General features: G+C 29.0%; 2 protein-coding genes and 1 pseudogene across 4 annotated transcripts; 2 read left to right on the top strand and 1 right to left on the bottom strand.

The window, feature by feature from the left end:
• Positions 1-13,731: 13,731 nt before the first annotated feature.
• On the bottom strand, positions 13,732-14,098 carry LOC129292352 (uncharacterized; annotated as a pseudogene).
• Positions 14,099-27,077: 12,979 nt separating this feature from the next.
• On the top strand, positions 27,078-31,512 carry LOC129293629 (uncharacterized). 2 transcript variants are annotated; one of them, XM_054931691.1, is made up of 5 exons: positions 27,078-27,503; positions 27,797-27,865; positions 27,961-29,635; positions 29,792-29,933; positions 30,517-31,512. In XM_054931691.1, the coding sequence occupies exons 3-5, from the start codon at positions 27,983-27,985 to the stop codon at positions 31,152-31,154; spliced, it is 2,433 nt and encodes an 810-aa protein (XP_054787666.1). In that variant the 5' UTR covers positions 27,078-27,503; positions 27,797-27,865; positions 27,961-27,982; the 3' UTR covers positions 31,155-31,512. The 2 variants fall into 2 exon arrangements, with proteins under 2 accessions (XP_054787666.1, XP_054787665.1); XM_054931690.1 differs by having other exon boundaries at positions 27,079-27,503; positions 30,514-31,511.
• A 25,163-nt stretch (positions 31,513-56,675) lies between these two features.
• LOC129293926 (protein LIKE COV 1-like) lies at positions 56,676-62,765 on the top strand. 2 transcript variants are annotated; one of them, XR_008589239.1, is made up of 8 exons: positions 56,676-56,993; positions 57,529-57,581; positions 58,953-59,062; positions 59,484-59,651; positions 59,769-59,866; positions 60,609-60,735; positions 61,143-61,322; positions 62,537-62,765. XR_008589239.1 is itself a non-coding variant. In XM_054932050.1 (7 exons), the coding sequence occupies exons 1-7, from the start codon at positions 56,835-56,837 to the stop codon at positions 61,244-61,246; spliced, it is 819 nt and encodes a 272-aa protein (XP_054788025.1). In that variant the 5' UTR covers positions 56,676-56,834; the 3' UTR covers positions 61,247-61,510. The 2 variants fall into 2 exon arrangements, 1 of the variants encoding a protein (XP_054788025.1); XM_054932050.1 differs by lacking the exon at positions 62,537-62,765 and having other exon boundaries at positions 61,143-61,510.
• The last annotated feature ends 9,324 nt before the right edge of the window (positions 62,766-72,089 follow it).

The following is a 72,089-nucleotide window of genomic DNA, read 5'->3' on the forward strand; positions in this document are numbered from 1 at the left end:
GGACCAAATCATAATTTGTGTATATGTTCCTATTTATACGTGGTTATTTGTACATGTAGTAGAATTTTGAATTACTGAGACATTAGTGCTTAACTCTTATAATATTTTTAGGCAAGTCTAATGGAGTAAAGGGGAGGCGTCTAAAAGTTTAAATAAGTCTTGAGACTATTTATTTAGTTTGAAAAATAACGTTATTTGCCATTTTAGGATTCATCTATATTATTGAGATTTACTTTATATTTTTAACTGTTTTATTATGAAACTGTGTTAAGGCCTTGATTTGAAAATAAATAATTGAGTAATTGATTGGAGTTATAACATGTGTGTCTTTGAGTTTGGATAAGCTCAAATTTTGTGAAATCAAATAATTATTTTCTAGTTTTTTCATCTATCATGGTAGACTATTTTTCTACTATGGTAAGGTGTATTTATCATTTTAAATATTAAGCTCAAACATTTATAATCTTGGTAGGTTTTTAATTAGTTCAATCTTTTTTCCTACAAAGGTTAGTTTTCAATTGTCTAATTTATTAAGAGAAAAACTTTATAACTACGGTAGTTTTAAACTTTAATTTAACTCTTTTCTATCATGGTTACCTATTTAAATAAAATTGATAAAGTTAGTTTTAAACTTTTATACTATGGTAAATTTTTTAATTAGTTTAAACATATTTATTACCACAGTATTTGGCTTAGTTTTTTATTAGTAAGGTTAAGATATTACAAAAAGTTATCAAGGGACTTACTATTGCTGACAAGAAATTTCTCAACCTCCAACCAAGCTGCATTTTCTTTCTCTTCATCAGTAAACACGACACCTGACATATTTAGAGGAGAGACAATGGCTTAAAATTCATAACCCAACATAAAATTCATAAAATTCATATTAATATTTTTTCATGATTATTTAATTCATAACCCAACATATTTAAAGGAGAGACAATGGCATAAAATTTCAAACATGGCCAGACAATGTAATTATCAAATGGATGTGGTTAATTTATGTATGAGAAACAAGAATTGATTTAATGGAGGATGAACTATTTTTTATTTATGATTTAAAAAAAATCTCATGAAAGCATCAAAATTACCAATATAGTTCTTATCAGCAATAGGTATGTAGAAAAGAACTACATACAAAAGCTTAGCTATCTCTTTCCAAACAAATTCTGATTGGCTAATGCAATGGCTAAGTAATATATTTGCAAAAAATCTTCTAATATATTTCCCAAATGCCTAAAAATAGGCTTCCTTGATAGCATCTATACATTCTTGATCATCTTCGAAAAGACCTAATGTATAGCATGCTGATATGAAAGTTGGATGGACTACATTATTGACAGTCCTTATTACTTCAAAAGATTTAGGAATTCTTATCTTTGTTAACAACATACACATAGATAATATGATTCTCCTTGATGGAGAAGCATAAGCTATCCTTCCTATTGTAAAACCCCTTTACAAAAATTACAATTAGAATCAGTGGAATCCCTCACTAATTTTAGATTTAGTGATAGATTGTTCGTCACTAATTTCTATCATAAAATACATCATTAATACATGTAACAAACAATAGTACAAAATAAGGATTTTACAGTTCACTTTCTACATTGATTAGAAAGCAAAAAATCACTTACCATAATGACATACTCCATACTTAAATTTATTTCCAATACACAATATGCAAGTTTCACAATCATGTAAATAATTTGAAACACATATATTGAATTATGTAATTACTCATTAATAGTTAAATTAATTAATCAACAGAGTGAATTATTTAGTTATTTTAACCCTTTTATTACTCAAAAGTTATCCATGATATTCTTTTTACCACTTAACGTTCACAACTCGCTTTCACTACCTTAGATTGCATATGCAATATGTCAGCCTACACAAGTTAGCACTATTAGTCAATCATTGAGTTAATCACAAGTACTAATTATCACTATTATTCACAATCAACTGTTTATTTCTTTTTACTTAACTATTTTAGGTCTTAATCACTCTTTCTAACCTTTCTATCAGTTCCATTATCCTCAACACACTTCACACCAATTTCCACCCTCTTTAATTTACCAATTTAGGTGTAAATCAAGACTACAACATCAAAGCTCAACCTTTAATTCTAAAACTAGTTGCAAAACCTTAAATTAACTCATGAGTCTTTTCATAAACCAAAATGTAAGAAATCAACCTCTTAAAAGTCATTGATTTAATTTTTCTATAGCCTAAACTAAGAGAAATAAAGGTAGACTAGAAGCTTAGAGTGGTATGAAACTTACTCGGCAAGCGACTAGTTGAAAATATCTCTCAATGCTTCAAGATTGCATGCCCTAGTAGAAGATTACCTCTCCTCCTCTCCTTCACGTTCCTTTCTTTCTTTTCCTTTCTCTCCTTATGTTTGATCATGTCCTTATTAATTAGATTTCTATGCCATGCATTGTAGCGCACGCAGCATATGCCATAGTGCACACAGTGTATGCTATAGCGTGTGACATGGTAAGGAAAATCCTACTACTACTCACACATTTCACTTCAGACTTGCCCAATCCTGTTCATTCAACAACCCAAGAAGTCAAAACACTAACTTGCTATCCAAAATCTCAATTATCCAATTAATATTCTAATTTACTAATTTATCCATAATTAGTAATTAGTTTTTGGATTAGGAATTCAAGATTTACAATAACACAATCATTACCCTTGTTGATGTACTTGAACAAATATTTTTATTGAAGTATACTAATTGGTCTTCTCAATATTCAAATGAGCCTGAAGTAATTCAAGCAATCTTGCATTATAGGGGACAACAAATATGTTATCAAGAGTTACTCCATTCTTAATTATTGTTATGTGCTTCTGTATGTTGGATAACCATCATCATCCACAATTTAGTGGTCAACAAATTTTTTAGGAAAATACTTGTCACATTTGCCTTCTTTTATATAAGGAGACTTTGGATTCACATTTCCACAAGAACTGTGAATCATGAAATTCTTTACCAACTCGTAAAGAACAAGATTTTCATCTATAATTGGAATCTTAGCAAAGATGATCCTGTCAACATCATTTAGATCTTTTAATTTATGACCTTCCTTAGGAAAAAGGATTATATGAACATGTGGTAGACCTCTCTTCCAAAATTCTATAGTGTATATATATTTGAAACGTTATAACATAAAGGTTTTGGTTAGTCGACTTGGCCTACAAACTTTATTTATTCATTCAAGTATAAATTGCATTGATTATATCAGATTTGAAAAACATATCTACTTGAACAGCACCAAAAATCTTTTCTTTATTTATTACTTCCATCAACTTGATCAACTTTTGATGAAAAATCCTACACAAGATATCCAAATGGTCACAAGGAAGGACATTCTCCTTCAAACAAAACCTTTTAACCTAACCTTAAGCCAAGCAAGATTGCAAGTGATGAGAATGAATATGTTTGGATACCCAACCCATCTGCATATGGCTATCGCATCTTGGTAATCATTAATTATGAATAGTAATAAATTTATCAAAAGTACTATGTTGTGATTAAGTCAATTTTTCAACTTTTCTTTTTTTCTTTAACTTATCATAGCTAGATTCAAATTTTCTATTTAACATTTTTATCACTTTAAATTCTATATAAAAATTGAAGGAATGATAATTTCTCAAATAAAATAAAGAGTAAAAGAGGAACAAAGACGCTTGTATCTCAAATATAAGATATGTATGGAAAGAGCAAGCAATCGGGGAATTGTCTTGATCGGAGTAAAGAGTATTACATCGCAAGCATCATTTCTTGGTCTAAATCTAAGATTTACCAAAAATTTATGACGCGAGGCTTTGTACAAAAGCAGGTTATGAGGGAGATTGATCGCTAAGGCCATTCAAATTCATCCTTTTGCAGCAGAGATAACCAAAACAAGATAGCGAGAGTGAGAAAGCTAAGGAGGAATTTGCTAAAGGCACTACGACTCACGCCTCATGGTCTCTGCTAAGCTTCCAAAGTGACTTTTAAATATTTTTATCATTGAAAAAGTTTGGGAGAAGGTTTTTGGAATTATATTTTGCTAGAGAGAGAAGCTCCACCTTCTCTCTAGTTCCTGGAGAGAAGGTTCAACTTCTTTCTTGTTCCTTAACCTGTGTTCTCCTTCTTGAGCTGTCCTATGATCTCTGAAAAGCCATTTTATCCCAACTTCACTTTCTCAACTTCCATATCTCATAAGGAGATAATGAATCTCCCTACATCTAAGGAGGAGATAGATTTATTGTTGAGAAATAATTCAAAGCCAAATAAGGTAAGGCATAAAAAAACCTAAAAATGCTACGACATTCAAATGTCATCAGACTACCACAAATGAGAATACTCCTGATCATTCAATGGATATATAACACAACAATGAAAATGCTACTAATTCAATCAACAATAGGCCAGCATCATTCCAGAATAATAAAGCTCCCTTATCATACAAAGACTCCTTAATTGGATACAATGGGTGTTATGGAAACAACACTGAGAGAAATGCAAGCCACAGGAATGAAGATCTTGCTAAGGAATTGGATCGAGACTAGTCACCTTCAGATAGAACTTAAAGGCTTATGGAGCAATATCCAATCCTTCATATTTTTAAAGAAGATTGGAAAAATATATGCCTACCATAGATGGATGCCATAATCATCAACACATTGGGTCTGCACCTCAATCTTAAGTCACTCAAGCCCAGGTTAGTTAGAATGTGGCATCTAAAAGATTTTAAGCTAATAGATCTTTTCAATTGTTATTATATTGTTAGAATAAAAGATCAATTAGCTTATGATAGAATACTCAATAGAGGCCCCCAGACGATATTCAATCATTGCATATTAGTGCAATGGTGGTCACCTAATTTCAACCGGAATGATAATATTTTAGAAAAAATTACTTTATGGGTAAGGCTCATATCCCGATACAATGTTACAACAAAAAAATCTTATGGAGATTGGGAAATTGCATTGGGAAAACAATGAAGGTTGACTCAAACTCATTATCAAAATCGATATCCAAGGATGAACAGGGGATAACTAAAAGAGGGAAATTTGTGCACATAAATGTTGAAATAGATCTCCAAAAAAAATTGGTGCCCAGACTTCTAATCAAAGATGAGCTATACAATATTGAATATGATAGCTTAAACATGATTTGCTTTAGCTGTAGATGCTGTGGGCATAATAGAAATAGCTGCCCTTAGAATACTAAGAACACTAATTAGGAGAAAGCTACAGGATAAGGGAAGCATGAGCACTAATAGAAAAGCAACTCCCAACAGCAAAATAATAGAGCAACCAAAACTAATCAAGGAAGAACCGCACTGGATTCGCCAGAAAAAACCTTACCTTATCGAAAGAGGAGTACGGAGAATGGATGAAATACAAGCATCTAAAAAATTCTTGATTTTTGAGATACCCAGAAGATTTTTGGCCTCAACGTCACAACTGAGATCCTGGCTTCTCTTCCAGGTCGAGATTTGACATCCTTACAACTCTAGATCATGATCCTGATGGCACAAGGCAAAAAGGATCTAGGCCTAACGTTTTATCTACAACTGCTCCTATAAAAATTGTCAGAAAAGAGTAGCGGAGAAAGGACGTTACAGCGGCTAAACGAGCTCAGCTAAAGGAAATTGAGCAAATGGACGAGAAGGTTAGGGCTAAGTCACAAAATAATGAAGACATGTGTGCATCCAATGGTATTAGGCTGACCTTCAAATGGGATGGGCCGAGTGAGGTGAATTTGGACAAAAATGAAGGGAAGGGAAATCAATCCACTAACGCAAGTAATAGGGCCTCCAAACGGGTACACAACATTATTAAAGGAAATAAAAGAGACTTAGGCTCATCTAGTAAGATGAGGATCGAAAATAGCACAGATATTGGGCCTGGTAACAATGCTGGGGAAGCTGCATCAGGAAATATTTACTCTCTTAATCCTAAAATTTGGATCAATTCAAATTTTGGAGAGGCAACTTCAGCTTCAAAAATTCACCATATTTCTTCTTCTTCTCAGATTGACAATAGGAAATCTCCTGACCCAAATTACTCTCCTACATTTGTACCAGAAACTCAATTTAATGAGGATTCTCAAATGGTAATTTGTAATCAATTATTGAGACTAAATAATCTTCTTAATGATCTTGATCAAGTTGGTGTTGAGGATGATACACTAGATGATGATCTTCTAGATGAGGAATACGATCAACCAATCCATAATGATAAGTATGAAGATGATTATTTTAGCGATGATCAAATTGAGGATTCACAGGAACTTCGAGAGGCTTAATCTTCTTATAGGTTTTTCTATTCCTTTTTACTTATGGATTTAATTTGTTGGAATTGTAGAGGTACTTGTGCTAAAAGTTTTCCTAAGCGCATAAAAGAAATTACTAAATCTTTTAATACTCAAATTCTTATTTTGCTTAAGACTAGAGCTAGCAGAACTAGAGCTAATTCCATTATTAGGAAGCTGGGTTTTTTTTTACTGGATCTGTGTGGAAGTTACTAGTTATGATGGCGGTATCTGGCTTTTTTAGATAATGATTATGTTAACATTGATTATATTTACTCTAATGTTCAATTATTACACTACAAGGTTAATATTTTAGCAAATAATCAATCTTATTTACTTTCTGGTGTTTATAGATATCCTAATCCTCTTCACCAGGATCTTCTTTGGCAATTTATCAGTTCCCTTACTCTTAATATCTCTAATCCATGGCTCATCATTAGAGATTTCAATTCCTACCTTTCTTGTGATGATAAAATTGGTGGGGGAAGTGTTAATTGGAGATCCATGAAATAGTTTAAACAATGCTTAAATTCTTCTAATCTCCTTGAACTAAACTTCTCTAGAGATAGATTTACTTGGGAAAAAGGCAATGTCAAGGAGTGACTTGATTGGGCTTTTTGCAACATTATATGGAGGCTAAAGTTTCCCCAAGCCAATTCCTTTCATATGCTTAGATATGGTTCTGATCATTGCCCGATTAGAATCTAGTTACTCAAGGAGCCTAAAAAGAATATTAATTCTACACATTTTTGTTGCCACGCTGCTTGGATGCTGGAAAATTTCTTCCACCCTATAGTTAAAGAAGCTTGATCTAACAATGGTTAGAAGAATGGTACAATAAACTTTGCCAATTCAGCAATCGAATGGAACAAAGAGAAAATTGGTAGTATCTCTGCTAAAAAGAAGAAAATGCTACGAAGATTAGAAGGTATTGATAGAAACAAAAATCACAAAGATAATTATTTCTTAAGGAAACTGGAAAAATCTCTTTAGGAAGAATATAACAAAGTTCTCTTACAAGAGGAGTTGATATGGTTCCAAAAGTCTATATGCAAGTGGCTCAAATGGGGAGATCAAAACACTAAATTCTTCCATACCACATCTATTATCAGAAGGAAAAGGCTTAAAGTGGATGATAATAATTGGGTCAAGGATCAAAATACCCTTAAAATCATGGCTGCCTCCTTCTATGAAGATCTCTTCAGGGAAGAAAATGAAGATAGACCCAAGCTCATCACTAACAAATGCTTTCCCCCTCTATCTGCTATCCAACTTCATATCCTGCATAAAGAAGTGACTGATGATGAAATTAAAAATGTCACCTTTGCTATTGCCTCCTTTAAAGCTCTTAGGCCTGATGGTATCAATACTGGCTTGATTCACTCCTATTAGGATGATCTTAAAGTTAGCATAATTAACCTTATTAAAGGAGTTTTTAGGAAACCAGATCCTATCAAGGAGATTAATGACACTTATATTACTTTGATTCCTAAGATAGACTACCCCACTAATATGAAAGATTTTCATCCTATTTCTCTCTGTAATGTTAGCTATAAGATATGAAAAAGTATACATCCTATAATTATATGCTATGAAGGATAAGTGTTGGATTATGGTGAATGTTATGCAAACCCATTTTGGGTATTGTTGAACCAATATTCATTAGAGAGTGTTAGTACTTAGCAGTTAAATAAGACTTATGGTATATTGTCTTGGATATATGTTTGGTTCACATAACAACATTAAAAATTTATATTTAGGAATTGTTTAGGATTCTGCCACCTTAAAATAGGCTTTTACACCAAATGCTGATTTAAAAATTATTATTTTCTTTGATATAAATTGTTTTACATTATTTTTCATTAGATAAAATTTTATTATAAATATATTTTCAATGATCATGGTAGAACTTGTTCATTATGTTAAATTTTTTCTACTATGGCAGGCTATTTGTAAAATATTTTATTTATATGATAAACTCTTTTCTATTATAGTAGCGTTTTGAAAAGAAGTTTTGTTATTTATTATCATGGTAGAAATTCTTCTACCATGATAAGGGTTCAATGATGTAAAAATGATTTATTGAACTAATAATTTGTGAAAAATTAGTTTGAAAATTTTAGGGTGTTACATCTTGGCCCGCAAACTTTGTTTACTCATTCAAGTATAAATTTCACTAATTATATCATATTTGAAAAACATATCTTCTTTAATAGCACCAAAAATCTTTTCTTTCTTTATCACTTCCATCAACTTGATCAACTTTAGATGAAAAAACCTACACAAGATATCCAAATGGTCACAAGGAAGGACATTCTCCTTCTAACAAAACCTTTTAATCTAACCTTAAGCCAAGCAAGATTGCAAGTGATGAGAATGAATATGTTTGGATACCCAACCCATCTACATATGGCCATTGCATCTTGGTAATCATTAATCATATATCTTACTCTGCCAATGAATCAAGATGGTAATATGATTCTTTTCCCAGCTGTGGCTACTTCACTTTTACCCTTAAATTTTGCATCTGACAAACCCTTGTATAGATCAACTTTAATTTCATGTTGATGAGATCTTATGAAATCTAGCCCCTGACTTTCCATCATTGCATAACCATTGATAATGAATTGGTGAAAAAATTTCTTTCTGAAATAATTGGTGAATATTTATTAGACTTGCTCATCAATAAGTAACATAGATATTCTCTTATTGATAATGTCTTCTTTCTTGAATTCTCTGCTAATTCTTTTTCATGTTTTTTGTTAGGATCATATCCAACGTTTCTATAAGGCAAGAAAGAGGATACTGGACAGGGAGGCTTGACTTATGCATTTCACCTATTCTCTTCAACACTCCACTTCTCTTTTCAATAAGAGTATCCCTCTTTGAATACCTTCCATCGAAGTCACCAATCACTAAAGCAATAATTTTAGAAGCTACTGGTAATGAATAGTTTCTCATATCTTTGTCATTTTGTCTTATCAAATAGATTTTGACATCATCTTCTAAATCTTGTTAAAGTATTTGAGAAGACATTCTATATTTCTTAACATTTCATTGATGTTATCCAGGACTTCCTTTATAACGGATACAATTTGTGGGTTTAGATCATATCCTTATTGATTACCTCTAAACAAAGGTTCAATAACAATAATTGAAATGATCATATTGAACTATACAATGTATGAATACAAAAAAGATCAGACATTCAATAGGAAAACGAGGGTACTTGAAAGGCAACCTCACAATTATCTAACAACATTCATTCTATTCTCAATTTCATTCTCAGTGTCATATATAAACAATTGAGAACATGCAAGTTGGCATCCTTTGAGTGGCAGTAGGCTGCCCATTCAATGGTAGTTCTGACCAAGATAAAACAAAAGCGATGGGCACCCACCATTATCTAAAGAATTATCAATTTTACCTTCCATTGAAGTAAAAGAGAACATATTGTTTTATGATCTAATATTGGCTAGGAAGTTCTTCGAAGCTGGCCATGGAGATAATTTATTGAAGAACAAATCTTGTAAAACTTCTAGACATCTCTTCATGTTTGTTAGCAAGACCTTAACATGGTAGCGGCACGATGAAAATGCAGGATCGTGACTTCCATTCCAAAATTCTAATTTTTCAACCATCCACATTATTGCATGGCAGTGATAACAGCTATATACAGGATCTCCATCATCCAAGTATTCTAAAAAAATCCGACTAATAATAAAAATTACAACCAAATAATTAATTCATTAAGTATATTTTATTTGATTGGCAAATGGAATTATATGAGTACATGTTGAAAATAATGGATTTGGCTCTTGGTCCGTGTCCTCAACTTGGAAGTTTGTTCCCTCATCTCGTGGTCTTTCTTGAAGTTCATTATTCTCAATATCTTCATTATTTTGATAAAATATAGTCAAAGTGGCTTATACTTTCTCTATTCAAAAATATAAGACATTTTTGTTAAGGTTACATGTGCAAAATATAAGGTACTTTTAATTTTTCAATGTGAAATTAATGAGTTTTTTCTTTAAAATATCCTTAATAAATAAACCACTTAATCATTCACCTTTTAAATGAAACTCTCTATTAAATAAGAGCAAACATGAAAAAATAATATTAATTTAAAATTAATAATTAATTTATTAGGAGATATAATTTAATTAAAAATGTCATTTATTTTGTAACGGTGAGAGTAATTAAAATGCAGGGTGATAATATATGACAATAGTATAGTATAATAAATGTTCTGCTTACAATGCGTAGTCTCTTCTTTCTCTTTCCCAATTACCAATTTCCAAAGCTCCAACAAAGGGTGAATTGTTGAGAAGAATGACCGACAGGGACTTGAACTTACAATCTCTGGATTTCTTCCAAAAATCTTATAATGATTAAGAAAAATGATAATAAAATCTTTTTAAATTATATAAATAACAATTTAATTTCTTAAAATATCATAATTTTTACTAAAATTTTTAGAAACTTTTATATTAATAAATTTTAAATTAAATAGATTATTTTATCTTTATTGACGAGTTATAATTTTTTATTCAATTCTTATAATTTTTTAAATAAAAGTTATTATTTCTTAAATAAAAATTGTGATTGGAGCTTTTTATTTTGAGAACTTATTTTTCAATACTATAAATCATACTTGACAGGTTGTGATTTCTTGTTCAACTCTTGCAATTTACATAATAAAAGTTGTTATTTTATAAAACAAAAGTTGTAATTAGGGGTTGTTATTTTGAGAACTTGCTTTTCAATAACAAAAATTATACTTGAAAAATTGTAATTTCTTATTCAACTTTTGTGATTCAAAGAATAAAAGTTATTATTCTTTAAATAAAAGTTATAATTGGGACTTATTTTTAATAAGGATAAAATGGACTTTTCACTTAAAATTTATTAACATGAAAGTGCCTAGAGATTTTAGTGAAATTATGATATTTCGAGAGATCAGATTATCGTTTATATAATTCAAGAGATTTTATTGTCACTTTCTCTAATTATTGGGCCACTAATATTTTTTAATAATATAATGTAAAATATTATATAAGAATGACATATAGACTTTGTAAATTAACCACTTGAACCAACGGGAGTTGGCGCTCTAGTAGAATAAACTATTTCTAAGGTTTGAATTTTTGTTAAGAGAGACATTCACATTCAATACTCAACTGTTCATTGAATAAGATTGCTTCTAATGAGATGATAGGGCTGTGTGAAGAGGTTTTGGGGGCCTAAGTTGAAATTATGTAAGATGCCTAATGTATTATTATTTATATATCTTCATATCACTTTTCTAGCTTTTTGAGTTGCAAAATCATATATTAAATTTTTATAATCAAGTATTTCTAATATTTCACTTTTAATAGATAATATAGTCAATCCATTTAATTTATTTTGTGACATGGTTGATCTTAAAAAAGATTAAAGCAATTTTAAGTTTGAAAAACTTCTTGCAATAGTGACAATTGTTACTGATATTGTCAATAATATTTTATAAGTAATATATGTATTTAGAAAAGAGTCTAATCTTTTAATACAGTTCAATATTTCAATTTGACTATTAATTTCTCCTGATAACATTTCTGTTACTCTTAATACCTTCAATTATAAAAATAGATTAAAAGTATCAATATCAGAATGATCATTAAAATTTAGGAATTTTTCAAGATTAATACAAAAAAAATTAATTCATCCTCATTCAATTTTTTAAATTTTTGGGATTCAAATAAAAATCCAAAAATATTTTCATATTCTAAGAATTGTTTAAATCAACTTTCAATAAAAAAAATAAATTAATTTGATATGTATATAAAATATTCAATAGGAAAAGAATCTTTTGTTGAATGTGTGATCTCATTACTAAACATTTTCATCAAAATGTCTTTTTCCATGAATGTTACGTTTTTCACGAAATGTATGTTCATTTCAATGGCTAATTTTTTTGTAAAATCCAAAGAAGTTGCAAAACCACTTTCCCCATAACTTTTTAAATAATCAATAAGGCCTCTTAATTGATTTATAGCAACATTTACATACATATCTTTAGATTGTAAAATCTTACTAACAGAATTAACAGTAAATAATATATCATACCAAATATTCATTCTCAATAAAAACTCAAAATGCTCAATCTCATAAGTTGCTAAACACATGGCTTCCCTTTTATTTTTAGGATCTTCACTGTCTTTTGAAAATTAAATCAAAGCATTTCTTATTTTTGTAGCTTGAAACTTTATTGCTTTGACACTTTCAATCCTACTTTCCTATTATCAAGTTTGAGATAATGATTTAACAAAAAATTTACATATATTATCTTGCAAAATCGTTTAGTGGAGGAATCAAACAAAGAATAATTAAATGCGTTGAAGAACTCCAAAAAAAAAGAAAAAAGAAATGGCTCTAGGACATGAATTGGTCGTATCACACAAAACTAAGTTCGAATTATGGCATCCACATAGTGTGTAAAATGCTCCAGGATTTATGTCCAATAATCTTTTTTGCACCCCCTGATTTTTACCTTTCATGTTAGATCCATTATTATAATCTTGTTCCCTAATGCCATTGATGTCAAGTTCATATTTTTCAACATATTAATAAGTTCATTAAAAAGACCTTTTCCTTAAAGCTGTTAATTAGGGTCAAGCTTGTTAGGCCAATCTTTTTTAAGCCCAAAAATAACTAGGGCTGGGCTGATACTTTAAAAAGAAAAATGGTAATTTGTAAAAAAAGTTTGCCCTTTTACACCCTTTTATTATTTTTTTTAAAAAAATATAATATAAAAAAATAAAAGATTAAATATATAACTAAAAAAAATGAACATATTAGACTCATTCATCCATCCCTCATTCATTCATTAAGATTTAGCTAATAATGTTAGCCAAGTTTAATTTTTATTGGTATTAATTTTGATGTTACTATTTGATATTAAACCTAAATGTTTAAATTTTCTTTATTTATTGTGGTGTAAATTGATTTAAATTAATTTTATTAAATTTAAGTTTACGTATAATAACTTTTTTTATGATTATAAATATATTTTTTAGAATTGTAAATTGAAAAAAAAAAGGAGGTCAAGACCCTTAGGGTGAGCCCTTCAGCCTTAAGGGTTAAGGCCGAGCTTTGTAAAAAAGAGCTATAAGGTATAATTAAACTTATCAGAGCCAACTCGTTTAGATATTAGCCCTTCAAGGGTCAGTCTTTTAGGACCAAACTAGCCTTATTTGATAGCTCTATTTTTCTTGATGTGTCATCAACTTTTAAAAATTCCACAAAATATTCTCCTATTTTTATTGGAGAAGTCAAGGTATGAACACATTTCAAAATGAGAGAGTTATTTGTTCTTGATGACTCGCATCAGGGGTACAATCAAGAATAATAAAAAAAGATTTTGCATCTTTGATCTTTTTTATTATTATGTTTTTTATTTGGGGAGCTAACAATTCTATAAGTTTATTTTGTATAGTATTACTCAAGTAATGAGCACGAACTAGTTCACCATTTTTAATGCGTTTAATATTCTTTTGCATAATTGGATCAAATTCTACAAGTGTCTCAATTAAACTCAAAAAATTGCCATTACTTTTCTCTTTTTTTTTTTTTTGTCCCACGAAAAGCAAGATTATTTTTAGAAAGATATTTAACTATAACTATAATCCTAAGTAAAACATTTTCCCAGCATTCCTTTTCTGTATTAATTTGTTCTTGTACATTTTTATCAATTGTAGTTTTTCTTCTCAATCTTGTTTCTAATTCAATCCATTTAGTCATATTAATGATATGATCATGACTTGCTTCGTGATTTTTAAGTTTGGAACTAAGATTTTTCCAGTCATTGATCCCTTCATTAACTAACAGACTAACATTATTTTTTAAACAAAATAACTTACAACGGTAAAAGAATGAAGAAAAATGCCTATTATAGCTATCTTTTGGAAATTGTAAATTATTATTTTTAATAGGACCCTTTTCTACCATTAAATCTCTAAAATTTCCATCCATAATTTTCCATTGGCCCGGATCATAAACATTTTGAGATGTTTCATTTGATGTGCTATTATGTTCAACAATTTCTTCGGTTAAATTACCTCCATTTAAATTTGTATCATTTTGTTCTTGATTGGAATCGAAATTACAAATATTTTCAGCGTCATTTGTAAGGGGTTCTTCTGTCGCTTTTTTCATCAATTGAGGTTGTTGCTGCATTTTTTTTAATTATGAATAGTAATAAATTTATCAAAAGCACTACGTTGTGGTTGAATCAATTTTTCAACTTTTCTTTTTTTCTTTAACTTATCATAGGTAGATTCAAATTTTCTATTTAACATTTTTATCACTTCAAATTCTATATAAAAATTGAAGGAATGACAATTTCTCAGATAAAATAAAGAGTAAAAGAGGAACAAAGACACCTGATATGATTGATATCTCAAATATAAGATCTGTATTGTTTGTATGCAAGCAAAACTCCCACGAACGAATAAGAATCTCTATATTCCACTTCACAGTGACAAATACCAAATCAAACAAATCAAGGCAACGATTTTTTTTTTTTAATAATAAAATGGCTGTGGTCCTGGTGTAGGCAAGAGGCAACAGTTTGAATTTGATTGAGATTTGAGAGAGGAGAGATGAAAAACAAAGTGACAGTGGAAAGATAGTGCTTGTAGCATGTATCTGCACGTTACAAGATTAACCAAATCTGGAAATAAGAGTGATAATAGCAATGGAATGTGGGGCAAAAAAAATTTTGACGGGAAGATATAATTAACATTAAAACAAAATAAAAAATAATGACTGATTATATAATATATATATATATATATAATTAACATTAATACTTAACAAAAATAATAATAACCTATTACATAGCATATAAGTAAACTTTTTTTTAGGCCGAAGATGACCGTCTCATTGGCCTAACATGAGACAGGGTCCTATTGAAAACTATCAATAACAACTATCCTACTAAGAATAACAGTTTTGTTTACATGTAAATAACAACTTATAAAAGATCTTAGGATTACAGTGTGATTTAAACATTGAGTGCAATGTAATGAAGTCCCTATGATGAGACCTAAGAGTGATTTCCCTTGAAATAAATGGCACTGTTCATTCGTCAAATTTCCATGATACGCTTCATTTAAGTTTCATTTGGGCCGAGCTAGCCCACTTTTTTTATTGTGGGAAACACATGACAAAAAAAACTCACTCAACTCAACTAAAAAACATGTTGTGTGCATGTGAGAATTGTCTAATCAAATTTTCATCTACTTACCAACAAGCATTTGTTCAAATGCTTAGAAACTTTAACTACTCAAACTTGAGATTTTATGTTTAGATTTCAAGACATACAATAATATAATTGAGCATGTAAAGCATGTATCGTTAGTGGTTAAAGAGGACCCTACCTAAATAAAGATTCAGATTAGTCTGTGATGGATTAGACAGGCAATGAATCTAACCTAACATACCCAAACATTTTAGGATACCAAGTGCAAAATTAAATAGAAAGAAAAGCAAAAAAAAAAATCATTTGCTTGTGCCAAAAGGGCAAAAAAAAACTCCTACGTTAAAATATCCATGCAGATAAACACAAGGACAGTGACAACTTGAAAAACAAAAATAAAATCCAACGTTGAGAGGACAAGGCAATAAAACATCTCACTCTACAAAATAAAATTAATTAGAACTTCTGAAAAATACCTACAGCGGCAGCAACTTTTCTTTTCTGTTTAGGGGTCATGATTCACGCACGTTCAATAATCATCAAATCTTTCATATAATAATATTACATACTTGCCGGCTTGCGTCATGTCACACAGTTTACTTGTCCGTTGATAATCATTCGCAGGTTCATTATCATCATCATTAGTGTGTATTAGTATATTACTTTGGGAGAATTTTAATAAAGGTATTGGATTATATTTATTTAAATTTTTAAAATTTTACTTCAATTTAAAAGTATTGATTTAATATTAAATTTTTAAAAAAAATGATAAAATTACTCCTCAATTAAATTAATATTATAACTCCCCTACTTCATTTATTAATTTATTTATAGAATGGTGTTCATTATCCTGATTAATTTATTTTTATTTTAAATATTTAAATCATTTTAAAATAATTTATTGATTCATATATTATATGTTGTTTATTTATTTGTAAACTGTTGTTTATTGCTTTACTTGTTATTAAAGTAATGTAATAAACAAATAAAGTAAGACAGTTCTGACATTAATTTAAATGAGGGATAATTTTATCATTTTTTTTAAAATTTAATATCAAATAAGTATCCTTGGACTACAGTAAAATTTTAAAAATTTAGGAGTTATGAATTTAAATAAATATTATCTAAGGGTTTTTATTGAAATTCTCCCTATTATATTCTTTTATTTGGAAAAATCCATCACGTTTAATATTTCTTCCTTTCTCCTTCTCCTCAATCAACTACACCAATCAAAAGATAAATTTAAAAAATTACAAGAATTTTTGACGTTTAACTAACTTTAACTCATGTTCTTAATCTCATGAAATGGGTTAAACATGATTTTATTAAAATAAAAAAACCGGAGGAAGTATTCAATACTAATGATTTTATACATACATTAATAGAAAAAGAGTTCTTTAAACCACCATTTTCAGATTAGTTGTTGTGGAATCAATGTAAAAAATAAATACAGTGGCATTTTTGTAAATAATGTGAATAAGTAATTAGAAAAAAGCCAAGTCAAAATTTTAGGGCTTGTTTAGTTTTCCCGTTAGAATTTCAGAAAGGACTTTTAAATGAAATTTAGATTCAAATATTGTTTAATTTTTAATCTCTCTCAAGAGCCCATTATAAGTCCATTTCAGATTCTGTTAAATGTGCTTTCGACCAAGGCAAGATTTTCTTGTGTCTGAAACTTTTATTCTAAAAGCATGGGAGATGAATGAAGTATACAATTCAATTAGATATCAAATTATATGTTGAGATAGAGATTTCTTCTATTAATATATATAATTTATTACGATTTATTTTATTGAGATTCATGAAATATTTTATATTTATTAGATACTATTAAAATTCATTAGTTATTATTAGAGTCATTTATACATCGTAAGTTTTTCAAACATCGTAAGTTTTTCACATCAACAAATAACGACGTTTTTTCCAATCCCTTTTTTTTTCTCTTGACTTCATTAATTATATATTATAGACTAAACAATTAATCATATTAATTTTTAATATTAAATTATTAATGTATATTAAAATATTTGTATAATGTTTGTCCAATATATCAAATTTTATATTTTATTATTTAAGATATCAAATTTTATATTATTTAAATTTTTCTATCATATATATTTTTCAAACAATTCTAATACATTGTATTTGTATAACAAAAATTATAAAAAAAAATTAATGTCCTTTTTTACAATAATACATTCAAAATTATTTTTATTATATATAATGTAAATAATGTTAAATTTACGAAACTGAATTTTTAGTAAAATATCTCTATATAAATTTCATTGTTTTTATTAAATGAATTTTCCATAAGCTGATTTTTTTTATTAACAGAAAACTAATTTTCTCAATCTACATGAATTTTGTTAACTAACCTGAGAGATCAAAGCACTAGATGTGGGGGAAAAAATAGTAATTAAAGAGATTGGTATTCCGAGTAAAAATTCAAATTATTGTGTTCTCACCGTAGCACATTGTGGACGCGCTATGCATTTTGCCATGTCCTTGCATCTTTCTTTCTCTTTGTACTTTTTTCTTGTTCAACAAAAAGGAAAAATTAATAATTAATACATTGCTGTTTTTTTTTATTTTCTGGGGTCGCTACATAATCAAATTAGAGGACAGTGGACAGGGATGAAACAAATATTATGGAAAATTAAAATAAATTAGATTTATATCCTGTGCGATGTGCGAAAATATTTTAGTTTTTTGAAAATAAAATAAATATAAATATTAAAAAATTATTTTATTAATATTATGAGATAAAATACTTTAATTTTTTTATTTTATTTAATTATAAATATTTTTATTTTTAAAATCTAAACAAATCTCTCTTAAAATTAATAGTTAAGAATTATAAAATATAAATATGTATTCTATTTTTATGTTTTCATTTTCACCTATTTAATCATTAGTTCACAGTTACTATTCTTGATTTTTTTTAAAATTTTTATACATATTTTAAATTTAAATTTATCAGTCATGCAAAATAATTTATTTATTATTTTTAAAAAATTAAATACATACTCCATCTTTTTAAAAATATATGATATTTTTAATAATTTCACTCTCAATAAAGTAATTACTTATTTTTAAAATAATACCATCTTTTCATATTTACTGTTTAATTAGGTGTTTCACTCTAAAATAAATATAAAATAATTTATTCATTATTGATACTTTTAAAAAAAAGGTTAATAATTATACCTTCATAATACTAAAAAATACCCTGTATTTTTTAACATCCAACCATTAATAACTCATAAAAAATGGCTCATATTTTTTTAATGAATGGAGTAAGTTACTAAAATAATATTTCAAACATATATCTGTAGGGAAAAAATTAATGGAATAAGAGACAAATTAGTCAATATAATTTGTATTTATATTTATTTAAATTTTATAATTTTGATAAAATATTTTTTAAATTATTACCATACTTAATTGTTAAAAGCTTTTGTTTTGTCAAAAATTATTTAAAGTTTCTTAAATTAAGAAGCGAGAGGATAGACAAATATATTATAGGGTAAATTAATAACTTAATTTTTTTTCAACATAAATACAAATAATAAATTAAATATTTTAGAATATTTAACATAATATTCCTAACCATATTAAAAATGAGATTAAAGTATAAGTTTTTTAAAATAAAAAAAAAGTCTTTATAATCCTAACAAAACAAAAGGATGCCACTGTATTATACTTTATAATTTATTAATTTATTTTATATACGTTCACATAAATTATTTTTATTTGTTACCTTGTGTTAATAATAAATATATAAAATTTTTTTGTATATCTAACACCTATATTTTATTAAAAATTTCATATTTACCATCAATTTTTATTATAAATCCTACATCATCTCTCAAGATATATAAATTATATTTTTTACACCTTATTTAAATTTTTAAAATTTATAAATGTCAGCCCAAGTCACATTTTTTAATAGTAAGTTACACACACTACTTTTTTTAAACCACACTACTCAATTCATATTAAGTTTAAAATATTTAATATATAAAAAATTTATAGTTGAGTTAACTCTTAGCACCTTTAACTTGTAGATTTATTTAGACTGATTTAATAACGATCCCAAATTATTTTATTTATTTGTCTCTTTTATCACAAGACCCACCTTATTCTTTTCCTTTCTTATTTACTATATCACATTAAAAATTAACAAATGAAAATTAAAAAAAAAAAAAAAAAAAGGAATGGGTACTGATATCTACAGTACCCATCCATAACAAATTTAAAAAAAAAAACATCACGGATGGGAATCGATATACAGTACCCATCCATAGCAATAATAATAAATAAAAAGAAGCAATAACAAATAAAAAGAAAAATTCGGATGAGTATTGTTGGTATTTATATAATATTATAGATTATAGATTATAGAGCATAGATGTACTAGGGGAAGGTAAGGGGGATGCAATATGGCAACCACAATCGCAAAAAAAGCAGAAAAGGAGCAAAGCATTACAAAGACAAAGCTTCACCGCATTCTTGGATTTTACAACTCAGTTAGGAAATCAGCCAAATTTCCACGTCACTTCTTGTTTTCCTTCTTTCGCGATTCCCATACTCAATTATCTTCCCTCAACTTAATTTAGTTTTTTTTTTTTTTGTTTGGGTAAAAGTTTGAGGGGGGGGGGGGCAAAAGCCCAAATTCCATCAAAATTAAGGCAAGAAAATATTAGATCTCGATCTCACAAAAAAAATTATTAAAAAGTTTTATAAAATTTATAAAATATTTTTAAATTTTAAATTTTTTATATTTATAATTTAACTAAAGATATTAACAATTAAAATGTAAAATTAAAAATATTTTGTGGATTTTATGAGATCTTTTGAGAATAAATTTTTTTATATAATACTTATGTGTAACTTTTCCTAAAATCAAAGGAAATTGACATCTCGAAAACTCATCACATGTGGGGCAGCCACGTTACGTTTTGGAGGCAATGCACCTGGGAACCCATCTGCAGTGCGATTTAAAGTTTTTAATTTGTATTTTTATTTTATCCTTATTAAATAAAAAAATTTTAAAATTGTAATAAATTTTAATAAATCTATTTATTATCAATTAAATAATCTAAATTTAAATTCAACTGTTTAAGTTAATATTAATTTTTTATAATTTTATAAGTTGATTATTCAGATTTACTTTAGACAATCTAAATTTAAGTTGATTATTCAGATTTACTTTAGACAATCTAAATTTAAAATTTTTTTTTTAAAAATGTATTTTTTTAAAAGCACCACCTAAGATATTATATTTATTTTTAATATTCTAATTATTAAAATAAAAATTATTAAAATTATTAAAATATTTAATATTAACTAAACAGTTTAGAGTATATTTGAATGGTTAATTTATAAAAATTATAAAAATATTAATATCAAATTGAATTATCTAGATTAAATTGAAACTGTCACGATTATGATAAATTATTTATTAAAAACTATAAATTTTTATTTTATTATATATAAAATAAAAATTAAAAAACTTTAAAACTGAACAATTCAAATCTTATCAAAGTGATAAGCATCAAAGTTGGGTGCACCTCCTTACATTGAAGAAAATTATAACTTTAGTATATACCCTTTCTAGACTACAAATATGGCATTACTAATTATTTTATGGTTCTCAAAAAAATTAGTTAAGTGAGATCTTAATCCCTTAAGAAGTTTAAATATTTTCAATTACACTCTCATTAAATAAATATCCTATACGGTGCAGGTGTCTACGAATGATAAATGAAATTCTAATGGATCATTATTATTTTTAAAATGAGTAGTAATAAACGAAGCAAGGCTTTTAATTTAAAAAAAATTATAAAACTACTCTATATCTTATATTTTGGACCAAACAGAATTTATAAAAAATGTTTTATACATGGTAGTCTAGAAGGAGCAAGTTTTGGTATTTTACATTTATATTCTTGATATTTTAAACTATTTATTCTTAAGTTTTACTATTTTACATCAAGATCTTGCATCCCTTTACTTAAGGTTCTAACTCTGCTACCACTCGTCATAAAAACATGAACTAAGGACCTTAGATTGTGTAGAATGTGTCAAAGAAAATAGATGTAGACAAACCAGTTTTAGCCAAATGCGCATTTATATAATTTTTTTTAATTTTTTGGGTGCCAACACACTCATAGAATGTTTGGAAATGAGTTTTGGCTCAAGCATGCAAGTTAAAAGGTAAATTTTCTTCAGTTCAGAGAAATCAAAAGAGCACATCATAATGAACGCTTCAAGAAAAATTCAAATCTGATAAGAAAACGGTAAAGTTTTCAAATTATGAGAGAGTGATGATTTTGAAATTAAGGAGCAAATAAGGAAAAGAAATGAAGTGGTGAGGATTGAATTAATTACATTTATGAAAAAGCAGTCATGTGTGAAGCAGTTTTAGGAAAGGCAAGAGTCCTGTGACTGCATTTAAAATTGAAGAGACCTTTTCAATAGCTTTCCATATTTTTTTAAACCTACCTGCAAGTACCAACCCGCTTATGTTAAATATATTCTATATATATATACATATATATATTATTTTTGGACATTAAGTGTATGCTTTGAATTTATTGTAGATAGTGACACAAGTGGTAACAAATAACAGTAGGATGGTACTTTCGGCTCTTTCAGCAAAAATGTTATGAGCTATGAGCCACAGCCTTTAGTAAACTGTAAATGTAATCTTAAAAAAAATTATTTATTGAAAAGGACAATAAAATTAATTATGTAATGGAAATTAAAATTTATTCAAATTAAGTTGACAAGTTGACGGGGTACACTGGCCGGCAGATTGCCCGGGGAATGAGGGAAGCTTATAGTTGACATGTGGCAGGTTTTGCTAAATGTTACCACTTCTTCGTTTTTTCTTGGCCGGGGAAACGCTACCGCTTCATAATTAGATATTACTCTACTGTTTTTTTTTTTTTTACCAACAGTATACGAGTGTTAAATAATCCAATAAAATAAAAAATTTAAAAAAATTACATCTATCAATAAAATATAATAATAATATTTTATAATTTATTTTTTAAAAAAATAAAATTATAAGCTTTTTAAAATATTCTTATATACTCAATCATTATATTATAATATCATTTAAATTTTCTTTTTACTTAATGCTGGAAATGTAATATTAAAGAAACTTTATTTTCTTAAATATTCTTATATTTTGGGACAACAATATACCTCAATTTTGTCTTATAATTTAGGATTATAATTTAAGATGGAGAGAATACAAAATAATACTCCATCTTATTCAAATTAGAAGATATTTTTCAGAAAAATTTCACATTTTAATTTCACAACTTTATATTTTATAAAAAATATATTGAAAAAAGTGAGGAATGGAAATTAAATAGAGAAAGAGAAAAGATAATATTAAAATAAGTATATTTAATAAAAATTAAATGATATTCTAACAAAAAAAATACGGATACCTATGTCAGACTAGTCAATAAAATTAGTTATGCTAAATAAATTTTTAATAAAACATTATTTTTCTCAAAATTCTCATCAATTAATAGTTGACATTTCAATTAATAAATGTTACTTCAGTAAATAAGGATTTCATTCATAATTCATAAGATTGTGGGATCAAAACCTACAGTTAATGTGAACCATAAAAACCTTATCAGTGAACAATCTAAAAATATTTCTACTAATGTTCTTTGAATTTGCAAATATGTTTTGATCTAACTTACCTAAACTTTTGTTATAAAAAAATATAATTGACATTTCTTCTCATGAATCCAAGTTTATCACATACTTTATTTAATGATGGGTATTTTAGGGAAAAATATGTAAAAGATTTTCTTCATCCATAATATAAGCTGTTATACAATATTATATTTACATGATTTTAATGTAACATTTCATTAAGATACACGAAAATGTCAGAAACATCTCATAACAAGGGAGTATATTCATATATGTTATAAGTCATTTCACTTAGATTACAATGAAACCTCATTTATTTTTATTAATAATCTCTTTAACTGTCATGCAGTGTTTTAAACTTTAATTATTTTGTTGTAAATATAATTATTTCAAGGGAGTAATAATAATAATAATGTATAAAGATTAGGGATGGTTTGGCTTTATGGTAGTTGATTAGTACTTATTTCATCTTAATTTATAATATATTTTTAAATAAAATTATACATATCAATAAAATTTATTAATATATTTTATAATTTTATTTTTACAAAATAAAAATATAAATTTTTGAAAAGGCTTTTTATTTAATATTTCATTTATAAAAAAACTAGAAAAAGAGAGAGAGATAATATAACGAAAGAGATAATATTCAAAAATTATTATTAATGAAACCTTATTTTTTTCAAAGTATTTTATATTTATGATATTAAATCTCTTTTAAAAGTATTTTACAAATTAAGAATGAAGAGAGTAATATAACAATGTATTCTCTCCGTTCCTAAATATAAGAAGTCTTTTAGAACCTTTTTTATTTCCAAATATAAAAAGTTATTAGCATATTTTTTAATAAATGAATCATTATATCTTTATTAAATTAAATAGAGAAAAAGATAAATATTTTTATTAATTTACTGTGAAGAAAGAAATTTATTTTTTTATGTGCAATAATTAAAAATAAAATTAAAATATTATTATACTTTTAATTAAATAACTAATTTTTATTAATTTGGTGATTCCGTTGGGAGAGCAGTACTTACAAACAGAGCTCAATGCGAATTAAAAGTAGTAGAGATCTAAACTGAAAACTATGTGGAAAGCAAAAAGTAAAAGGTGACCCTTTTTTTTTTTTATCTTCACCAGAGAAGCAAAAGCATGAAAATCATGGGGTCTCAAAGTTCGAAAAAGAACACTTCAACCCACATGAAAGCCTAATTAAAAAAAGAGCTTTATTAATTAACATGTTCTCGCTTGCTAAACATCAATATGCATCATTTTTAAATTGCTTAATAGCTTTAATTATGGCATAATTAATTCAATCTCTTTATTTAAGGTTTAAGCAAGTAATCTACGCAACAAAAGCAACAGATTTTGGACCCATGATCTCGATACCCAAAAAAAAAGGGTTATGATTAATTACAATAATTGGACCGCTCACAATATGGAATGTAAAATAATCTTCTACGTCTTAATATTGGTCATTGGACGATTTTGTTGAATGTTGACCGATAAAATATTGGACAATTTTTTTCAATAATGGACGACTTTTTTCACTAATTACAACTAGATGTATTTTTCATAATCTATGTGATTTATTATGATAAAAGTTAATTTTTTTCACAACTAGGGAGTTAATGTTTTTTAAATGTACTATAAAATTATGTTTTTATAATGCTGTGTTTTGTAAACATTTCCTTAGTCCACAAATGTTTTTGGGAGAATGACAAGGAGGTTCCAAAATGATTAATTAATTTAAGTTAGGTTTTAAATGTCAAATTCTAGAAATTTATAAATTCATCTCTTAATTTTGCAACTGTAGTATGATAAATTTGTAACTTATTTTTTAAATTTTAACGTGATTGAAAAATAAAAAAATTATTTTTCCTGTCAAAATTTGAAATACAAGTTATAAATTTATTATAATAAAATTTTAAAATTAAAAGATTGAGTTACAAATTTCTAAAATTTGACACTTAATACTTAATTTGAATTAATTAGTTATTTTGGAACCTCTCTATCATTCTCCCAATATTTTTTCTTTGGCCAACAGTTCCCAGATCAAATGTTGATTGCTTTAGAGTTCTTGTGATTTTTTAAAATAATTTTTAAACTTTACGGGTATTTAAGTAAACATTGTTACACTTTATCATATAATTTAAGTTATTTAAACATTCACTAGGCTGGTGCAAAAAAAAAAAAGAAAATGAAAAGCATTTTAAAATAGAGAAAATACATTTAAATACGCAAATTATAATTATAATATACTAATACTATGCTAATTTCATATTATAAATATAAATGTATACTATGTATAGATAAAAAAATTGTTGTGGAACCAAGAGTATTTTTTGCCTATGAAAAAAATTTCATATTTGCAATTCATGCATATATATATATATATATATTAATATAGAGATCCAAATTGAATTTTTTTATTACGAAAAATAGATGATGTTAAAATTGAAACAAATGATAAAAAAAAACCTGGCAACATGAATTGGCATAAATAAATGTCTATTATAATTATAGTATTAAAATCTAATCCAAATTGGTCGGTTAGACAAATAAATTGATAAATTAATCTCTTGACCAATCTAGTTAATAATTTTGGATGAATAAGTTGATTTTAGAATTATATATATCTATTTATTAAGCTTGAAATGATAGGGTTTTGAATTAAAAAAAATAAAAAATGGCAGTTGCGTTTTAATAAATCTATTATGCTACATCATAGTCATGCGCCATGAAAGTTCCATTCACTCGTAGATTAATGTTTTGTTATTTAAATATTACTTTTTCATAATTATATATAAAATATTTGGTATATTTTAATTAATTATCATTTTTTTGAAAAATATAATTTAAGTCCTTATATTTTACTCTATAAGTTCTATATTTTTTTTACTTTTACAACACTAAAAAAAATAAAAATTTAAAAATTTAAAATATTAAAAAAAGTGCAAAAATTTATAATAAAACTGAAATAAAGTCAGATGTTGTTTGATTTTCAATCTTTTTTAAAAATTTCATTTAAAAAGTCCTTTTTGAATGTTGTTAAATGTATTTTTGGCCAACTTAAAATATTGAAGCTTTTAAAAAATAAATTTAAAAAGATAATGGACATGCTGTTCTAAATTTAATCTCTTATTCTTTTATTTAAAAAATAGTTAATTCAGTAAAAATAGAATTATCATTTCAATAATAATAATAATAATAATAATAATAATAATAATAAAAATAGGTATCAAATTTTTATCATTATAAATTAAATAATTATTATTAATTTTTAGTATTAATGTATAATACAAATTACAAAACCTAATCACATTTTTTTAAAATTACAAATTAAAAAAGTATAAATGACTAGAGATTAAGTTTTTAACATTATAGATCAAAGGTTATGTTATTTAAAATATTTATCATATTTTTTAAATATTTTAAATATATTATATTTATATAATAAAAATTATAAATTATCATAAGTTAATATTTTTTTGATAATTATACATTCAAAAGTATATTTTATTATCATAATTAAACAATTTTTATTGTACAAAACTGATTTTTAAAATAATATATCAAAACACAAATTTTATTATAATAACTGAATTTTATTAAATTAATTTTTATTAAATAAATTTTTATCAAATAAATTATTAATAAATTAAAAATCAAACATACACTAAATGTATGTTTTTTGTTTTTTTGGTTTAATCTAATTCCGATTTTTGGTATAAGACGAATATTAGGAGTTTTCCAATCAAGTTGCGTGCGTGATGCCAAATTTTCCACTCTGTGACTGACTGACCTTCCCTCTCCTGCTTTTGAAAAGCTTTTGCTTCTGTGCTACTCTGCACCATGTGTACGACCAGAGCCACTTCCTCTTGCTTCTCTCCTCCATAATCTCTCTATCATCTCATTGTCTCATAATTTCCCAATTTTCAACTCGTTTCAAGCCAACCCATCCTCGCCTCTCCTTCCCTTCCTTCGGTAATTCATCGCTTCTTCCTCATTTTTCACCCCAAGGAAAAAGTCAATGCACCGACTGGTTTTCTCCTTTCTTGTGGATCTGAGTTTCTCGGAGCTCATTCCCGTGTCTGAATCTGGACAAATCTCTTGCGGGTCCTCACAAGTGGGGTTGCATTTTTGAATGGCTTATGAGTTTCTTGTTGGGATTCTGCTTCTGTTCTGATTGTGGCATTTTCATTTGGGGCCTCAAAGGGTTTCAGCGGTGGTTCTGAGAATGAGCCACTAAAACGAGGCGTAAGTTAGCGTGAAATCACAACTTCGTTTTGAGTGGTTTTGATATTGAATGTTGCGTTTTGTCTTCTTGTTTGGTTTCAGACTATGAAACAGAGGATAGAAAATAGGTTCTGAACTTGCTGAGCTGGGTCGTGTTTTTACTTAAAAATATGTACCTTGAAGTTACTTCAAATCATGCCAGAGGCTCTATTTTCAGAATTCTATACTTATTCTTCCTTCTATTGTCTTTGCCTTAATCTGTCTGCATTTTAGTTGATGATGGATACTGATTATTTAAATGCATTTGGTTTCAGTTAGACGAACAAGTATATTATTTTTTATCTGATATAGACAAAATTGAAGCATCAAGAGGCCAAGACTATGTGAGTATTTTATAAGAATTAGCTTTTGTCTTGGTTCTTAGCAGCATCTTGTTAGCTTCTCGAATCTCAATGTTCTGATGAAATTTCTGCCACAGAATATCCCCTCAAGACTCAGTCATGTACAGGTCATTCATGACATGTGATGATCCAAAAGGAGTCGTGGACTGTGGGGCAATCAGAAAGTCCAGGGCTGGATCACAGAAAATGAAGGACAAGATGAAGAGCCGGAGGACGGCTGAGAAATCGGAAGCATCTTTGCCTAAGAAATCAGACAGAGAAGAAATTGTCCCAAAAGGATCCACAGAAAGCTCTGTCGATCCATCTTCCTTGCAGCTTATGGAGGTCTCTAGAGGGGTTCAAAAGTTGAACAACATGGTTGATTCATGGTCTAGGGACATGAGATATAATGTAAGGTCTGAAAATATTGCAAAAGATTTGTTGGAAGGAGCTCTTGATCTCCAAGAATCTCTAGCTGTGCTTCGAAAGTTGCAAGAAGCTTCACAGCACAAGTGCTGTTTGCAGAAAAAACAGAATGAGAAACCAGAAAGAGGAAGAACTGATGCGAAGATGATGGATGGAACATACACCAACCAATTTAGCGAACTGAGTTACCCCATGGGATTTGAAAGGCCTCCCCTTTCTGCTCATGATTCTTCAAGAAATTGCAGAGAGGAGCTTAAGAAAGTGATCAAAGACAGTCTGGTTAGGCAAAATCTGTTTACGTCAAGTTCTGAAGTATTGGACTCAGCGTCTGAAATTCCCTCAACAAGCTCAAGCCAATCTTCTGGGGTTCATGCTGATAGGCTTTCTGATTCATCTTTTTCATCAGGCACTTCAAAGGTGAGAGGTCCCAATCTAGTTGCCAAGCTAATGGGTTTAGAAGAAGCCACCTCAAGATCATTTCCAGCTGCTGCACAGAAACAGTTGCAAGGTGAAAAGATTCTTAATCAAAAGAGACCTACATTTGAGATAGATATCCCCAAGTTAAAAAAGACTAGTTCTATAATTGAGAAGGTTGATCCAGAACGAAAGAAGACCTTGAGTGAAATTCTTGAGAGGATTCATTTTAAAGGACTCTTGAAGAAGAGTTCTGTTTTAGAGCCTAATCTTTTGATTCATCATTCCAATGATTACCGTCCCAAACAGTGTGATAGTTTACCACCCATTGTACTCATGAAACCTGGACGTAGTTTACACCGGGAATCAGTTAAATCCCATGCTCCTCCAGATCCAGAAGGCCTATCCCTTGCCAAACCAAAAGCAGAGGTAGTCCCTTCCAAATCATTCAAACAAAAAGGGTCCACCAGCATGGGGAACAGAGCAGATCATGTGACCAAAGGGCTTACACATGAGGAAAAGCCTAAAATTCTCAAAGAGTTCGTGAAACTGGATGAGAAAGTAATCATGCCCGTTGAAAAGTCTCCAAATATGGTGAAATCATATAGCAATGCAAGTCATAAACTGCAGGTACAGGAGGCAAATGAGAAGAAAGCTGAGGTGAAAACTGTTACCAGAAAGCTACCAGAAAAGGAGATTTCAAAACCTAAACTTTTGACAAGGTCCCAAGATCGAAGTGAAATTACCTCCACAAAGTTGAGGACACCACCTAGCGAATTGACCAGAGTCAAGAATGAGACTTCCTGCCAGCAGAGTACAGCTTTGATCATCAGCCCAAAAACAAAAACACTAAAGCATCTTAATTTCAAGCAGAGAAAGAATCAGAATAATAGCAAGAAGCCTATTCCAGAGCCTGAAGAAGCTAAACCAGTTGTAAGCCTACTTTACTGTCTTTTTTCCTCACTTGGGTGCCGTAGAAGTCTTTAAAGTATCATATAGAAAGCAGATTTTTGTAACGTTATTAATGATTGATAAATGAGTGAAGCAAGCCTTTAAATTTGATTTTTGATTCAGTATTCTTCTGTACAGGATGAACAATCAGGACCTGAAGAAGAGAAGAGTATTGCTGTTCCTTGTGAAGATGATTGCACTGAGATTAGAACTATAGCGGAACACGCAGTTGAATTTCTGGTGAAACATGAAGTAGATGCCTCTTTGAATAAGATAGATGGTTAGTTTTGCATCTCTACTCATTGTCATGTTTAATGAAAATAATGCTTGTATTGATTTGAGAATGTATTCCCTCGTTAATTTACGAAACAATTTTTAAAATAGGTCCTTAGTTTTGGTTGAAATTCATCAATAATTCACCTGCCAGAGTGTCTTTAGCTGCTAATTCATTATCGTTAATCATCAAAAGAGAAGTTTCTAGGGCTTTTAATGTCTTGAAAGAATCAACAGTAAACACGCTGTTGGATGGTTGGAACACATTCTAAAGCACATGTCTCTGAAAAATACATTGACGTTGGCAGACACATGTTTAACCTTAGACTGTTATCAGAGCTGAGTAGATGTTTGGCAAATACTCATTCTATGCATATAGGTGCAATGCAAATTGAGCTAGTACAAGTAATTTTATGTGAACATTACATGGTGACATTGAGCACTATTCAAATAGCTATATGCTGATGTTATCAGCAGACCAACAATGACCTGGGACCCCTTGATTACATGACTAGAATTTCTAGCACTTCATATATCCTTTTATAAATGTTTATATGAATTTTCCCTCCCTTTTCACTATCATGCAGAAGATTGTTATCAGAGACCGAAGTCCTCAGGTAATGATGTTATGCTGCTCAAGCTTGAACAAGGAATTGATTCTACTTCTGCTGAAGAAGCTTATGATGGGAACAACGGTGGGGAGGTGGATGGCAAGGCTGACAAAGAGGGGGCTGAGCTGAAATATTTTCTTTTAACCAATCAATTATTTATAGGCCATGCAGAGGAGCTCCTCAATCTTGATGTTGATTGTCCCATGACCCTGCAAAAATATGAAACAAATGGGATAGCCTATCCCAAACTCTATTTGGATTGTGCAAATGAACTCACTGAGCGTAAAAGCCTGCAAGATTCACAAATGGTTCATCCATTCTTGCTAACTCGGGCAGGGAACGTAAGATTACAGATCTCTTTAGGCAGGTTGGTTGAAGAAATCTATAATTCCATTGAGAAGCTGAAGTTTTACACCATGATCTCTGGGGAGAAATTCTCTACAGATGATCATTCTGCAATGATGCAAAGAGATATAAAGTGCAATGGGCTGATCAATGGAATATGGGACTACGGTTGGAAGCATGGATTTTCTGCAGATGAATCTGAGCAAGTTGTCAGCGAAGTAGAGAGCCTAGTTTTATGTGGGTTGATTGAGGAGCTTATTCTGGATTTATGATTATATGTTATGAAACGTATGAATATGCAGTTTCCAAGAGTCAGCAACTAAAATAATTATTGCATATCATGCAATGTTTGTGCAAGCAAAGAGTTTAGATTGAATTTGCGCAGAAGGGACTTATGCGTGAATTCAATTGTAGCTGTTGCAAGTACAAACACTAGGCGTGCAAAAATTTTCATATCTTACCATGAATTTAGGGTTTCTTTTCGGCCAAAATAGGGGGGTTGATTAGAGATTTAAATGACAAAACAGGAAAAAAGAAAAAGAAAAAGAATAGCCCATTCAGAGTGTTACTCTGCTATGAAAAGAATTAGGTAGATTGTACATGTGGATTACACATTAAACAGCCATTGGAATTTTAAATAGAGACGACTTAGTTCTAGTCATATGGTAAAACTTCAATGAATCAAGTATATTTCTTGCACCCTTCTCAAATTGCTATATTCTAAAGTTAAGTGGCAGTATTTTTGCTCCAAAAAAAAAAAAAAAAACAAAAGAAAGGTTTAGCGGCAGTGCTAAAAGTATAATGAATGCATGTGTGTTATTATATCTATGGTCTCAGTTTAGAAATGTCCAACACATAATCAAAAGGATTGACTATTAACTAACAATATTATATGCATAAATCAAAATTTTATGCTAATTATTAAGACTACTCGATTTCATGACATAAATTAACTGATAAATTAGATAAACCCTGAACCATATAGATGGGATTCGACGAATAGAGACATGTTTTGTGCTACACTCAGTAATCTATGCTCTTTTTTATGTCCTGTAATATATTCTGCAAGGATGTCCGAAATTGAAGCTCTCCGTAATGAACCAAATCTTCTTGACATATTAGAAACTGATTTGGACAGCACAACAAAGACAGCGTGTTATGTGTCTGCATTTATTGGTATTGCCAAGACGCTGCAAATAAATATATGGATGAGCGAGAACTTCTAGAGATGGAATTAAAGTTCGTAAACAGTAGACACACACTTATGTTAGTGCCAAGTTAATTACAAACTCTCTGATTCATGCTGACGTAATACACTACTATTTTGGCTAATACACTTGAGGCAGAGGATTTAGTGGAATCTGGAAAGTGAGCTCTGCTTGATGAAGATGATGGAGACGGTTCAACTTTCAGTCCCATTTGTACTACAACACAAGTTTTATATCTCTTTACAAGATGCATACTCGTATATACTCTGCTCTCATTTCAAGTGAATCAAACACCTTGGCTTCTATCTGATAGATGATCAAAGTCTTGTTTTGTTTGTTGGGATCAGTAAGAGGATCCTTTGAAGATCAGAAAATTAAGGGTCTCAAGAGAGAAGAAGATGAAAGTTCCAGGTGAGTGGCTGAAAAAACACCCGAAATTGGAACCCACCACACATTGCCATCCACTTCCATACATATTATCAAAAGCCTGAAACATCCCATACCAACCAAACAACCCATGAATCAATTCAAAGGAAAGAAGTCAAAAATGGAACCCCAGAAGCAAAGTTTGAATGTTTTGTACTATTAGTTTGTTACCTTCTTATGTGACCGGCGATGGAGATGCAATCAGAAACATCAAAGAGATCAAGAGCATGAGAAGCAGAGGACATGGCTTGGATTTGCATCTTGAGAGGCATGTCAGCTTCTTTCACTGTGGCTTTCCCTTCCAACATCTTTTTCGCCTATCAGAATCACACTATCACGCTGCAAGAGCCACAGGATTCAAACCAGACAGAGGATGCTCTGTTTTAAAAGCGGGGATGGAGATCAGTGGGAGATGGGGACGACTCTATGGATGAGATTCTGGCAGCAAAAACTAATACGAAAACCAGCAGAGTGGAGATTCTATGGATAAATGGGGAATCGATGGGGTGGCAGCAGTTTCTGGGTGGCACGTATTTCAACCATTTTTGTCTGCAATTTTGTCTTCGTCTGTATATATTGCCACTTGTTGGAAATTGGAATTGCAGATGTTAAAATTGGAATTTAAAATGCGATAAATGAATCCTTTAAACTAATCCTGAAAAAAAAAAATTCTTAAAGCTCAAAAAAGGTTTTTAATGAAATAATTTTTAGTTTCCTTTTTTATCTGAAAATAATTTTTAGTTTCTACATGTTCATCCTAAGTATCAAAAGATTAAATTAATGACAATTAAAATTTTAATAATTTTTTAGAGCATAATTTACAGATATTGATGATGATAATTATAAATTTAGAAATTTTAAATGTAAATCTCAAATTATAACAAAGATTCCTGTTTATAACATTTTAAATTAACATTTGTACTCTACATCAAAATTTTTATTTGAAATTAAAATAAAATATTTTGTAATCTAACTGTAATTCTCTCTTTTATATTTTACTTATCTTTAAGTATTTTTTTTAAAACAAAGAATAAATATAAACAAAAAATTGTGAAATAAAAACTATCCCAGCTGAACTTTCAGCATTTTCAATTTAATTTTTCAAGATTGACTGTTTGTGCAAGTGAACGAGAGCAGTTAGATTCTCTGACCAACAAAAACCAAAAAACGTAGTCTGATACTTTGATTCATGGGAAAATATCAAAAAAATTTATATCCGTAAAATTACTTATTGTAAAAATTTGAATGAATATTTTTTAATTTAAGTTAGTTTTTTATTAATAATATTTATTTAAATTTTAATAATAATTTATTTTAAATTAATAATAATTTATTCAAGCTAACTCTTGATTGCTATATTTTTTTTAGCTGTCCTTGATCGCTATTGTTCCTTGATTTATTCAACTAAAATCCTTAATTGTTGGTCAAAAAAAAACTAACATCTTTATTAAAAATCATGAAATTTTAAAATGTTGTAATTATTTTTTGTATATTAGATCTCAATTTTAAAAAATTGAAGAACGTTTGTTTAAATTTAACGTTGAGAATAAAATTGCCTCAATTTTAATTATTTAAAGTTTAAAATATGTTTTTTAAAATTTTAAGATTCAAATCACCCCTGTACAAATAGTTTAGGGTTTAAATTATATATTAACCTTGTTAAAAAATTATTTTAATATCTTTAAAATAAAATATATTACGTTTTCCTTTATTTTAACTTAATTATAAGGATTTTTTATATTTAAAATATAAACAAATCCCTCTTAAAATTAATAGTTAAAAGTTACAAAATACAAATGTCTTCTACTTTTAAATTTTTATTTTCACCCATTCAATTATTAATTGACAATTGAGTCACTTATGTTGGACTAAAATATCATTCTTGATATATTCTATTAAATTTTTATTTATACTTTAAATTTATTAGTCATACAAACTAATTTATTTAGTATTTTTTAAAAAATTATATACATATTCCATATTTTTTAAAAATATAAGATATTTTTAACCAAATATCATCTCCAAGTAAAGTAGATATTTGTCTTCAAAATAATATTATTTTTTTATATTTACTATTTAATTGGGTGTTTCACTCTAAAATAAATATAAAATGAGACTAAATTGTAAGTTTTAAAAATAAATAAGAAGTCTTTATGATTTTAACAAAACAAAGAGAATATATTTAAATAATAAAAAATTATTTTATGGCTATTTAAATAATTTTTAGACGACATTTATATTTAAATAAGGGTATTTTAGTCTAATATACATGACTTAATTTCTTTTTATTTCTTAAGGTATTTCTACAGTCGGCAAATATGAGATTAGAATTGTAATGAGATGATACCTATAAAGAATAGCTTTTATTTTGCAATATGCTACTTATATATATATATATATATATAGCATTGTTTTTTAAAATTTCTTACTTCTTACAATTTGAAATATAATATACCTTATTATTTTTCAAAATGTGTTGCCCTATTTATCACTTTAAAGAAAATAAAATATATAGTATAATGAATCGTACTACAGTTTATGTCATAATATTACTTATAAATTATAATTATAATAGTTATAACTCAAGCAAATAATATAATTCATGTTATAAGACCATTCATCAATCATATATGCAAGCATTACAAGCAACAAAATAATTATTAAGAAAAGATTATGTGTAGAGTGGAAGATAAATTCATTAACATCGTATAATTAACTTGTAGCTTATAATTTTATTTGCTCAGACTTGAAACACATAACTACATCAATATTTTTTATAAATGTTCAAATTATAATCAACTTTTTCATATAAATAATAGAATAATATATTTTTATATCTTATACAAGAGGTTGCCACAAGTTTTGGGAGTATGGCCAAAACTCTTACATCCGGAAAATATGGATCAAATTTTTAAAAATTTATGAGTATGGCTTGTTAATATTGATATACAAAATATTTATCATTGATATATAATAAGTTTATCATTTAAACTTAAAATTTATAAAGGATTTATCATTTATATATAATGGTATGTGATTGACAAATATAATAAATTAGTCATAATGTAAAATATAATAAATATTGGGCTATTTGTTTAGTTTGATAATATAATATGAGTTATACTTGCAGAAATTCCATATTAATTAATATATAGAAATTTTTTTGTATATCTAACACCTATCATTTTAGTAAGAATATTATATTCATCATTAATTTTTACTTTAAATCTTATATGATTTTTCAAAATATAAAAATCTTACTATTTTTTACACCTTATTTAAATTTTTAAAATTTATAAAAGTAGATCCCACCACATTTCTTAATGGTAGATCTCATACACCACTTTTGTAAACCACACTACCCTAATTTTTTAAAAATTAAGTTTATTAAAATCTTACATTCCTTCTATTATTATTAGAGCCTCAATTCATACTAAGTTTAAAATAAAAAATTTATTGTCAAGTTTGACTCTTAACACATCTAGTTTTTAAATTTTTTTAAGTTGGTTTAACTACTCCGAATTATTAAAAATTATTTTATTTTATTTTTTTATTAAGTCCATAAATTGCGTCTTTAAATATATTTTTTAGCCAATTTATATATCTAAGTTTTTTAAAAAGTTACAACATAAATACATTTAAATAATAAACATTCAAATAATAAAAAAATTATATTTTGGTCATTTAAATAATTTTTAGACAATATTTATATTTAAATAGAGGTATTTTAGTCCAACATACATGACTTAATAGTCAACTAATTGTTAGATGAATGAAAATAAAATTTTAAAAATAAAAGAATGCTTATATTTTATAACTATCCATACTAAAAAAATATTCATATAAGTTTAAAAAAATAGAGGAGAGATATTATTAATTAAGATAAAAATAGATAAAATATTTTATTTATTTTTAACAATAATTTTAATATTAATAATTTATTTTTTATAGGTCTCACATGTACCTCTTTTATCATAGGGCTCACATTATTCTTTATTTTTCTATTATATCATATTAAAATAAATTAACAATGAAAAAGTTAAAAAAATAAAAAAAAGCAATACTGCTATCAAACAATCTAAAAATAAAAAAAATGTAAAAAATTGAATGAATACTGTAAATCTACAATACTTTATTGACAGCATTTATAGTGGATTATATAGACATAGAAACAGATTATAGATTTGAAGAGGGAGAAAAGACAAAAAAAGATAGGGATGAGGTGACTGAAACCCACGCGTTGAGAAAGAATATAGACCGCCGCTATGGCCTCCTTTCCTTCTGCGATTTCATGTGTGTATAAAAAATTTATAAGTAAAATTAAAATTTAATTGTAGTTAGTAAATTGAGGTTAGAAGAAAAGTCAATTAATGTAACATAATTTATGTTTGGATATTTTTTTTTTCAAAAGTTAGTTAGATAATTGAAATTTGTTTAGATGATTTGATTTAAAAGCCAGTTGAGATGTTTAATGATAAAAATAAGTATGAATTTTTTTATCTTAAATATTAAATTTTAAATAAATATGTTTATATTTTTTGACTAACTAATAAGTAAAAAATATTAAATTTAAAATCACAACTAATAAGTAAAATATCTTAAATATTCAATCATGAAAACCTAAAATAAATTAATATTCAATTGATATGATTTACAAATTGATATTTAATTATATTACGAACACGCTGGATTTGTCTTGACGATTTGGGTAGATTTGATAAGGATGCCTCACCAATATTGGTATCTTCCTCATAGACATCTACACTTTTATCTTCAGATTGCATGAATTGCTCATCAGTAATTGAATTTCTCCTAATAAAGTTATGTATTTCCATTGTTACACAAACAATTTAAACTTGTATTTTACATCTAAATTTAGGCATTTTTCATATAATTGCAAACCGATTCTTCCACACTCCAAAAGTTTTTTTTATAGTGCATTTTAAACTTGAATGATAATACTTCCATACTCCAAAAATAAATGTAATGGCTAGGAAATTTAGGAATTTTAAAAAATGTGATAAATAATTTTTTTAGCAAAAAAAATTAAATAAAATGATCAATTGTTCTTGTTGGTATTTTGACTTAAATGTTAGTGAAATTCATAATATATTATATATGGACATGCAATGATTTAGAAAATAATTATGATATTAAAATTATTAATAACATGTTTTGATGATATTTTTATAACTTTATAATTTTAAAATAGATGCAACAAGAAGTTATTGGCTTGATGGAGTCTGTACTTGTCGCCTACATATTGTTGAGTCTCTGCAGTGGTAAGGGAGAAATTTTATTATGCTCTAAACATTACAAAATTACCAAAATACTCTTTTTAGAAAAAAATCAGATTTTCTCCCCTATTTCCCATTTCATTCGTGTTCTGCATATAAAAAAAACAGGGAGTAGGAGACAGCTTCCAAAAAACCCTTCTCAATTCTTCTCTTCCATTCCCAATCGGAGTGATTTTCCAACCATTCTTCCTCCTCCATCATCCTCTATCTCCTTTGTTCTTCTTGTTCGTTTTGTCGATGAGCGCGTGCGCAGAAAAGTTCAGTTTGTAAGTTCATGGATTCTTCTTCTTTCTCCGTCATATTCTATAGCTTATTCCTCCTAGCTTTTTTTAAAACTAGTCGACGCTGCTGTGTGTGTGGGTGTGTGCACAAAGCTTCCATTATTCTTCGTTCGCATCGCAAATCGTCCACTGTAGCTGGTCTCTGTCTGGTTGGTATTTTTTTTCCTATTCTCTCATCCTAGATATGCTAAAGGCAGAGCTCGAGTAGATAAAAGATAAGAGAAAGAGAGCATAAAAAATTTAAAACGCATTTAATGCTTCCAACAGGCAGCAACGCTAACGTTGAGAACCAAAAGCCAGGTTAGTGGGCTTCTTGAATAACGCTTGTTTGCATGCTAACTGAGGTTGAAAATTTATGATAATTCAAACAAGATTTTTTTAACATTTTGCATTCTAACCTCAGTTTAACCCACTCTAATTTAGGTTAGAGTGCAATCCAAACATGCTCTTCATAAACTGATTCCACCGTCTTGATCCCTTCAAATCTAATCAAACCAAATAATTTCAACCAAAAAAAAAATGAAATAATGCTCCTTCCAAAATATAGAATATTTCCTAAATATTAGTGTTGATTCGAAATGGAAGATTATTTATAAAAAGTCAATGACATTAAAATATTCTAAAAGAGGTATTATATGTAGTGCTTGATAATATTTTAAATAAAATTACTTTTAAAAATACATATAAGCAATCAAAACAAAATTCTTTTTCATAAATGTACGTTGTATGATAAAAAACATGGGTTAAAAGGAAAAAAAATGTCTTAAAATTTTTTCATGAGAAACACCTAGTATCTTAATTTTTTTTCAAAGTAATGTGTTGCCTTGAAACTTTTAAAATCCAAGTAATGTTACCCTTATGTTAACCCTAAAAAATGTTGACGTTAAATAGTTATGTTTGATCATTAGATGCACATGTGGCAAGTCTTTTTGTGTTGAGCATTAATGGTGTTCAACTTGTATTCATTTTAATTGGCTCAGTTTTGTCCCAATCACATTGGTATGAGTCTCATTCCAGCCTAAAAATAATTAAGATGAAATTTTGTGAGATGGGATGGAAAAGAGGCTTAGGGCAAGACGAGATAAGAGATTGCTCCCGAGATGTCCTGTATAAATATATTATATAATTTATATTTATATTAATTGTATTAATTATAATTTTAATACGTGCAATTTTTATTTAAAACTAAAAGTTTTTTATATTGATAATTTTAATAACATATAGTAAGCAATATAGAATAATATCTTTCTTCATAATATATTAATTATATTAATATAATTTATTCTTATACCTATCTATTTAATAATTTTTATTTTTTTATCATATTTCTTGCTTTATTTTTAAAAGATTAATTAGCTTAATTAGCATATCTCAACTAAAGAAGAAGAAAAATGACTTGATATTATGTTTGACTTGTATGTTGTTGTTGCTTGACTTATATTTTGTTATTGCTTTTATAGTGTAGAAATCACTTGTAATTGCTATCATAAGGTATTATACACTTATAGTTGTGATTGATGTAATTTAATAATTGACTTTAAATTGTTATAATTTATGTCCTCATGTTTTGTTTTTAAATTTAATAAATTATTTGATTTAAAATTTTAATAAATGTTATTATCCAAACCCCTTAATTAGCAATATTTTTAAAAACTTGATAAATGATAAATCACGCTAGCATTACATAAGTCATATTGTCTAACCCACCTAGCGGGATAAAACTTGTTATTATTGTAGTTGTTGTAGTTTCATATTTAAATCTTTCTTCCACAATGTTTGATTAATCGGAATAGTAAGATGTCCCGATCTCATTTTAATTTCTATCAAAATAAGATGACTTTTGAAATAAAACGGAATACATAACAAAAATTTAATCTCAATTATTTTTTTTCGAGACAAGGCTCCCACTACTCCAGCAACATTGGTGTCGGTCATCACCTTCGTCAAGAGCTTCTCCAACTCTTGCAACTTCTTTCAAGGGTTGGATAGATTTGATTTGCAACGTAATGCCATTTAGATTTGTCGTTGTTGACACTCGCAGCTCCATTTCGAAACGGAGGTTCAATTATTTGCGGCAACTTAGTATGTGTTTGGATAGCATTTTAATCAATTATTTGAAGAAACAAATTAATTTTTGTCAAAATTATCCAAACACTCATTTGTCCCAAAATCGATTTTTGCTCTTAGCTCCCAGGCTCTGCTTTTGCATTCAAATTATCTAATAAATATGATAAAATTACAAGAAAGGCCCTAAAAATTATAAGAAAGGCATAAAATTTAATAAAACTAAAATAAACTCTCTTCTCTTTTATTTTTTTCTTAATAAAATTTAAATTTTAAATTCTCAAAAAAGTTGCTAGCATAAGTTTTTATCAATCACCACCCTTTACTTAACACTTGCTATAAAACTAATTTAAATAAATATTAATTGGTAGAGAAAAAATTAATTTAATTTAAAATTGAAGGTCATTATAAAAATTATTGCCAAGGTCTAAAGAGAGAGAGATTTTGTATCATTTATTACATTGTTACATTTTTTATGTTGCCAAAATTTTTAGGCAGTACTTAACATTTTCGTCAGATATTACTCATATTTGTAATGTCATTAGAGATCAACTTGTATATTATCATCTTCATTAATTATCGTAAAATTGATGTTTGGTATTTAAGAATTAAATATTTCTCTTTTATTAAATTTATTTGAACTAAGATATATTGAATTATTCATTTACGTAAATTAAAATTGTTAATATTAATATAATTCAAAATTTTATAATTAATCAGATATATAATTTAAATAATATATTTTACTTTTTAAATAAATTTAACAAATTTAATAATATTATATACAAATTTTTCAATAATTTAATTTAAAAAAGAAATCTCTTTTATGGTAACTTATACAATTAAAATTGATTTTGAATAAATTATTCAAACATATTCAATTCTATTAAAATTAATTTTAAAAAAATATTATTCAAACAGATTGTGTTATAACATAATCAATTATAATTAAAATATATCACTTAATCAATTATTTTATAATTTATTATATCTAATTGAAAGCCAAATGAGCATTTAAACTGTCAATTTGAATGCGAAAACCGAGAGATCAAGAGAGAAATGAACCATATAGCTCAAATTATATTAAAAAAAGTGGTTAGTGAGAAGAAGATCTAAGGACTAACAAATGAAACTGATAAACGGGATCAAGATGCTCCCAACTCTTAAGACCTCACAAAACAAACAGCCACAATAGCTGATTAATGGGAAGTGATCTCAAAGACCTCGGTATCTAATTAATGAAACTTAATGGCTACCAATTTGACAAATGATAATGAAGAACCAAAAGGCTAAATTATACATTTTGTCATTTAACTGTGCATAACATTTTATTGTAGTATTTTAACTTTATAAAATGTCTTTTTAATTATTTAACTTTAACACTATTAGTTTTATCTTAACAAATTTTTATATTAAACTTTCAAATATTGAAAATATTTTCAAATGTTGACATATTAAGTTTAATTTTTTTTTAAAAATAATGATTGATATGAAAAATAATCATTTAAAACTAATAATGTTAGGATTAAAGGACTAAAAAGATATTTTATAAAATTAAAAAACCAAGTTAAAATCTTATATAAAGTTAAAGGATTAAAAGTATACTTTAGCTGAATTAAAATAATAAATGCAGGAACTATTCACAAAGATACCTTAATTGAAATAAAGTAATTTTCAAAAATTAGCAGCTTAGTCGTAAAATACAAGGATCTAATTTTTTAAATTTTTAATCAATTATATTAACTAGAATATAAATATTTATCTTATTTAAAATTTTAAATATTAAAATATTTTAAAAACAAAATGTATATTTAAAAAATTAAAATTTTGTGTATTATGACCATAAGATTTAAAACATTAATAAGTTTTTTTTGGCCTGAACAGTAATAAGTTTTTACACCTTTGAAAACACAGTTTTTTGCCTTCCAATTTTCAATGACGATTATTAAAATACTCAAAATTATGGTTTTTTTCACTTAACTGATTAGTAACATCATAATATGGAAGTTGGGCTTTATATAATTTATTGTTATGCTTCCTAATTTGCAAACGCATTGATTTTTTCCCGCTTTCACCAGCTAGGTTTCCTGACTTTTTTTTGTTCATTGCCATTAGAATGTAAAAATTGGGATACATGTATATGTATATGTGTATGTATATAATATACTCCCTCCCATCTAAACTGCAAGTAACTTTAATTATAATTTATGTACCAATAAAATTCAATTATATTCATAGTTTTTTTCTTTTTACCATTAACCCCAATTATCAATGGTAAATTAAATTGAAAAGAGAGTATTTATGTCAATAATTTTTTAATGAGGAATGTTAAGCGCGAAAGTCAAAATAGTGTAAAGTTGACCGTTGAAATGGGAAGGGTGGTGATAAATTTGCATGATACAAAAAGGTAAGTCAATAAATGCAAGGGCAAAATATAAAAATAATTTTTAAAAACATTAAGTATTTTATAGTTTGAATCAATATTAATTAAAAAAAAGTATTACGATTTGAAAAGAAAGGAGTATCATTGAGCTACAATAATTTATATGTACGTTGACTTTATTTTTTTTAAATTTGAGCTTTTGAGTTTTTTTTTTTTCATTAGTTAATTGACACCATAATGCAAAAATTATAATATACTTATCTTGTCAGTTATTTTATAGTCTAATGACATGAAAGTTTTTTTTTTTGGTAAGTGAGAGGTTGCGGATTTAATTGCACTAGTAATCTTAGGCTGTTAATGTCTGTCCTTCTAATTAAAAAAAAGAGAAAATTAATCTTTTAGTCCCTCAACTTTAACTCATTTGTAACTCAGTCCCTCAACTATGACTCGCTGCGACTCAATCCCTCAACTATAACTTATTGCAACTCAATCCTCAACTTTTGATTTACCTATAACTCGGTCCTTTTTTTAATTTTTTTTAAAATTTTTTTATCAAATAAGAGGGATAAAAAATCATATATTATTTAAAATACCCTCTTCTTATTCATTAATGTGAGATATAAGCTAACATGAAAAAAAAAATTAACAATGTTAAGGGACTATTTGTAGTGATTCAAAGTTGAGGGACTGAGTCAAAGGCAAGTTATAGTTGAGGGACTGAGTCATAGAGAGTAATAGTTGAGGGACTGAGTTACAAATGACTTAAAGTTGGAGGACTAAAAGATTAATTTTTTCTAAAAAAAAAAGAATATACTGATCTTCCTATTATTGATTGATGACTTATTTTTCCAATTGAGTTTTCGACTTCTCAGGTTTACACCAGAGTGCGAGAATTGGATTTCAAATTATTTACTCGTGTTTTCACAATTTAGAAGTGTATTAATTGACATTTCTTTCCCTAAGAGCTTCTCAATTAAGGTTCCAACATTTTTATTTCACTGATATTAGAATGTAAAAATGTGGGTTTTAGATAATTTATTACTTTTTTTGAAAAAAGATAATTCAGCAAATTGGCCTTTAAATTATAAGTTTAAAAGTTTTTGGGACTACAAACTTATTTTTTATGCAATGTTTCCTTTTAGCTTTTAAAAATGATACAATTTGACTTCTACCATTAATAAAAGTTAACTTTAATCATTAATTAATCAGAAAATAACAGAAAAAAACCTCAAAAATAATAGAATAGGATAAAAAATTCAGTAAATGACTCAAAATTATAGACAATGACCAAAAAATTTATAGAAAAGGAACATTAAAATTTTAGTGGTCTTTTTTTAAAAAAAATTAAAGTCATTTTCTATCCTTTTCTAGTCAGCTAACAATGAGGAAATGATTATACTATTTTCAAAAGTTGAAGAAGGACATTATACTAAAAATGAATTTAGAGTATGTTTGAGAATATGCGATGAAACAGATAAAGGAATGATTATTAATGAACGATAAAGTGGAGTAATGGAATATAACATTCCATTGTTAGGAAGTTTTTTAGAGTAATAAATTGTTACATTGAAATTTACACCATTTTTGTGTGTGAAAATATATGGTTAAATAGTCAAATCCTTACTTTTAATACTTACCATCATAAAAAAGAGTCTATTATGGTAATAAAGAATCAAAATTATTTTTATAAAACATATCAAGGTAGAAAGAGCTTTTCTTATGAACAAAACATTTTTTAAATTGGACTATTATAATAAAAAATAATAAACATAATAAAATAGATCTACCATGGTAAATACAGGAGTAAATAACTCAAATAAATAACTATCTATAAAAGAACTAAGTTAGAGAAAGTGTATCTCATAGGATTCCATTAAAAATAAATATATAAATCCAATAAAATGATAAAAAAATGTAATGAAAAGTGAAGTATGGTTCATAGGGAGATAAATTATCTAAAATAAATTTATTAAGGGTAAAAGGGTCCAAAGAGACCATTTCAGAAGCTAAAACTTAACAAAGATTTGTGTCATATGGTATAGAGAAGGAAATCCACCCTTTGTAACATGCAGCAACATACGTAACATACGCCAGGCTCATAGAGCTGCATCAACAAAATGGCAGCATAAATAATGACACAAACTTAAATAGGCATAACTTTCTCTACAAATATTCAAATTGAGTTATTTAAATGTATACACAAAACTTATGAAATATCTAGCTAATCAATTTGATTTGGTGCAAGAATTCTTTTATATGAAAATTTTATCCGTAAAGTCCTATTATGGGTCAAAGCCCTAGTGTGAACATTTGACCACACACCAAACATGTTGGATAACACATAAAACACAAGCATTCACTTAGTTACATGCAAACTCTCACAGTTAGGTTATACCACCTAATACAATTAATATAGTAATAACAACAAAATTGTCATAAGCTAATAATTTACTTTAAGTTTATTATAAGTATTTAGTCACATCAAAATATGGCTATGAAAGTCAAAAACTATCTCATGGAAAGCAAATATGAGTTTAATCAAAAGTAGGGAGCTACATACTTAATTATATGATTATGTCTTAAAGTTGGCAAATGCATATAATCTAAATAAAAAGAAGCCATCCCCATCCCCAACTACACCTTAGGTGCTTCTCTAATTGGATCCTTTCTATAAAAACATTAATAACTGGGAATGAGATATAAAGGTCCTGGTAATCAAAAATAATATGCAATGATACATGTGATGCAACTAGCCATGTGATTGCTAAGTAGGCATATAAGATTATTTTCCAAATATATGTTACTTAAACAATTTGACAAAAACATTTTGTATGACTACATCTTATGTCCCTCCATGCATCATGCCTAGAATCAAGTCACTTGGCTAAAGGTAAGTTAGTCCAAACTATTAGTTACTTATTGAATCCATAAAGACTTACCATGTGATTGGTAATCTTTGGATAAAATCACCAACATCACATATTTCAAAGCAAACCTAACAAGTCATGTGTATTTCAATCAGTCGTACAAAACATAGCTAGAAAAAAGATGCTTCTACACATATCTATACTAAACATAGTACGCATATACAATTCATCCCACTGGCAATTAATTTTCCAAATAAGAATATATTTTTTCCACACATAACATCATTTACGTAGCATAATAAAATCACACACAATCAATCACACATACACTCCCATCACACATTAACAATGGCTACTTTTTTCTCCTTGCTAATAAAGCTCCTCGAATAAGTAGACTATCACCTTCAACAGCGTCAAAATCACAATCCACAATAATGTGACACTAATTATTGTTAACATAATGCTAATCATAGTTAAACAAAGTGTTTACACACTAATCACACCCTAATCTAGGGTCATGTTAATTAATCTCATAACCCTAATGCACTCTCATACATTTTAATCACCAAACTTAGTCATATTCATCCTCATTGCATCTCTTGAACATAAATATAAACCTCTAAACTCTCAAATAATAACTCATCATCCCTCAATAGCCCAGGGTTTTTGAATATAATCATCCTTCACCATAAAAACAATATCAAAACTACCTAAACAACACTTATATAACCTCAAAACACCCATTTAATTCATACCCAAAGGCTAGAATATAATCATCCCTTCACCATAAACAATAGCCAATGGTTGGAACCTTCACCTACGGGAAACCCTAACATTAAAACCTATAGAGAACTAGCTAAAGGAGATGATTAGAGGCTAAAACCTCAATTAACATAAATCCTCAAAATACACGTTTCTTCAATTAAATCCTTAATTACACACATTTTCTCAATTAAATCCATGATATACATATTTCCTCATTAAAAATAATTCCTCAAATTAAATTTCTCAATTATCCACAACTTCCACAATTAAATCACTAAATAAAATATAGGATGTTACATAAACAATTTTATTTAATCATTATTTGAGAATAATTGTAAAATTAATATATTGAATTGGATATAATTATGATTTTTAGTTTTAGGTGCGAGGGAGTGAAAGAGTGAGAAGGGTGAGAAGAAAGAGGGGTATTTTGTAATATATTATTCTATTAAGCTATTCCCTTGAGGGGGGGTTAGAAAAAATGAGTTTAGAATGGCTAAAGAGTAAGGATAACTTGGAAGGTCACCCCAAGCCATCCCAATTTTTTTTCTTTAAATTCTCTCAAACAAGGATATCAATCTTCTAACTATCTTATTCCGTTCCATTTCATCATAAAATGTCTTAAAATTCCCAAATGCTTCTTGACATATAGTTTAGGGATTAATTTATTCTTTTATCCTTGATAAATTTACAAGCACCTCGACTTATTTTGATGGATTGACTCGTGAGGACCAACAATTTTTAATTTATAGTATTTTGATAATAGTGTTTTGAAAAATTATAATTAATGTAAAAACCAGAAACGTATTAATATTTGTTTAAAAAAATTATCATCAAATACTCAGTTTGAAAATATTATGTTGCTAAAACTTTTTAATACGATTTGTTCAAAACTCACATAATTATATAGAAAATCAAGTGTGTATGTGTGTGTGTGTTAAGCTTTCATAATTAACAAATTCAAACTTTAAATTTTATATTTAAATTTTTTGATTTGTTTCCAACCAAATAAAATATTTTCACTTAATGGTCTTACATGTTACTCCCCTTGTTTAAAAATATAAGGTATTTTTTTGGGTGAATGTTAAAAAATATAAAACTTATTTTGAATAGGTGATTAATGATTCTTTTATTCAAAATACTTCTAATAAACAAACCATTCAACCACTTACATTTAATAAGACATTTTGGAAGTAATCTAATTAAAAATATTTTATATTTTTAACCAAGGGGAGTATAATGTTGCATTTAAGGTCTTTGAGGTCTTTGGGCATCAACCAAAAATCAAAGGAACAACATCTTGAATTTAAGTCTATTAGTAAAAAATATCTCAATATTGAACTTTATAATATTAAATTTGACCTAATAATATTCTACATAAAATAGTTATATAAAAAAAATTTGAGATTTGGATATGTATAAAATATAGCTGACTGTGAAATGAGTGCATATTCGCTGAGATCATTATTATATTAATTAATAGAAGTATATGTAAATAAAATGAAAAAGACGCATGAGTGTTCGTTCGGGAGCTAATGTGATAAGCATTACAGGTAAAAGTTGAGGATAAGATGAGTTTGAATTCCACAACGTTGTCCCCTTATTATAATTGTTAGCGTCTTGTCTCTCAATGATGCTCTTTCTCCTCACCAAGGATTATCTTCACTGTGTGCTCCGTGTCCAATCGTGGTACCCTGAATTATTATGATTGCGTGCCGCTTATATAAAATTCAAAATATGTAAGCCAACTTGGTTAGAGGATAAGTAGAGGATGGTCCTTGTATGTGACAAATTAAAATTAAATTTTTGTTGAGAGAGTTGTTTATATTTAATGTTTGATGTGTTTCAAATAAAATTATTTGATCTTAGTAAATGATAGCTGTATGTGATAAAAAATCATTATAATAATATTATTATTATTTTGGTATATTATTATTATTATTATTATTGCTATTGACAATTCTGAATTAACCAAACATATTTTATTATTTATCTCTTGGTGTTGAATTAGGGAAAAAAATCTCCTTATATTATTTTTATTCATTAAAATTATTAATAGATAAGAAAAATACTTTTTTTATTACTAGCAAAATTTGTTTTGCGCTTTATTTATTTCTTTTGACTTATGTTTAATGTTGGATATTGAAATGTATATTGAAAATTTCTAAATATTGATTAAATTTTAATGACTAACTGTAATTAGAAAAACTCATTAAATGAGTGAATTTAAACTATTCACTGAATCTAAATCTATAAATGGGCGTGGCCATTTTTTATCTTCTACTGGTTCCAAGAATATTAATCTACCAATGATTTTGACCTTGGACAAGAGTTGGGTTTTGCGAGTTTTGCCACAAAAAGCCTCGCCTGACATAGGAATGAATTTGAGGGAGGTTTAACGCCATGAAATAAGTAGTGTAATGTATTTAATGTTGGGAAATCTTGTAGAAAAATTGATTTGAGTTGTATTTGAAAGTATTATTTTTAAGAGCTATTCTGCTATATTAATTATTTTGTAATTTTTACTTTTCTGTTGCCTTGTTTTTTTGCAAGAAATGTTTATTAATCTTGTAAAAACTGTTACAATTTAACTACTATAGCTGAATAATTTTTAAAAATAATGTCCTCAAGCATGAATAAAATCAGCTTTTTTATAAAATTTTTCAAGATTTAGTTCGGTCAAAGCACAAGTATAAAATACTTTTTCAATGACACAATTTCGTAACAGTTGAATAAAAACTGTGATAATAATACATTGAGTGGCAAATCTATAAATTTAAGATAAAGAATAGTTATTCTGGCGACAAGTCCCGGGTTGACCGGTGGTCATAATTCAAACACTTTTTTTTTTTAATTTACTTATATAAAATATTTAATAAATTTCTTGTGTGTGCGTGTGTGATGAATACATGTACTATGTACTATGAATACATGTACTATTAATTTTTTTCAAATGTATTTATATAAAAAAAATAGACATGCACTAGCGAGGCTATTCTTGGCTTGATCTCTGGTTCTTTAGTTTAGTTTTTTGAATAATTGTTCACGTGTGGGATTTTGTTTGCTTTATAGTTTTTATAAGAGATTGAGTTAGTGATGGACCCAAAAAAAAAAATTAATGAGGGCATAATTTATACTTAAAATAAATATTATATGCTATAAATAAATAATTTTATATCTCTATTAACTTATATTAATGGTATAAGTTAATAAATTAAGAAAGAATGACAGATAGATTTTAAGGGAATTAATTAATTCAAATGAAGTCTCAAATTTTAAATTTAAAAATTTATAAGTTCAGATCTCAATTTTATGATTTTGTTGTGATGAATTTATAATTTGTGTTTTTAAATTTTAATAAAAAAAATAAATTTATTTATTTTTTAACTATGTTAAAATTTAAAAAATAAATATTAAATTTATCATAATAAAGTTATAAAATTAAAAGTCGAACTTGTAATTTTTTAAGTTAGACACTTATGACTTCATTGAATTAATTAGTTCCTTAGGACCTATATGTCATTCTCCCTAAAATTAAGTATTAAAAAATTGCATAAAACATAACATTATAATAACTTAAAATATGCTCTTTACATAAATATTTTTTTTATATCTATTAGAATCATGTATTTAATTTTCATTAAATAAAATTGATATACCTCTTTTGTATAATGGAGAATTTTTTATGATAAATTTTTTCATAAACAAATTTTTTCTAAATTTTTGCTTTTCCCTTTTAAAATTATTGCTATTAAGTTTACAAACACACACATATAATTTTAAATAATGGAATAAGTAAACTTTTAAAATGGGATAATTAAGCTTTTTTTGAAGTGAGGGGAGCAATTGAAATCTTTTAAAGGGGGCAAATAAAATTCTTAATCATCTTAAGTAATTTCTCTTTAGGCTGTGAAAGTAATTTGTCCCTCTATCATACTTTCTGGGGACAACTTTGGAAATGAAAGATTCCTGAAACGCAAAATTTTTTCCTTTGGCAAGTTAGTCAAGAGAAAGTTTTAACTAATTTTTATAGAGTTAAGAGAGGTTTGTCTCAACATGATGCCTGCCCTTATGACTGCAATAGAATTAAAATCATTATACACCTATTGAGAGATAGTAAAATTCTTGGGAGGTTTGGTTGCAAAGCATTAATCCTTTGTACAAAAGGTTTTTTGTCTATCTTTGCAAGAATGGTTGAAGTGGAATGCAAAATCTGAAGCTGGCAGAGGTGAATTCAAAAGGTGGCCTTGGAAAAAAGTCTTTGGTTTTATATAGCAAAGATTTTGGACAGCAAGGTGTAACTACGTCTTTCAAGGGAAACTTTCATGGACAAACAAAGATCATTTACACATGCAAACCAGGCATATGGAGGATGAAGAGGCACAAGCAAGCATAGAGACAGAAAATATACTACCTGGGAATAGTATTGACAAGATTCATGGATGCCACCACCCTCAGGCTACCTTTGGTTAGACATTGATGGTTCAGTCAACACAAAAGATATATTAACATGTGTAAGAGTGATGAGAAATTCACAAGGGCAATGGATAGTTAGTTTCCAGCAATGCATGGGCCAAAGATCTTCTACTAAAGCTGAATTAGAAGGCATGAGATTGAGTTTGAAAGTATTAGAGTTATTGGGCTGTGTATATGAGTTGTGTATGGGATCAAGCCCATTTCTGTGTATATATATTTGTGTGTATACGTCTGTAACAATTTGTACCAGTATGTGTAATCCACAACAATATTTTGATCAATAAAAGAATGTTCAATATAGTACCAGGCTCGGGTTTACTGGGTCAACCCGCCTAAAAATCAAGACTTGCAGTCTTGAAAATTAGCCACGTGTTGTGAGTTTTGTTGCTGGAAGGGATCTGAGAATCAAAGAACTTCCACAAACGCGTGCGCCTGATCAACATCTGCTGAGAACAAGGACAGTTTCCCTTTCTTCGTCTGTTCTCCTCAATATACAGTTTCAGACTCAAGACAGTTTGGGTCATTCAGCCAAGAAAACTCAAAACCTTGTCCAAGATCCGAGACCTTTATCCCAACTGGTGAAAATTTTGGGTTTCGTTTAACAAAATGTAATGCCTCTCTTTCGCAGATCAACCTCTTACCCTAAAATCTTCCTTGTACTCACCATTTACCTGCCACAAACTACTGAACCGAACCTGAATCATCATCATCGCAAGCTTACTTGAGTTTCAGCCCTGGTCCGATCCAAGAAGTGACGCGATTGATTGTGCCAATCTTTCACCTGTTGATAATTTCCGAGTTCGTTCACACAGAGACTCCAAGAATCCTTATTATCTCAGAAGTTTTCTTCTATGGCTAGCGAAGGAAACTCATCTACTAAAATTTCTATTGATTTCATCATCCATTATACCTCCATCCATCTGACACGCTTGCAACCACTCTTGTGCCAAATCCATTGACTGGATCGACTAACTATGCTACTTGGAGTTGAGCCATGAAGATCACACTCTTGGGAAAGAACAAGTTAGGGTTCGTTGACGGTACCTTTAGGCGAGCAGCTCAACCAAAAAGTTTTTAGCCACAATGGGACCGATGTAATGTGGTTGTACTCTCTTGGATCATAAATTCTGTAGACAAGGATTTGTCAAATGGATTAACATTTTTTGAAATTTGAAAAGGTTTGGGACGATCTCAAGGAGAGATTTGACAAAAGAGATGCAACAAAAATTTTCAGTCTCCAGAGAGGTGTGTAAATACTCTAACTCGAGGTTCAATGTTAGTATCTCAATATTATAGCAAGCTTAAGGATCTTTAGGATGAACATGCCACTATAGTTGTCATACCAACTTGCCAATGTTCAACTTCGCTTGAATATACTCGGATATTCTAAGAGCAATGGCTTTTTCAATTTTTAATGGGTTTGAATGACTCTTATAATCAAGCTTGATGTCAGATTCTGCTAATGCTTCCTCTACCTATGGTCAACCAAGCTTATGCCATGATATCACAGGATGAAGAACAATGAAACCTTGTGACTAATCCCCCTAATACATCAAGGGATACTACTGTGATGGCTGCTAGAGGAGGAAGAAGTGGTAGAGTGGGACATTCTAATAGAGGCAGAGGAAGAAATATGATTGAAGAAGAATGCACAAACTATTATAGAAAGGGGCATTCACGGGATAATTTTTAAATTAGGAGCATTTTAGTCTTTTAATTTAGGAAACTATCATCCCATTATATTTATAAACACATAACAAATAAATTAAGAATTGGATGGTCTATATTTGATCTTCTATATAATATTTCATTTCATTTTGTTTTACTATATTTTTAAATCATTTATATTAATTTTAGCTATTTGAATTTTATTATTTTATATTTTTATAATTTAAAATTTTAATAATAATTTTATGGGAGAGAAAATCTAAATTATTAAAATCTTGATTTAATAGTTAAAATGGGAAAAGAAGAGATAATGATGGAAAAAGAAGAAGAGAGAATCTTCGCCTGTCATTTTGTTTTTGAAAATACTTTTATACATAATTATCATTTAATGATTTTTTAAAAGTTTTAAATTTTTTAAAAATAATTATAAAGAATATAAAAAATTAAAATTAAAATCATGCATGTGTACACATTTTTTTTTTGAAAAAAATGGCCCCCTCAACTTCAAAGGTTGGTTCTACCCCTAGGAGATCCTATTTTATAATTTCTAAATTGTCCTTCTTTGCTTCTCTCTATATTTTTTCCACATGGTTTTCTCATTGACAAATCTAGATTTAATAAATTATAATTTAAAAATATGAATTAAAATTTTTTAAAAATAAAAATAAAAATAAGACATCAATCTCAACTGATTTAATAGCTAGTTCTATTACAAGTAAAAAGAGAAATCAAAGAAATTTTTAAATAATTTTAATTATATAATTAATTTTTCTTGGTTTGTATGAACTAATTACAAAATACTTACTCTTATTCAATATTATAAAACATTTTTTAAAGTATTATGTTAAAATATAGTAAGTCATTTTGAGTCTTTTAAAATGCAATTAATAACATTTTTTAAAAAATCCTTAGTTAGAAGACAATTAATTAATTGATATATTAAAATGTGTAATTTAGTTAAAAAATATTTTATAACATTAAAAAGGAAAGGAAGGGGTAATGTATTTCCCAAACGCCCTGCAAGGAGCCAACCCAATGAAAATTCATTGACGTTTTGACATGTTTAGGTTGTGGATGAGTTGTTTGATAGGCTCCTTTTCGTGAGCGTCTTTCCTCTCTTCGTGAGAACCCTTCTCCTCTGTGAAAGCCCTTTTTCACTGCCTTGTTGTGTACGACCCCTCTTCCTCTTCGAGGAGAGGTTTATCTGATTCTTCCCTACCTATCTTTGCTTCCCACTTCTCCCTTTCTTCTTTTTCCCTGCCTCGAGTGAGTGAGTGTTTTTCCTCCTCTCCTCTCAGTGAGTGTGAGTGTGTGTTGATCGTTCTTGATGGTGTGCTATGAATAATGGTGTTCATAGGTTCGATTAGTTTTGATTTTACTCAAAAATCAAATTGAATCGAACAATTTATTTTACTCACAATTGGGACTTGATGATTTTTGGGGAGTCAGTTTGATTTGGTTTAATTTTCGATTTGGTTCAGTTTGATTAAGGTTAGATCGGGTTTCAACGCACTTGTTTATTTTTTTTCTTTTTTCCATCTTCATAATAGTACTATGTATTAAAATTAAATCTAATTCTTTTTGACTTCTTTTTTTCATAAATAGAAATATAAAAATATAATAAAATTTTAATGAGATAACGATAATTAATCATAAAAATTGATTTAAGTTTTTAAGATTAAAATTATTTAATATTATACATTTCCATTCAAATCCTTTAATAATGTTTATCTATATATCTATATTTTTTATTTTACTCAAATGGGACTTGATGATTTTTGTGGGAGTCAGTTTGGTTTGGTTTAATTTTCGATTTGGTTCAGTTGATTAAGGTTTAGATCGGGTTCCATGCACTTTGTTTATTTTTTTTTTCTTTTTTCCATCTTCATAATAGTATATGTATTAAATTAAATCTAATTCTTTTTGACTTCTTTTTTCATAAATAGAAATATAAAAATCTAATAAATTTTTAATGAGATAACATAATTAAATCATAAAAATTGATTTAAGTTTTTAAGATTAAAATATTTAATATTATACATTTCCATTCAAATCCTTTAATAATGTTTATTATATATTCTATATTTTAATAAACAATGAAAAAATTTATTATATAAAATTCAAAACAATATGCTTCTTGTAGATAAATTGAATATTGAGACTTTCAAGTTGTAAATAATTAAATGATGATCATAGCATCATTATTATAATTATGTAATATTATGTATTTTCATTCAAGTCCTTTAAAAATGTTTATCTATTATTATTAAAAATTCAAAATAAAATACTTCTTGTAGATAAATAGTTATATATTTTATAAATAAATAAGTAATATTTTTTAATTAAGTTTGATTCGGTTTGGTTCGGTTTTTATACTCAAAATCAAATTTGAACCAAACCAATCAGTTCTCCTATCATAAAAATTGAAGCAGGCTTATTGTTAGGTTTTCAATAATTTCTTTCAATTTGGGTTGGTTTAGGTTAGTCCTTTCAATTAGATTGGTTTTTAATACCCTTATCTGTAAGTGTGTTTCTCTTGGGAGTTTCCGTAGGCGGCATAGATGTTGAGGACGACAGGGGTCCCGACGGCCATAACATAATGGTATTCAAGCAGACAATGAAGTCAATCTCGGGTGGCAGACTGAAGAAGAGGTCAAAACTCTAGTCGGGAAGCTCATCGCCCCAAAAACTCAAAACAAAATAACAAGCAAAGCCATTATAGAAAGTGCTTGGAGCGTTTGAGGAAAATTTTCCATCACTAATCTGGCGACAACCTGTTTCTGTTCAACATTAAAAAGGAGAGAAGAGCTGCTTCGTATCATGAAAGAACAACCATGGATATACAGGGCTTTATTCTCTAGTGCGTGAGTTAAATCCTTTTTATTGATGATTGTCCTTTCTGGATGCAGGTTCATGGTATCCCGGCCGCGAGTATGTTCTATGATAACATACTCACATTGGGAAACAGAGTGAGTAAAGTTATAGCTTCTGAAGAGCCCAAGAGTAACAGAAGCGTCCATTGAAGTTTTTTTTTTTTTCGTATCCAAATTATTCTATCTTCATTGAATCCACTGGTCGACGGATTCTGGGTAGCGAGACCAAACAAAGCTAGTTCTTGAGCTTGAGTCAAATATGAAAGCTCCAGCTCTTTGTTATAATTGTAGGAGATTTGGACATGATAATCGAAGTTGTGAATTTGATCAAAGTTGGTCTGAACAAGATCCCACAAAGGGATTTCCAGGACTAATAATTTGGCTAGTAATTGGATAAATAAATTTTGTTACAAAAGGGGTGAGCTCTTTATGTGTGGAACTCTGATCCCCATCTCCCTTTTACTTGCATTTGATGTTCTTCATCTTTCTAATGTAATGACTTAACTTATCAATAAAAATAAAATATCAATCTCAACTGGTTTAACAACTAGTTCTATTACAAGTAAAAATAGAAATCAAATAAGTTTTTAAATAATTTTAATTATATAATTAATTTTTCTTGTTTTGTGTGAACTAATTATAAAATACTTACCCTCTATTCAATATATAATATATTTTTTAAAGTATTATGTTAAAAATTCAATTAATTAGAAGACAATTAATTAATTAATTTATTAAAATGTGTAATTTAGTTAAAAATATTTTATAACATTAAAAAGGAAAGGAGGGGGTAACGTATATTCCTTTTCCAAACGGCCAGCAAGGGTCAACCCATCGAAAATTCATTGGCGAATATTGTTCTTAGTTCTTTTTGACTATTAGTTTCCCCGTTTTGATCCAAAAAAAAAAAAAAAAAAAATTTCATTGGCGACAACTCATTAACAACGCTTGACACCACACTACGCGTACCCCATCAAATAGCTTACTTGGGATCCGTTGTCGTCTAATCCGCCATTACTCACTTGACCCGTATTTTCCTCAAGTCTTCACATTATATCATCCATTATATTAATTAATTTATTAATTAAAAATATCCTCATCTCACATGCTCTCCTTCATCACCCCAAATTATTAACCTTAAATTATTTTAATCTCAATTTCGGCCAGCGACATGCCTTTTTTGTCCCATCTTATATGTCTCCATGTTGAGTTAATAATTTTAGTCTGATTTATTTATTTTATTATTCAACTTATATATATGCTTTCAATTATATGCATTATATGAATAACATTAATATTAATTGTTAAGCGAAAAAAATGAAAAATGAAACCCGACCTGACTTATAAGCAAAGCAACCATTGGAGGATATTTTATTTTATTTTTCTTTTATAATTTTCAACCCACAATAATGTGAAGAAAAACAAAAAAACCAATAATATTAATTGAAAATGAAGTGGTTGAAGCTGGAGAGAGATTCTGATTTCTGGAGTTGAAAGGATTATTTTTGTTTATTTGAACAACTTTGACATTTCTCTATCGTTCCGACTAGGGACGCAGATGCAGAGGCGAGACCTTCGAGGTCAAGCTGTGAGCTTTTGATTTCTCAAGCGGCGCCGCTTGTTCACTTGCGTATCCTTCTTCCGATGGGCGATGACCAATCGCCGACCATAATGGCCAACAGAGACAGAGACAGAGACAGAGATCGGGAACTTCTTATCCCGGTGGCCGGTTCCGGCGATGATGGTGCCGCTTCTAAGCCTTCCTCCTCCTCCTCCTCCTCCTCTCATCACGCTGGCCGCGAGGTGATTGATTCTTTCATTGCTTTTGGTTTTCTATTTGTTCGTGTGTGCTTACTTGTTACGGAAATTCAACTGTTGGAGATTAATCAAGGCCTTGGTTGAATCGCCTGTTACTGCTGCGGGCATGGTTGCTACGATTTTCAGCTGAATTGAAGCTTGATTGCTTTCTAAGCACTTTTGTATTGAACATATCATGAGTTAAACTGCTTTGCTATTGCTAATCCCCCAATTATTTTCTCCCAGGCCTGTTAATGTGATGACATTTATTGGTTGATCCGTTTAAGCAATTTTTTTCTGATTGCAATTTTGAGCAACAATGAATGGCTATCTCATTAAGCATGTCAATTTTCACTAGATTTACATTCTTATATATTTGAAGTTAAATGATTTTCTCAATTTTTTTTTTTGGTAAACCGCTTTTCTCAAATTTTAATACCTGACGAGAGTTATCTCTCTATTTTAGCTGTATATTTTATTTCTCTCTTTCTGCCTTAAGTATTTGTCTGATAGATTGCAGTTTTTGTTTGTTTCTTTGTAGACGTTTTACAAAGTTGTTAGGAGCTGGGCGTCTAAAAAGTTCATGACTGGATGGTGCGTAATCCTTGTTTTCTCACGTCAAATTCGAATCTTGGTGTTCTTGCCTTGGACGTGTTCTATTCTATTGCTTATTCTTACATTCGCATGCGTGCTCATATGGCCTACCTATTTTTGACTATTGTAGTTGTCAGGCTGCTTTTCCAAACTCTATTGTCCATTATCTAAACCAAATGCACACTAGCAATTTTTAGTCTTTTTCCATCTCTATACATAAAGAGACACATGTAATTCAGGGCTTGCAAGCTGAGGCATGGTACATTATACTATGCAAAAGTTGTCTAGTTTTCGTGCGATGATAAATAAGATTTCTTTAGAATCAGTCAACACTGTCACAAAGAAGACAAAAATAGGGATAAACTATGGCAAGTGAAAATAAGCTTAAAAGAGAAATCTAGCACGCTTTTATATTGGACAGGGAAACTCACTCAGAAATACATGAGCTGGAAGACAAAAAGGGCTAGAGAAACAACCCGATCCTACAAAAGATGAATAGATTAGGAGGGAGTGATGTCTTGTCATACTTTTTTTTTTGAAATTGTCTACTTTCATTTGCATCAGACCGGCAATGTTATATAGTAGTGAATGCTGGGTTCTAACGGGACAGCAAGAGCATAAAGTTGGAGTAGTAGAGATGAGAATGTTACGATGGATGTGCGGACATACACGTAAAGATAAAATTCGAAATGAGCACATACGCGAAAAAGTGAGGGTGGCACCTATTGAGGAAAAAATGGTAGAAAATCGGTTGAGATGGTTTGGGCATGTACAAAGAAGACCAAGGGAGGCACCAGTGAGAAGAGTGGAACATATAACTTTGAGTCCGATTAAGAGAGGTAGAGGAAGGCCTAAGAGAACACTCTTGGAAGTTGTTGAACGCGATCTCTTAATTAATAATATTCCTAAAAGCTTGATAAATGATAGAGAACAATGGCGTCTTGCAATCCATGTAGCCGACCCCACCTAGTGGGATAAAGGCTTGTTGTTGTTGTTGTTGTTGTCTACATTCATTTGCATAAGAAAAATTCCACTTTCATCATTTTATTGTCCATTTATGCATTAATGCAGCTTGATGAACTCCTAGAAGATGGACACTTCTTCAATTAACTTTACTTCTATTTTTTTTTTCCTAAACACTTCTAAGGCGTGAAAAATATTTATCCTTTCAAAAATAGCTGATCAGCTAGGGTGATTGTATGCCATTTGAAAACTGCTATTCATGTTCTTCTCATGGTAATACCAAATAATACCTAGCTGCTAACTGCTTTAACGAAAGCTTGATTATTTTGAGAGACTTATAACTGCAATATCAGAAAATGCAACAACTTATTCTAATGCTCCCAAATCTGACTATCACTTTGTTTGCAGTGTCATTCTCTTTCCAATCGCAATAACATTCTATATAACATGGTGGTTTATTCATTTCGTGGATGGATTTTTTTCTCCTATCTATGCTCAACTTGGAATTGATATTTTTGGTAAGTGGTTTCGGAATCTACTTTATCCCTTCACCTCTCATGCAACAAATGTATGTGACAAGATGTCTGCAAATCAGTGGTTTTTTTAATCCACGACACCTTATAATCAGCAACATTTGTCTTGAGCATAAAATATTGTACAAAAACCACTTTCTTGTCTGAGGTTTTCAATGCACGGAACTATAGTTTTCTTGGGCATGTATTGTGATAATTAATTTTATCTCTATTTCAATATTTTCTGTCTACTTTTCCTGGGATTGGAAGTAAAAAATATGTAACTCAGTGCGGCAAAACTAACGAAGTTATTAATGGGGAATAGAAATATAGCTAATTATCCTCTCCAATCTTTCATTTTACTAATCGTATGGCCTTCTAGTAGTAATTATGTTGCAATCATTTGCTAATACATTTTTTTAATCAGGCCTTGGATTCATAACTTCCATAACTTTCATCTTCTTGGTCGGGGTTTTCATGTCATCATGGTTGGGTGCATCTGTCCTGGGCCTTGGGGAGTGGTTTATCAAGCGAATGCCACTTGTGCGCCATATTTATAATGCCTCCAAACAAATAAGTGCTGCTATTTCACCAGGTTTGTATTCAAACAACTTTTGAGCTTGATTGGAGTGTGATAACTTGGGGGAGAGTAATATATGTTACTATTTTCACAAAAAATAAAATTAATATATGTTAATATGTGCTGTTACAGATCAAAATACACAAGCCTTCAAAGAAGTGGCAATCATTCGGCATCCACGAGTTGGTGAATATGCGTTTGGATTTATCACCTCTTCTGTTACCCTTCAGGTTTATGAAGAACTTCAATGTTTCTGTTTTTTAAATAAATAAATAAATAGATATTCGCAGCATTGTTTGTATTTTTGAATACGAGTAGAATGTTTCTCCGTGTAGCTATGAGGTTCTTATTACTTATATTGTAGATTCGTAGTGCTGGTTGCCTTTGGCTGAGTTATGTTGGTCTGAAAGGAATGATTGGACTTCCGAGTCACTGCAATGCCAATTATTGTTGCTCATGGGATTCGTACTTCCCTTGATACATTTTTTTGATTCATCTGAAGTACATATTGTTGATGCCTATATGGCTTTGCTTGACAAATTACAGCATTGGTATTGAATCCTATTGTTTTGTTTATTTGTATTTTTTGGGAATTCCTGTTTTAGATTGAAAACTCATTGGAAGGCTGGGCCAGTTATTATGCCATATTATTGTTTTTTTTTTTCACCGGTGAGATTGTGGTTCATTAACTTACACGATTGCATCTACAATTCTTATTCTGTTGATTAGTTTGTATTTGAAAGCTAATTATTAAATTCCTTGCCCTTGGTTGTTTATCTTTAGAGCACATTCTAGACGTACTCCATAATTAGTTGTTTTTCTTGATGCCCCTCCTATGTGTTTACAGTTTACTAGATGTTAACTGTTTGTCCGTAAAGTTTAAGCTGAAGATAAATGCCCTTGATGAAAAATTCTATTATTAGATTTGTAGAGTTTATGTAGCTTGTTAAATCTCACATTTTTCTCTCGCAGAGCTATTCTGGAGATGAGGAGCTATGCTGTGTCTATGTTCCCACGAACCATCTTTATATTGGTGATATATTTCTCATCAACACACGTGATGTCATCAGGCCAAACTTATCTGTCCGTGAAGGAATCGGTGAGTAAAAGTCTCTTTTTAAGTATAGAACCCTAATCAAGTTAATGCTGACTTGAGCTCTAAGCTATCATCGTTGAGCATTGGCTGTTTAGGGATAGATGTTGGCAATTAGGCATTTTTCTTTTGGGAGAATGACAGCTAAGGACCTCTTAAAAAAGGCTAAATGCCAACTCAGGATTTTTTAAAGATTTTCAGTGCTGAAACATAGGAGGATTAGTACTGAATTTAGGAACCTAAATTATGATGAGACCCTGATTAAGCATTAATTTTCTTATGAGATCCTTAGTTATCATTCTTCCTTTTCTTCTTTTCTTTGGCGAAACAGCCAGGCATGGATTGATCAGACTTGAATTTGTAACATATAATACTCGATTAGTAAGTTGAAAATGGTATGAACATTATTGCAGAAATTGTTGTTTCTGGAGGGATGTCAATGCCACAGATTCTGTCCACGCTGGATTCACGCTTGGTAATTAGTACAAGTGATAGAATTAGACCTGACAGAAGCTGACAGGGAAGTCTCGGCTGGTGTTCTACTACGTTCTTTCATTCCACATGGAGCCATCAGATAGGCCTTAATGCAATCGGTATGTGTTTGGAATGCAAATTTGAATTTGTTGAATTATGAGAGTGTTTCATATTCTGATGGCACTTGTAACATTCATTCCTTTGTAATATAATGTAGAATTTATTAGGCGTTTGCTTGGAAATCTTGTTTCAGAATGGCGCCATTTGCTTACTCCTGCAGATGAAATTGCCTTAGCTTGTTTCAGCATATTTCGTTTTTTTTTTTTTATGGGTTATAGAGTATTTTTGACTTGAAAGTAGTTTTGGAGGAGGTTACAAGTATTCTTAAATGAATTATGGAGTAATATAGCACATAATCTTTCAAACTAGGTACAATTTCGCCATATTTTAATAGGGACATCTCTTGACCCCACATCGAACCTTAAGAAAGGTCAATGTTACACTAGCTTTGAAGGATCGTGTTATATTGTTACACAATTTTTTTAAAATGCTATTTTCTTTTAGAAATACTTGTTGTGCAAAAATACATTTTAAATCATTGTATTATTAAACCCCTTGTTTTTAATTAGTAAGTGGCAAAAATAATATTTTGATTTTATAAATATAGTCAAGAAGTCATTAATCTTAGATTGCACATCCTATATGGAAAATGGGTTTGAGTTATGGGGAAATGTAATGAAAAGTAGTTTTATTATATTTAGTGTGGGTTTGGTTTACAGTTTGTTATTAGTACATGTCAAATTAAATTTTGGATAAAAGTTTATTATTCTGTCTGGAATCTGGTTACAGTTTGATATGTAATATTTGTAATGTAAATACGTTGAATAGAAAATAAATAAATATTTGTATAGACATTTAAAAGAAAATTTAACATGGCTAATTGCTCCATTAGTAATGCACAATATAATTTCTAATTGAATCATACACAATTTATTTCTCTTGAAAACAATTTATTTCTCTTGAAAAAGTTACAATTATAGTTGAGGATGGATATCATTGATCACTACTAACATATGATTAATCATATTTTCGTCCTAAAAATGCATAAGTTCAGCGTTAGTCGCAGATTTTCTTCTAATAAACTCGTGTATAACCATGGTAACAAAAAATATATGAACTTGTCTTTGAAGGGGATGTGTAGAAATACAGTTTAAGATTGCAAATCTATGTTAGTAATAAAACAAGTGATTGCAAATCTGTCCGAAAGTCCTTTCAACAGTGCATTTTAAAATTAAATAATAAATGGAAACCTCAAAGTCGTTTGCAAATCCAGATGAACAAATGAGGTCTACGGTGCGGATCTGTGGAGGAAAAGCGAAACATGCACCGACGGAAGTGGACTCCAATATGATTTGGGCGGAAAACTTTACAAGTGCGAGCCGAGTAGAAGCAATTAATGGATGAAGAAAAGAGAATTTTTAGGAGAATTTGGCAGTTAATTATTAAATTCCAAATGTAATTGTGCATTTTCCATCTATTGGATTTCGGTCTCTTGTGACTAATTAGCTTGCCTTAATTTTTAAGATATATATATATATATATATATGATTTGCCTGTTTGTTTCTTAACGAGAGTGAAGAATTTTCTCTCTTCTTTCCTCTTGTTTTGTAAAGCAAAGATTGTTCATATTTAGAGAATTAAATTGCATTGCTGACGACTTGTCTAAATTTTGTTACACCTCTAATGAGCATTTTGTATCTTTGATAGATGAAAGAAGTTGGATTATTTTCCTTGTATTTGTTTCCTTTTAGCTTATGTCTCGTTCTCATTCAAAAAAAACACTATGAGTAAAGAATGTTACTAGCTTTCACTCTAACCAATGAGACCATTAACATGGCGTCAATTTGATCCTTGGTCATCCAAAGGCATCCTCCTTCTGATAGCAAACTAATCTTTGAATTTGATATTAACGTGTTGATTGATTGTAACAATAATAATCTAGCTCATCCTTATTGGAAGTGTGATATTCTCATTGAAAATGTCCTCTTTAAAAGAGACTTTGTAAGGAATTTTCAATTTGTTTGGATTCCCAGGAAAGCTAAACAGGTTGTTGATTGGGCTGCTAAATCTTCATCAGACGGCCAGTGCCTAGCATATTGGGTGTTGAGATCCCCTCTTCCTTTGCACATGCTATTGTTTAGGTTTTATAATCAATGAATTATTTTCTGTTGGCAAAAGAGGAAAAAAGAGGCATCCTCCTCCCTCCATGAATTTCATCATGATGATGATGATGATGATGATCATAATAATAGACGTGAAGCTAGTCCCCAAAAGAAAGAAAGAAAGAAATTAAAAGATTTGAAAAAGAAGAAGAAGAAGCAGAAGATAGAAGTCATTTATAGAAGAAATGAGGGTTTCTTTGTAAGTGTTAACAATTAACTCACATTAACTCACCAATCTAGGGTCATTAGGAATGGACAAAGATAAAACGAGTCAAGCCAAATTTAAAAAAACACTTTGAAAATGGGATCCCAATAGTGAAATATATTTTAAAGATAAATGAGTTCAAATGAGGTGAAATTAAAATTTAACACATGGAAACATGAATAACAACCCAAGGCATTGCAAACTTTTAGAGGGCTACAAGGGGTCAATTTAACCCTCCCTAGCCCATCCACCTCAACTAACAATATAGAGAGTGTGTTGCCCTCTCTACGTCATGTGCTCGTGACAGTTTCATTGTTGTCATGATAGCACCAGAAGCTAAACTTTTGGCTGGCATTGTTTCATTGTTCAATGTTCAATTGGAATGATTTAAGTGTTTACACAAAAATCTTTTCAAATCCTAACTCATGGCTTTAGTTTCGCTCCAACAAAAGGACCTAAGAGGAATTTGAATATTTGGGACCAAAAGTGTCCCTTCACATAATTAAAACAATCCTAAGTATTTAATCACTCAACCATAAGCCATTAGCATCGACCAAGACCACATCAAATAAAAAAAAGAATGCTATAAATATAAAACATGTATCACAATCAACTAAGCCACAATAATACTTGATTTGACCTCCCAACTGGCCTCATAACACAATTTATGCAAGGGGTAAATCCTCATTTTTACATCGTACTCGAAACCTTCCAATGCTTCATAATATCCAACATAACATTTGATATCCTAGCCTCATCTCAAGCCTAAACCTTGAAGCATAAAAATAACCTAGAGGCAGACATTACAACATAGTTCCAAAATCAATTTAAAATGCATGATGAGTTCCTAGTTGGCAAACATTTATAATCGAGGTTTATAATTTATCCTCTACATAAAATATTAGAAGGCATTACAATTGATAACTCTAATTGTGTACTTCTGGATCTTTTCCTTTGCCACTATCCAATGCTTCACCTAAAAAAATATGAACAACGGGGAATGAGATAATCATCTCAGCAACCAAGGATTTTCTACCACCATATCTCTGAGCTTCTCAAGTAGCTCATCCTTCTATTTCTTTGTGGCTAAACCAGTTAAACTTTTGACTCCTATTCCTCCTCAACTACTCGTCTAGACACAACACTTTTAGCATGAGTACCTCTCCTCATACTGTACTATTTTCTCCCCTTCTAAGGATGAAAATGAAAAATATAAAGGATATCAAGGAAAGAGTCATGTAATGAATAATGGTAAGTTGTCATATCTCTAAATGAATGCATCAAACAATCTCAACAATTAGTCTCGAAACTCGAGAAATTGATACCAAAATGTAATCTCCTCCCATATCCTCTAGATATAGGAGAAGATTAACCAATTCACAATACACACTTAATCAAAACATAATCAAATACTTTGTTTGAAAAGCTTGAGCTTAAGATTCATTTTACAAAATCCTTAAAGTTATACTATATTAGAGTAACTCACAGCAGAAAGCAAAAGTTACATCCATAACACTTATTGCATGCATTGACAATAAAGAAATAAGGTCTGATTTTAGGCTATGTGTCGCAGTATGTAATACATGCGTCGTGGCATGTGATATAGAGCCACATGCCTGACCTTTTATGTCATACACCGCGCGTGCCAGTTTGAATTTTTTGTTGCCATTTGACATCAAAATGATGATATTTTAGCGTGTGCTGTTTTCACATACGATGTTCGATCGGAGTGATTTAAACGCCCACACAAAGCTTATTTTATAAGCTAGCTAATGAGACAGGTTTAGACACGATTTAATGGTCTAATCAAAATTTGAACATTTGGGGTGCAAAAGTCAATTTTCCTGAAAATTTTGTGCATCCAAACGCTTAAATCAATTCATTTGTCTCATTAGATTATACAAGGCCTTGAACCAAGTCCAACAGGATCTAACACACTTGACTAACCACATTTCATCATATATATTCACATACATCAAATTTGACCCCTCAATGGCCATTTTCCATGTTTCATAAATTTGGCATAACTTAATACAACTTAGCCCACTTGGCCTGTTTCACTACAAAAATCACTACTCAAACATTTACAACATAATTACAATTCAATCTTAGTCTCGAATTACTCATTTCCTCCTAATTTCACTCATGGGCCAAGATTCACCAAATTCACTACTTTCACAACATATAACTTTAAACATTCAAAGCATGCGTGTAACCTTATAGCAACTTATATATATACACACACACACACACACACACAATATTTACAAGTTTTCAGTTCATTACACAATCTTAGAGACTTTCCACGATAATGGCACCATTATGCCGATCCTATCTCTTTTCTTTTACCTTGATCACTATTTTATCTTGTAAAATTGCAACCACGGAAATGAGATAAAAATATCAATGACAGAACTTACTCCTATCGACTATCATATGCAACTATATGAAAGTATAACATAATACATAGTCAAAAATAACATATAGCATGCTTTTTTCTTTAAATCACATCCACATATATCATTTCACCATATTCATCGCTTTTTACCTCTTTTTCACATATACAGCATATAGCATGATCACTACTGATTGAACCTCCAAATCATCCCAACACGAAACCATAGGCTCGCCTTAAACTAATGTACACTCTTACTGGCCTTGAGCTCACCTTTAGTGATAGAATCACCCAAATAAAGGTGTTCTATCTCACTTTCAAACTATGATTTCTCCCGATACACACAATGAGGTGTTATTGACTCTAATACCATATCACACAGACACTAAGGAGTCTAAATCTCTAACACTGCATCTCAATAGGCACTAAGGAGATCATTTTCAACATCGCACCGCAAAAGACAGTAAGAAGGTATAATTCTCTAACGCTGCATCCCGTTGGGCACTAAAGAGAATATGACATATGGTCTTATTACCACAACTCCACACAGTGAACTCTACCCTCGAACCAATCATAGGTTCCACATTCATACATGTATTCTCAACAATAGCATATATTCATGTAAAGTATGAAATCACATGTTCTTATTCATTTACTTGATTAAAAGCCATTTTCATGCAACATTTATGTAATGCTATAAAACATGCTTAGTTTTAAACAATTTCATGCAATAAATAGAAAACTCACACACAGTTATCATACATAACTGAACAGAGAAAGTTATTCAGTTATCTCAACCCTTCTATCACTACTTGTGAATTTCAACTACCACTACAGCTTGTCACAAGCTTCCTTTCTCAATGCGCATGTGCGACATGCCAATCTAAACACAATTGGCACAATTTAGTCAATTGGTCTAATTTAATCAAAAGCACATAATTACTACTTATGGCTATAATTAGCCATATATTCTTTTCTATATATCCTTTCTAAATCCATTACTACTCGATTACCATTTTAAATCACCTTAACTGATCTCATTTTACTTAAACACAATTTTCATCCTAAAATCTCATTAAATTAGGGCCAAATTGAGCTTACAAGTTCAAAGCCTTATCGTTTAGCTCTAAACTAGTCATGGCTTTAACTTAACTCTTGAGAACCTTTTTACTACTAGTGGGCAAGAATCAAATCCCTTAAATTTCATCGATTCAATTTTTCTATAACTCATATTCAGAGAAATTTGGGTAGAAGGGAAGGTCAAGGTTATACATAGCTTATTCGCTAAGTCACTGATCAGAAGCATCTTCTAATGATCTAAAATGGCTTGCCCAGCACACCAGCCCTTCTCCTTTTCTCCTTTCGTGTGTTTTTTAATTTCTATCTCTGAAATTCACCTTAATTTCATGACTTATAGGATCATTTTCTAGTTCATGTGTTGTGGCGCAAGCAACATCTATAGCGGAGCGTGGCATGGTGAGAAGAATTCTCACTACATGCACACACTTCAATTCAAAATGCGATCCTTCCACCTATACCTGTTCATACAACATCCCAACGAGTCAAATCATTAAGTAATCATTCAAATCTCTAATCCTAAACTAATTTTCACTTTACCCTTGATTAACAGTTAATTATAAGATTAAGAAATTTAGTATGTTACACTATGCCATGTGGACTTGTATGTGTACTTTTTAATCTAGGGTGAACTCCCACTCATTCATGCCAACATAATTAACATAGATGTGATCATGCCAATTTCATAATCTCATCATATTTATCACTTGCACAATTATCATATTTTCCATATTTACATCATCAAATCATGTTTATCCATAATACATTTCACCAATGACTGTTTTCAACATATACTACAATAAATATTCATGAGTTCATAATCATGATTACACATTTTTCAAAAACATCATTTATAAACACATTATTCATTTCAACATATCCACTTTAAAACTACAATAAATGCTAAGTTAACATATAAGAGAGTTTAGGTTTTAGTTATTTTCACCCCTTGAGTAAATCAAAGAAGCACTCGATTGGCACCTCAACAAAAGCCTCCAACATGCACAATCAAGGCAAAATGTTAATCTACAATTAATAGTACTCAATTTATCAATTACAAGCCTTAGACATAAGTTCATAACTACTCATAACCTCACAAAAAGCTCAAATTTCATTTCATTGGTTGACTTAGATTTCCATGAGTCTTATTAGCTCCATTAGACGGCCAATAGTCTATTAAAACCCATTATTATGTCTCTTTATCTCAACTTAGGATTTCTAAGTCTAGGGCTAGCTTTAGAATCACCAACCCAACTTCATAACCCATCTAGATCTTAACAAATGGTTTAGAAACCTAAACAAAATCCCATTAGTCCTAATGAATCCATTAAGTTTGACCTCCGTACAGACACAAATCTTCATTCAAAACCCAAAAACCTAAGAAGAAAAATGTGTAGAATGGGAAGAAAAGAGTTAGAGAGGCTTACTCAATGTTTTCCACACCCTAATTAGCCTCCAAAGACTCCCAGTAGCAAGTCCTAGCAAAGCATAAGTTGCTTCCTCCACCTCCTTGTCTATGTCTCTTTGCCTCTTAATCTGTCTCTTGATAGATTTTAAAAATTCAAAGTGCATTCGCTATAGCGCATGCACTCTCTGCTCGAAAACAAAAATATAAAACATCAAAACACTTGGTTTTTAAAAAGTTACTTTATTCTTTATAAAAAAAACAAAGTAATCTTCAACTAAAGATTATGTGCAAATAATTTTCATTTGATATAATAATTAATTGAAGAATATTTGTAATAAGTGCATTAGATTGATTTTTTCCTTTCAAAAGAAAAAATTAAACACTAAACAATTGAAATGTTTAAAAAGAAAGCGAACACTAAAAAATTGATATTTGTGGATGGTGCCTGATCTGTCTAATTATTAGGTTACTATTCATTTTGCATTCATTTCTTCCATATGCAATTATTTTTTTGTGTTATTTTTTGTTTGTATGGAAGACGTTGATACTTGTTCAGTTGTATGTGAAAGTAACTAAGTAACCATAGGGAATATAGTGTTTAGTATTTTTTTACTGTAATAATTTGGAGATTGTCTGTTCCCATCAAACTGAAGTGATTTCCTTCCGTAACGAAAATAACAGTACAATCTGTCTAAACTTTGTGTATCTTGTCAATGTGTACCTATTTCCCAATAACTATAACCCTAGAAATATTACCAGAACATTCGTTTTTTCCCCTCCAATTGTCACTTGAATTCAAAAAATAGTTTCTCACTAATTAGAGGATAATCTATATATATTCCCTACTAAGTCATTTTAGACACACTCTTCAATGAGCTAATTGCTTTATCATCTAACTGATATCTGCCCTGTAACTTATTGATTGGCCTTATATATTTTAGCTATAAAGTTCTAAGTTTTTCTCTTTTCTAAATGTTATTCTCATATAGCATTATTCCCAATGTTCGCTAGATTTCATTTTGCAAGAGTGGATCCATTCAAAAGGAGGATTATTCACACATTTGCTATCTATGAGGATGCATTCTCATTCACCAAAACTTGGAACTTGAAAGTTAAGGTTTCAAAGTAGGCCAACCGAAGAATGAGAACCAACTTCCTTATGTGTCTTTTTTCATTGACACACTTTAAATTGCATATTACTGAAGCAGGGGACAATGAGCATATTTTCATCAATCATATAAATCTCTTCCCAAGTTCTTCACATATTTTGTTCATTATCCTAGAGAACAATAACAATGTCTAGGACAACCACAACAATACTTGGAAGGCAACACCTTACCATGGAAAGAAGGGTGCAAAAAAAGCATGAAGCTAGAACCACCATGTCACTAATGAGCCTAAAAAAAAAGTTTATTATTGGGTTGAAGAGTTAAGGGCTTAATTGGAAGAGTTCGGTATATGAAGTGGTAGGACAATTGTGGGAAGCATCGAGAAATTTTGTAAACACTCTCTCTGACTGTAGATTTCTTCTTTTTCTTCAACACCAACTGTGCACATCAACATCATCGTGGAATCAATAGAGGTGAAATTGGTTGACTCATCTATTGGGCTAGGGATTTGTTGCATATTGATTCGAGAAGATAGTAGCTGTGAAGAGTCTGAGTGAGTCTTGATAGTTGGAGGTTCGTCCACGAGTCCTAATCGATTATTGAGAGCTAAAATCCAAGCTATAAGACTATCAAGGTGAGAAGTATCCTTTATCGTAGCAAGGGCAGCGTCCATGCCAGAGGAGTCATAAGTTTGTTGTTGTTACTCCATAAAAGTTGGTTCTCTTAACGAAAGCACCATTTATCACAGGCTCAAGATATAAATATAGAAACACATTGATTTGCTCAAGGTTCCTTATCCAAATTGATAGTTCCAGAACTGATAAATGGAAATTACAAAACAACAATCATATAGAAATGGGGAAAAATACGGGAAAACATTCACAAACTTGTAGGAAGAAGAAAAGGGAGAAATCCACAGTCACAAGGACAATGAGAAAATCAAATCCCTGCTGAATTTATAAATAAACTTCTTTTAACTCTTATTTTTCCATTAAAGGCTAGCAATTATAATTCTATTAAATAAAAAAGGGATAGCAATTATAATGGCCTGTAAAGAAAAATAAATTGGAGAAAGGTTAAGTCTGATGATGACATGATTTTCGATAAATTGATGGAATCGATATAAATAAATAATGTAATGTTATCTTGCAATCAATTATGTAGAAAAATATTATAAAAGAAAGATTCATTGTTCACCCATTATAAATAAAAAAAATATTAAATTATCTATAGATTTTTGCAATATTTACAAAATTAACATTAAGTATTATACTTCCCAGCCCCAGCAAGATATAGCCCAGATTCAAAAATACTTATTTTTGCGTATAATTATATTGTAAGTTACCATTTTATAGAACAATGTCCTTTGATGAATAACTTACAAGTTTTAAAGAAAAATTATTTTTAAATCATCTTAATGGGAATCTCATATAAGCTGGTGTATTTAATTTTGGACATCTTGTAGTGTTATCTAGAAAATAATAATTCGGCCCATTCAACAATTGTATAATTCCGTGACCAATAATAGTCAGAGTAGTAGGGTAACTAGCAATTGACATAACTTATACAATACAGGTGTTTCAGGTTATCTTGATTGACAAGAAATTTTCTACGTTAAACATTAAATTATATTTTGTATAAATTTTTAAGAGGAGTCTCCAATACTAGAATATTGTGCATTTCAATGATATCATGAAATAATGTCATAGATATCCATCCATATCAAAATTATTATTCTATAAAATATCACAATTATATTTAATTTGGTTATTTATAATTCTTTCAGAAGAATTTGATATATTTTTTTTTTTACTTATGAGGGTCTACACGAGTTCTTTTGTCTATTTATATGCCAGGTTACTCATAGGAACAACTCAGCGTCATTGATTTTAACAAACAAATAATATGTTTTAGTAATGTCATCCAATTCATATTATTAGTAAATATTTTTTTACTCATGGAAATGGTATTGTTATAAATATTAGTGTATAAAAAGTAAATATTAGTGCATTGTTATGCATTTCAAGAAATTTATTATTGATAAAATTTATTTTTCTACAACTTGAGATAAGGGCTTTTGTAACGATAATATATTATAGGACCAAAGCAAACATGGAGTCCAATGTTTATTTTATTTTATATAATACCCAATTTATTATATTTTTTAAAGATATACCATTGTATATTAATGATAAATTTATTATAAATTTTTAAAATTTTAATTATAAATTCTCTATATATCAATAATAGACCCCTTATATGTTAACGATGAACAATTTTTATATCATTGTGAACTACCACAATCTCAAATTTTCATAAATTTAATACATCATTTCTTGATATAAGTTTTTTTTTTCCCGACCAATGGGCTAACTAATCCATTGACAAATATGGTTGTTGGATGTTCTTTTTTGATAAATTCATTTCATCATTATATCCGAAGAAATTAATTATAGTATCTTTTATAATG

Source organism: Prosopis cineraria, unplaced genomic scaffold (genome assembly GCF_029017545.1).
Source record: "Prosopis cineraria cultivar Desert tree isolate PC_DT_omini unplaced genomic scaffold, ASM2901754v1 PC14, whole genome shotgun sequence".
NCBI lineage: Eukaryota > Viridiplantae > Streptophyta > Magnoliopsida > Fabales > Fabaceae > Prosopis > Prosopis cineraria.

Excerpts from the sequence above, each read along its gene's own strand:
- LOC129293629 (XM_054931690.1), top strand. The coding sequence starts at position 27,983 with ATGTACAGGTCATTCATGACATGTGATGATCCAAAAGGAGTCGTGGAC. Across the intron at positions 29,636-29,791 it reads CTGAAGAAGCTAAACCAGTT|GATGAACAATCAGGACCTGA; the intron begins GTAAGCCTACTT and ends TCTTCTGTACAG. Across the intron at positions 29,934-30,513 it reads CTCTTTGAATAAGATAGATG|AAGATTGTTATCAGAGACCG; the intron begins GTTAGTTTTGCA and ends ACTATCATGCAG.
- LOC129293926 (XM_054932050.1), top strand. The coding sequence starts at position 56,835 with ATGGGCGATGACCAATCGCCGACCATAATGGCCAACAGAGACAGAGAC. Across the intron at positions 57,582-58,952 it reads AAAAAGTTCATGACTGGATG|TGTCATTCTCTTTCCAATCG; the intron begins GTGCGTAATCCT and ends CTTTGTTTGCAG. Across the intron at positions 59,867-60,608 it reads CCTCTTCTGTTACCCTTCAG|AGCTATTCTGGAGATGAGGA; the intron begins GTTTATGAAGAA and ends TTTCTCTCGCAG.